Source organism: Pseudorasbora parva, chromosome 8, assembly GCF_024679245.1.
Source record: "Pseudorasbora parva isolate DD20220531a chromosome 8, ASM2467924v1, whole genome shotgun sequence".
Lineage (NCBI taxonomy): Eukaryota > Metazoa > Chordata > Actinopteri > Cypriniformes > Gobionidae > Pseudorasbora > Pseudorasbora parva.
The window spans coordinates 42,898,952-42,971,040 of record NC_090179.1 but is presented as its reverse complement, the minus strand read 5'-3'; the positions used below and the strand labels follow the sequence as shown (position 1 = coordinate 42,971,040).

General features: G+C 39.7%; 3 protein-coding genes across 13 annotated transcripts in view; 2 read left to right on the top strand and 1 right to left on the bottom strand.

The window, feature by feature from the left end:
* The window catches only part of gria4a (glutamate receptor, ionotropic, AMPA 4a), a 189,378-nt gene extending 179,467 nt beyond the window's left edge, over positions 1 to 9,911 (top strand). For 3 of the 6 annotated variants that reach the window (XM_067451357.1, XM_067451356.1, XM_067451355.1), the window contains 2 exons: positions 1,860 to 1,997; positions 8,722 to 9,911. In XM_067451357.1, the coding sequence (XP_067307458.1) occupies positions 1,860 to 1,997; positions 8,722 to 8,886 (303 nt within the window). In that variant the 3' untranslated portion in view covers positions 8,887 to 9,911. Of the gene's footprint in view, positions 1 to 1,859; positions 2,117 to 8,721 lie in introns of those variants that run through there. The other 3 variants (XM_067451359.1, XM_067451358.1, XR_010906810.1) reach the window with 2 other exon arrangements.
* Positions 9,912 to 22,464: 12,553 nt separating this feature from the next.
* msantd4 (Myb/SANT-like DNA-binding domain containing 4 with coiled-coils) lies at positions 22,465 to 42,155 on the bottom strand. Its single transcript, XM_067451346.1, has 3 exons — positions 42,016 to 42,155; positions 40,235 to 40,829; positions 22,465 to 25,495 (listed from the first exon to the last, which is right to left on the bottom strand). The coding sequence occupies exons 2-3, from the start codon at positions 40,712 to 40,714 to the stop codon at positions 24,743 to 24,745; spliced, it is 1,233 nt and encodes a 410-aa protein (XP_067307447.1). The 5' UTR covers positions 40,715 to 40,829; positions 42,016 to 42,155; the 3' UTR covers positions 22,465 to 24,742.
* A 30-nt stretch (positions 42,156 to 42,185) lies between these two features.
* Positions 42,186 to 51,075, top strand: aasdhppt (aminoadipate-semialdehyde dehydrogenase-phosphopantetheinyl transferase). Of its 6 annotated transcripts, none has more exons than XM_067451352.1 (7): positions 42,186 to 42,216; positions 42,431 to 42,608; positions 44,757 to 44,985; positions 45,698 to 45,819; positions 48,554 to 48,715; positions 50,729 to 50,797; positions 50,870 to 51,075. In XM_067451352.1, exons 2-7 carry the CDS (start codon positions 42,465 to 42,467, stop codon positions 51,032 to 51,034), a joined length of 891 nt encoding a protein of 296 aa, XP_067307453.1. In that variant the 5' UTR covers positions 42,186 to 42,216; positions 42,431 to 42,464; the 3' UTR covers positions 51,035 to 51,075. The 6 variants fall into 6 exon arrangements, with proteins under 6 accessions (XP_067307453.1, XP_067307454.1, XP_067307448.1 ...); XM_067451353.1 differs by having other exon boundaries at positions 42,207 to 42,216; positions 42,434 to 42,608; XM_067451347.1 differs by having other exon boundaries at positions 42,207 to 42,287.
* Positions 51,076 to 72,089: the final 21,014 nt, after the last annotated feature.

Sequence of the window (72,089 nt, the reverse complement as noted above, 5' to 3'; positions counted from 1 at the left end):
TATCGTCAGAATTATGAGCTATAGTCAGAATTATGAGCTATAGTCAGAATTATGAGTTCTAAAGTCAGAATAATGAGCTATAGTCAGAATTATGAGCTATAGTCAGAATTATGAGTTCTAAAGTCAGAATTATGAGCTATAGTCAGATTTATGAGTTCTAAAGTCAGAATTATGGGCTATAGTCAGAATTATGAGTTCTAAAGTCAGAATTATGGGCTATAGTCAGAATTATGAGCTATAGTCAGAATTATGTGATATAAAGTCAGAATTATGAGCTATAGTCAGAATTATGAGCTATAGTCAGAATTATGTGATATAAAGTCAGAATTATGAGCTATAGTCAGAATTATGAGCTATAGTCAGAATTATGTGATATAAAGTCAGAATTATGAGCTATAGTCAGAATTATGAGTTCTAAAGTCAGAATTATGGGCTATAGTCAGAATTATGAGTTCTAAAGTCAGAATTATGGGCTATAGTCAGAATTATGAGTTCTAAAGTCAGAATTATGAGCTATAGTCAGAATTATGAGCTATAGTCAGAATTATGTGATATAAAGTCAGAATTATGAGCTATAGTCAGAATTATGAGTTCTAAAGTCAGAATTATGGGCTATAGTCAGAATTATGTGATATAAAGACAGAATTATGAGTTCTAAAGTCAGAAACTCAGAATTATGAGCTATAGTCAGAATTATGTGATATAAAGTCAGAATTATGAGCTATAGTCAGAATTATGAGTTCTAAAGTCAGAATTATGGGCTATAGTCAGAATTATGTGATATAAAGACAGAATTATGAGTTCTAAAGTCAGAATTATGGGCTATAGTCAGAATTATGTGATATAAAGTCAGAATTATGAGTTCTAAAGTCAGAAGCTGGTTCAGAAGAGTTTATAGTTTATATTCTGACTTTATAAAAACTATTTTTCAATTGTGAGATTAAAAGGTCCATTTTTTATTTGTGGTTCTGTGGTGGAAACAAGAGTCCATATAGGGGAAATAGTATGAAAAATATATTTCCATACTGTTTTCTTTTATTCCCATACTTTTGGTGACCTGGAAATTCCTCGAATCAAATTCCAAACTTTTCCAAACTGCGTAGGAACCCTGCGTACACAATTTCATGACATCATAATAGAGTTCCATTGTATTTTCTTAGACTGCAGCTTTGTTACAGTAAAATGGATGAGTTCGTTAAAACGGACAGCTAATTAGAGAGGATACGGCACCATTAGAAGGACTACAGTGGGCAGTTTTACTCTCATAACATTCACTTATTCACTCTATTAATCAGAACCCCATTATGGCTGTAGAACATTTCATACGGCTAGTACTTGTCATTTTACAGAGAGACAGATAATATCAGAAATATGTTGAAAAATACTCAAAATCATTTCAATTGTTTTAATTCTTTATAAGATAGTATTTAAATAATTTGATACATACTGTATATATTAATTCATATATTGAATATTCATATATATGTATTTTTAGAAGTATACAGCTCTGGAAAAAATTGAGACCATTTAACATTGATTTTTCCATGTTAAATGGTCTCTTAATTTTTTTCCAGAGCTGTATTTTATAGAAGTATAAATTGTTATGATCAACAAAAAGACTGAACTAGGCTAAACAACCAAAATCATAGCTCGTCTGTTAATATTTGGGATCTAAATGCCTGGATTTCATTCTGATGTTAAACGAATGGCACCAGTAATTAAAGCTGTAACCACACTTATGACTCTTAAATGAAGTGTAACTATATATCTGCCATGTGTAAATGTGTTTTATGAGTCTCCGTCTCGCCGCTTCTTGCATCCCTAACACTGTGTTTTCTCCCTCCTTCCCCGGCTTCCAGGACAAGAGCTCGCAGGCGCTCAGCCTAAGCAACGTGGCGGGAGTTTTCTACATCCTGGTGGGCGGCCTGGGTCTGGCCATGCTGGTGGCCCTGGTCGAGTTTTGCTATAAGTCCCGCGCCGAGGCCAAGAAACTGAAGGTGGAATCGGCCGAACTGAATTTTAGCCCCGCTCCCAGCCCGGCGCACAGTGTGCAGAACTTAGCGACTTATAGAGAGGGATACAACGTGTACGGCTCTGACGCAGTAAAGATTTAGGGGTAGGACAGACAGTCTGCTTGCGGTCGCAGGGGTTCGGCCTGACCCTCGTCTGTCTATAGCTGCAGCAGACGTCCGCTAATGTTGTGACAGCTTCCCATCCTTCAGTTTACAAACTTTCCTTTACTTACGTTCCTTCTTGGTTTGTTTTACTTCTGAAAGAGATCCTTTCATTTCTGTCGCTTGTCGTTCCTTTGTTTGTTTCTCGTATGGCATTTGTTTCTGGAAGTTGCCTTGACTAGAACATGTTGGGATTGCATTGGTTTGGTCTTCCTGGCTGCAGTTGCTGGTGTTTGCACTGTTGGCTTTCTGTTTCAGACACCTGCATTAAAACAAAAGCCACAAGATGACAAACACACACACACACACACGGGCAAACCTGCCATATTAGGATCTCAAATGACTACCAAACCGAATGTCTTGGCATACACCCATCAAACACTTTATAAAGGAATGCTGCTTATTTACTTCATATCCAGAGATGATCCTATTGACCAACGGTTCTCAACTGGCAGGTTTTGATGGATTAAAAGCAAGTAATAATACACAACTAGCCACATAATCTTCATAAAAAATCAATCCACTTTTAAAAAGCCCAAAGTGCAATTTTTGGCACAGATTCACCAAACTGTTTAACCCTTGCATTATGTTAAAAGTTCTTAGTGTGATTTTTATGGTGCAGGTAAAAAAATCGAATTGGATTCAATTCACCACAAATCACACTATAAATTAATAAAAAAATCAGGTAAAACCAGTAAACCTTCAACCAGTGGTGTAAAAATGGGGTATGTGGTATATGCAGTGCATTGGGCGCAGAACAGAAAAGGGAAAATTATAAACTTAACCTATCATTTTGGTCACTGTAACGCTGCATTCACACGGGGCGTCGGCGTTAATGCTTGACAAAGGGGCATGGCTGAAGCTTAGTGCTGATGCGACCATCATAGTGACAACAGCCAATCATACAGCTGCTCTACACTCTAAAAAATGCTGGGTTAAAAACAACCTAAGTTGGATTGAAAATGGACTAACCCAGCAATTGGCTTTTTTTAACCCAACGGTTGAGTTGTTTTAACCCCGCAATTGGGTTGTTTTAACCCAGCAGTTGGGTTAAATGTTGCTTAAGACAACCCAATTGCTGGGTTAGTCCATTTTCAACCCAATTTAAGTTGTTTTTAGTCCAGCATTTTTTAAGAGTGTAGGGTTGCATGAAAGCAATTGGCTGAGCGTCTGCTCTAGGGTAGCATAAGGCGATCTGATTGGATGACGCCTGCGTTGGCATTTGAAAAGTTGAGAAATCTTCATCTTCTGCTGCTTAGTGAATCGATGCGATGGAACCCACAATTCAGTTCGGCAACGCATGACGTCACCCATTCAAAGGAAATGAGAAGCCGACGTCCCGTGTGAATGCCACGCAAGTCATTAATCTAATCAACATTTAACATTGTTGTCTGAGACTGAGAAGACAAAGTGATTAATATCAGTTCATTTCCAAATGTCTCTAGCACTCAACAAATAAATCGTGGTTTATTTGTGAATGGGCGCTTGATTTACATTCGAGAGAAACTGCTGAAATCTTTAGAAATGTAAGTTGATTAGCTCACCAACAAGCACAACCTAGTTATTGGGCTTTTCCTGATTCTTCATGAAAGTTTATCATTGGACATGATTACGGGTGCGTTCACACTTGTCATGTTTGGTTCGATTAAAACGAACCCTGGTGCGATTGCTCGGTTAGTGCGGTTCATTTGAACATATGTGAACGCTGCAATCCGAACCCTGGTGCGCACCAAACAAGCGGACCGAGACCGCTAAAAAGATGGGTCTCGGTCCGCTTCCAAACGAACTCTGGTGCGGTTCGATTGATATATGAACACAACACGGACCAAAGACATGTAAACGGACAAAAAACCAGACGTATAATGTCACAAGATGCGACGCATAATGCAGCTGATTTGACGACGCGGAAAGATCGGTGTATCCAAAATGAGTAACTTTAACGTTAGAGGGCAAACGTGGAGCAACGAGGAAGAGCCTCATCAATATTTGGTCAGACGAGCATGTTTCGAAAATGCTAGAAAAAACACACAAAAAGCAAACCTGGCTCTTCTCATCAAAGTTCCTGTGTTGCCCATTATTAGCAGGTACAGACGACAGAACGGCCGTCTCTTTTCTGCACAACGGAGGAAATCCTGCTGCTGTTTTGAATGTTTTGAACATTTTATGAGCTCTTCATGAGTTCTCAGCGGGTAAAAATAATGCCACATGTACACGCATAAAATGATCGCGTTTAATCCAGCACACGGCGTTGTTTTGAATGTTTTGAACATTTCATGAGCTCTTCATGAGTTCTCTGGTAAAACATAATGCCATATGTACACGCATAAAATGATCGTGTTTAATCCAGCACACGGCGTTGTTTTGAATGTTTTGAACATTTCATGAGCTCTTCATGAGTTCTCTGGTAAAACATAATGCCATATGTACACGCATAAAATGCCCGCGCGTGTAATCTGCACACAGCGTTGTTTTGAGTGTTCGGTAACCGAGCTCCTACGTCATATAAGCCGACCAATCAGGTTGTGAGCGTCTCCCTGTGCCTTTGGTTCGGTAACTTTAGGTTCGCTGTTAAAAATGCCCGTGTGAACGCTAAGCGGACCAGGACTATGATGTTTTGTTTTTGTTTTTTGGTCCGGACCAAACTAACCAAACTAACTGAACTACAAGTGTAAACGCACCCTAAGTCTTGTAAATTTAGACATTTAAGCACTCGAAGACTGAATGAACCCTTGTGCGACCTTATGGACATTTGTGTCTTTTTCAGTTTTGCTTGTTTGATAATTTTGCCTGCCAACTGCATGGACTGCACAGGTGTGTATTTTTATTGGAATTTTACTATTCCACCTCCATTTCCTTGGAAAATCTGGAGAAAAAAAATCCTTTTACACAAAATAATTCCTCTCAGGACCTTTTGGACAAAAATGTCCCCATTTAAACTGCATTTTTTTAATCCCAGGGCCATTTAACTATACAATTATCCAAACTTTGTTAAAGGTGCACTATGTAACATTTTTTGCAGTAAAATATCCAAAAACCACTAGGCCAGTGTTGTATATTTTGTTCAGTTGAGTACTTGTATTATCCCAAATGTTTCGAACTATTTGTAAACCGTGAGTAAATTGCTCTTTTAACCATGGAACCGGGACGTGTGTGGGCGTCGCCTGTCGATGACATCATATCTGCATCACCCTCGGTTTCCGGTTTTATTCTCCAGAAGCGCTTTACTCTCTGCAGTGTGATCAAGAGTCACAGCAGCTGACAAACGAACGCACAGAGTAACGTCAGATCATCATTATCAACACACTCAGATGTGTCTAATATGATAAACAGAGCTGCGTCACCTCACACTCATGACCGGAAAGAGGAAATGGCGCCGGTGACTGTGGCATAATAAAAGTCCCGCTGCTCGCGAGCCGTGTGTTGTGTTCATCTCGTTATCAATAGCTCCAGCGGCCGTGCTCAGCTCCTCAACACTCGCTCCTGCTCTGCTTCACTACAGTAACGTTAATAACCAATCGCTCCAGCGGCCGTGCTCAGCTCCTCAACACTCGCTCCTGCTCTGCTTCACTACAGTAACGTTAATAACCAATCACTCCTGCGGCCGTCCTCAGCTCCTCAACACTCGCTCCTGCTCTGCTTCACTACAGTAACGTTAATAACCAATCGCTCCAGCGGCCGTGCTCAGCTCCTCAACACTCGCTCCTGCTCTGCTTCACTACAGTAACGTTAATAATCACATCCATCAGCATGATTTCTGCCAGAGTCCTATCCCGATTCTTTCCCACCGGCTGTGAGGTGAAGACCACATGTCCTGAGATGCTGAGTTTAAACTTGGCATCATCAAACTACGCCTTTGTTTTGAATAGGTGACGTCTAGCGGACGGGAAAGTTACATAGTGCACCTTTAATACGATTTCATTCTTTTGGCAAGGCTTTAAATTATAATTATATATATATATATATATATATATATATATATATATATATATATATATATATATATATATATATATATATATATATATATATATATACACACACATACATACATACATACACATTTATACACACACACACACACACATATATATATTTTTTCTGTTTATGCATATTATAAAGCCATTTGGATATAATTGTGTGGGTGTGTTGGTATAGGTGTCAGTAGTTTTTATGTATGTAATAAAAAGTGTGTGTGTGTTTAATATTTGAGAGAAAAACTACTGCAATTCCAAGCACTGTGTGCACCAGAGCTTTGCTGGCATCTAATGGGGAACATTTGATACTGCGCCCAAACAAAATCTTAATAAAAGCTAATTTTTTTGAGATGTCAACCTAAAATTTGGAACACAGCTTGTTTAGATTTATGGCTTTCATTTTCTAGCAGTATTAGTTATATTTTATATAAAATATGTTCATAAATCACTTGTTTTGGTTTCACTTTTTTACATAATCTGGCAAATTTTATGACAGGTTTTTGACATGGACCGTTTTGTCCTCTATGGACACTCGAGTAACTTTTTTAATGGATGCACAAGGGTTAAATTCGGTCACGGGCTTAAACGTACACCATTTTCTCAAAATTCTATTCCTGGCGAACATTCATGTACCGTTACAGTCTAGAAGCAAATCGGGTCAATTTGACTGTTCGCAAAGACCCGCCCCTTTTACTGTTGCCATGTCCGACAAGTTATGGGCTCTCAAATCATGTTCTCACAGTGGAAAACACATTGTGGAGCAAAGATACACTAAGTCTCAACTTTGTAATTTAAAAAATATATATATAAAAACAATAAATACCGTTTTGTGGCTCTCTGTCCTGACAGATCGCTGTAGTGCCTCAGTTAAAGGAAGCTGCTCGTGAACCGATCATCCTTCTACTTCTAGTTGTTTTATAACATCAAATAAACATGAATGAACTTCAGAAGGAATGTTGTTTCGACAGCGGAAATACGTCCGTACACACTGTTTTTCAAGTTCAAGTCCATCGACGTTACTCTACGAACTCTCCAGACTGCTTTGTTGGACAAAATGGCCGATTGCGAAATATGATTGGTCAGGTCGCCTGTCAATCAAACGATCCGCGTATCTCTTATATTGATAGCAAAACAGCTAAAAAGACAGGAAAATCACTCACTGCTCTTCGATAAGGACTAATCTGTATTTATTTTATAGGGTGAAGATTATGCAGTGCTATTTTACATTTGATTATTCAATTTCTGTACCTATTGTTAGACATAGCCTACAAATCGTAAAGCTGTTTATTTAATCTTTGTTCTATTGAACTTATTTGTGAACTTATTTTACTATCGCTTGTAATTCTTATATTATTACTTTACTTTAATAATATTTGATCTTTAAAGTTATAGGCAAGTAGTTTTGCAGAAAAAAATGGTGGCATTCATTTGAATAAAATGTGAAATGGTTATTTTTTTAGGGGGTGAGGGTGATGATGAACTGGGGCACCAACACTGATCTTGCATACCTCTCAGCAAATGTGCAGTTACGCCCCTGCCTTCAACATGCGAACATATGACTTTTTAAAACTGTATTAAACAACTTTTTTTGGCACAAAACTGTACATTTTATAAACAGTATTATAACAATTTTTTAACTTTTGTAAAACGTGAAAAGCTCTTGTGTGCTTTCCTGAAGCTCATACAGCCAAAGCATGGCGCTCACAACAGCAAGTTCATGGTTTAATCCCCAACTAAATGAACTGATAAAAATGTATGCCATCAACACTGTACATTTTTGGATAAGAGTATCTACTAAATGCATAAATGTAAAGTTGAGGAACTGACAACAAAATCAAAAACCATGAAATATGCGGGTCAAATCGACCCACAAACATGACAACCATAATATAAATTTCATACACACCTTATACAACACATCAGAGTTTGGAAACTTTGCATGCATGTTCATAATCCTTAAAGTCACAAAATATCAAGAAAAATAACCTTAAAATGTATTGAACATAATATAAGGGTTAAACAAACTACTCGGGTACTTGGTACAAACTGGTCTTGTAGCAAAACCAGTTGAGATCGTCTGCTGTAGACACTAGCAATGGGTTATTTGGTACGAGTAGGGCTTTATAGATCAAACAACTGTTGGTTTAATGATGTTTGGTAGCGTTTCATTTTCTTTTGTTATTAGTGACATCAGCAAACCAATCTATAATGCTGTACTGATACCAAATATCGTCCCATAGGCTTCACATCAGACTGACCTCTTATCAAACATTAGCAGTATGAACATATAAAGTGTTGATGGGACACTGTTCAATCAAAACCCTAGATTTAGCGGAAACACGAGCGAAGGGCTGCATGCTTGCGTTAGAAATGCAGATGTCTAGCCATGTTGTACATTTTGAGATGTTTTCTGTATTTGTGTGTGGCGGCCTTGAGCTTTTCTCCGTTCTGTCGCTGTGAATGTGTCGAGTGGTTCAGTTTGTGATGTCACTGTGTCATTTGCATATTGTTTCCCCTCCCCCAGAGAGTTCCACGTATTCTGACTCCGCCTCTCGTCCCGCCCCCTTCTCTAGCTCACCTTCTCGGAAGCCATGAGAAACAAGGCCCGCTTGTCAATCACGGGCAGCCTGGGGGAAAATGGGCGTGTCCTGACGCCAGACTGCCCTAAGGCCGTGCGCTCTGGCCCCTCCTTCCGACATGGCCCCGCCCTCGCTGTGGTGTCCTCCGACCTCCCATAGAAACCAAAAACTCACCTTGTGCCTTAAACCATCTTACCCCTCTACTGAAGTTCAGATTCACAGGAGCATCTACGTCATCGATGGCTTGTGCTAACAAGGACTCGGACGTGACAGACCTGGGAAAGAAACACACAACAATTCGCACTCTTTCAGCCCTCGGAAAAGACGTCAAAAATTGTAACTGAGTTGGGACGGCATAAGATACGAACGTTTTGACATTGTCGCGCATCAAGGATCCATGATGCCTTATCCTGAAGCCTAACTTTGGGGACAAACATCATCGCATAAGAGCCGAAGAATCACGTAGAAGACCAGTAAACTGTAAATGTAAAGACATTAGCTGCGCTTCTGTGTTTAGCCGTCAGACATCAGCAAACCTGCATTAGACGTATTAACCCACTCGAGCGCAAAACAACATATTTACGACATGGTCCACAATCACTAGCTGTATTTACTAAACCGTATGTAGATATTCTCTCAGGAGCCACGGAGGGGGACGACGTTCAACATCTTTTATCATCTCAACGGGAAGCCACTGGGAGCCGCTTGCTTTTTGGACTGAAATGTAAATAGACCAGTAGTAAAAGCTGAACACGATTCTTTTATAAAGCATCTTAGGTAATAATTCATTGCAATAATGACTATAGGGAGACCTGACTTGTAATTAAGAGATCTTTTATAAACACACAGTATTATATATATATATACAGAAACAAATCTATATCATAGAGGGACATCTGAACTAAAGCAGCTCAGTTGTGCGTGAGACCATGGCATCTGTTCTGTTAACAGTTGTTTTGATAACTGATGTAACGCAGTGTGTACGTGTCTTTGTCCTTAATGAATGTCCACGCATCTCACATGTCGCACAAACACACGAGTGTATGTGAACGCCGCACCACATCGCACACCGGGATCGTACCTGATTCTCACCTTTGGTGTTTGGATTTGTTTTCGCATTCTTTTGATTTTCTCTTTGTACCCACCAATTCAAATAAAACTGGAACATTTATACAATAAATTAACATCTTTTCCCATCCTTTTCATTCGTTAAATAAGCAAATTTTCATTCGATATGACTAAGAGGTGCATCAATTTTTGCTCAAGATCTTGTATTGTCCATGCAAGAGTCCAGCACTCTGTAAAGTCTCCTCAAGCACATCCCAAAAACGTTCAATGAATAGGCTCTGGACTCAGAGGAGTCGTTTCATGTGTGAAAATTATTTCATGCTCCCTCCCAATCATTCTTTCACAGTTTGAGCCTGATGAATCTTGACATAATGTGTATTCCTACATGGTTGTTTAAGAAAAGTTACACACTCCATCAATTAGGGTTGGAAGGACTGTTGCCAAACATATAACATGCTAGAAACTCAGAAATCACTGCAATAATGATCCAATTATTGACTTTTAAAAAGAACACGCCACTATTTATTGAAAATGTTACATTGCCACTGGAGTTGAACAGTTGAGTTTTACTGTTTTCGAATCCATTCAGCCGATCTCCTAGCCTGACAGACCCACTTCAAGATGTTTGGTCTGGGAACACACTGTTGGCAGGGCTCAATCCGAGAGTCGGGATAAATGGTTGTCTTTCAGATTCTCTCTGCAAGCATAGGAAAGCGATATAACCAACCAGAGCAACAAAGAAGGTGAAGCTGAGCTAGTTGATAGATTAAACTCTTGCCATATCCAGTTGGCTCTCAGAACACACCTTCCCATCTTAAAGGACAACTCCGGCAAATTTTTAAGTTTATCGTGTTCGTTATATCTTTGTGAGTACAGTCTATATATATAAAAAAAAAAAAAAACGAACCGGGTTGGTGCTTGCAACACGGAGTTATTACAGTTAATGCCCAGAGGGCCCCCCCCCCCCAGCTAAAACAGCAGCTTGGGGGCATAGACCGTAGACGTAAAGGGTGTCTTTGTGCCTCTTAACAGACACAAAATGCAATTAAAATGTCAGTCCAACATGAACAGGTCCCTCACACGACAACGAGATGAGTTTAGCCACTTAGCCATTGTTTACATTCACCTGTTTTAGCCGGCTAGCTGTGTCTCGCGCTGAAGTCCTGTGGGAACGCAGCGTTAACCGGAAAGTCGAGAAGAGCGTCGTGTTTATGAAGAGGCTCTGCTCATCGGCTCGACGGTTCTCAGTATTGAACGTGGCCGAGAGAAATAGTTTTCGATTCTGTCCTGCTGATCCGAAGAGGACCGCTGCTCGTGAGTTCATCAGATCTCTCAGCAAAACATGACTCAGTTCAGTGAACAGTTGGAGTTACAACATATAATTCAAGAACTTAGTTTATTTATATACGGAGAGACTGTCACTCGTGTCAGAAAGTGAGTAACTAAAATAACGTGTGGTCAGCGCTGATTTGAGACGCGAACCGTTTAGAACGATTCAGTCCGATTTGGTGAACTGGTTCGCCCGGTTCACTAAAAAGAACCGGTTCAAAAGAACGATTCGTTCGTGACCGGAGATCACTAGAGTGATGATCCGATCGGGCTCACGAGTGAAGAAGAAATTGTTTGCGTTTGTGCCTTTCCAAATTGTAAAAATTTGCAGCGAACACTTGACTAACTTACACAAACACAACACAGCCGGGCCGGTTGAAGAAAAATGCCATTCCGTGGTTAAAGACGAGTGCAGCCACTGTGGAGGTAATTTAAACTTATTATTCTATTTGGGCACACACGGCTTGAGGAAAGATGTGCAGTAATTTAAAATAATCTTGCTTTACACACACATGACGCCTCTTTCCCAACTGGATTGGCTACCGCTGCGTTCCCATGGGACTTCAGCGCGAGACACAGCTAGCCGGCTAAAACAGGTGAATTTAAACAATGGCTAAGTGGCTAAACTCATCTCGTTGTCGTGTGAGGGACCTGTTCATGTTGGAATGACATTTTAATTGCATTTTGTGTCTGTTAAGAGGCACAAAGACACCCTTTTACCTCTATGCCCCCATAGCTGCCGTTTTAGCTGGGGGGGGGGGGGGGCATTAACTGTAATGGGCATTAACTGTAACTCTGGGCATTAACTGTAATAACTCTGTGTTGCAAGCACCAATCCGGTTCGTTTTTTTTCTATAGACTGTACTCACAAAGATATAACGATCAAGATAAACTTAAAAATTCACCGGAGTTGTCCTTTAAGAAAGACTTCAGTGCTGTTCTTTGTTCTTTTCTCAAAGAAAAGCTTAACTCCATGTCTTCCAGAGTCGCGGCCAAAGACAATTTGGAAGGCCGCCGTTCACCAGCTTCTTTGTTTCCATGTAGCACGCGGAACCATCATAACTCTGCCGTCATTATGTTAAGCCCGTCCACCGACTCTTTACGGGATGTGATTGGCCTGACTAGAGTTTGGTTTTTCAAGTTTGCAAGCCAACAGAGAGTTGCTAGACGCCCTGCCGCTAAGGTGTGTCTAGATTTCTAGGCTACCGATCTCCGGGTCTGGCGGTACACTCTAAAAAATCCCGGGTTGTTTTAACCCAATGTTGGGTCAAATATGGACTAACACAGCAATTGGGTTGTTTTAACCCAGCGATTGGGTTGTTTTAATCCTGCGGTTGGGTTGTTTTAATCCGGTTGGGTTAAATATTTGCTTAAGACAACCCAATCGCTCGGTTAGTCCATATTTGACCCAACATTGGGTTGTTTTTTTACCCATACTTTTTTAGAGTGTAGCACTTTTAGCATAGCTTAGCATAGATCATTAAATCTGAATAGACGTTAGCATCTCGCTCAAAAAATGATTCAAGAATTTCTATATTTTTCCTATTTAAAACTCGACTATACACTTCTGTGGTTACATTGTTTACTAAGACCAACGAAAAATGAAAAGTTGGACTTTTCTAGGCCGATGTGGCTAGGAACTATTCTCTCATTCCTGCGTGATAATCAAGGAACTTTGCTGCCGTACCATAGGTGCAGAGGGGAATGATATTACGCAGTGCCTGAAAATAGTCCCCAGCACGCTCCCTGTGCAAGCAGGTTGTCACATTGGTTATACTGGCAGAATTTCAGGCACTGCGTAATATCATTGCCCTCTGCACCCATCAGCTGTTCAATTTAACTACACAATTAGATAATGCAAGTTTAGGTCAACCGATGACCAATCAATGCTTCATTTTGTTCAGTCTGTGGTGTCAAAGGCTGCATTAGCAATTAATGAAAAAACACTTCAAACATGCTCAGGTCAAAGTGTCTGAATCATTTTGGTACCAAATGTTTATCAATTTACTGGCAGCCACTGGATGAAGAATGATTTTGGGTATGATATATCACCATTTTTTATTTTTTATACACTTTATTTTGCTCACACTTACAGAAATGAACTATAGTGTCCTGCACACACAAGTGAATCATTAGATCTGGTGTCTGAATAATTTTTGGTCTGACTGTATATATATATATATATAAAGGCTAGTTCGTTCACACGACTTCAACAAATACCAACAAACTTTGTTCTTTGTTTTGTACTCACAGTCACAGCAACATTTGTAATGAATTTATGTGTGAAATTTTCTCTGTTAAAATTAGTAAATGTACCACAAAAAAAATGGCTAAAATATTTTTGGAGAGCTGAATAGTTAACCCCCCCCCCCCCCCCTTTCCATTTTGTATTGATTTTCCCAGTTAAATTAAACTCTCAGTGAAAGATTTTGATGCATCACTAGTTAAAAATAACTACTTTCTTTCTAAACCAGATATACAGAGTCAGTTATAAGTTAACTATTTTCTGGTTGGCTCCCTCAAAATGTAGAAAAAAACTGCGCTTTCAAAAACATTTATGACTTTGTTCATGCATCTCAAACCAGCCAAGACACATCAGCATTGACTGGTCATTAACTTGTTTCTCCAACACACACACACACACACACACACACACACACACACACACACACACACACACACACACCTTAACATCTTTAACTGGTATAACCAGTTAATGACCAGCTAGAAACCTTCTAAAACAGTGACTTGTTCACCCTCATGTCGTTCCAAGCCGGACTTTTTTGAAGCATTATTTTAAATGATGAGAAATTTGGGAAAAAACTACTTTTCCTTTTATGCTAGTTCACACTATCAAAAAACTTTACTCAGAATCACTGTAACTTTAGCAATAAATGTATGTGTGAATTTTTGCATGGTAGAATAATTTCACTTAAACCAGTTTAATATGCAGAGAGTCAGCAATAAGTAAACCATTTGGTTTCCTGAAGTAAAGAAACACTGTAACTGTGGTGCTTTCAAAACATTCATTCTCAACCAGTCCGTCACATCAGCGTTAGCTGGCCATTAACCTGCCAAACACACCATGAAGATCTTTACTGGCACACAAAGTTGTCAATAAAACAGATTATTACAGTATGTTTTACAATCAAATGTATTTTCAGTCTTTAAAATCCAATGTTTAATTTTGGTAACACTTTAGTTTAGGCTGCAATTCTCACTATTAACTAGTTACTTATTAGCATGCATATTACTAGGATATTGTCTGTTTATTAGTGCTTATGGAGCGCATACCCCATAATGCCTTATTCTGCGTGACCATATTCTAATATCCCTTAATACCTTACTAACTATTAATAAGTAATTATTAGGAGTTTATTGAGATAAAAGTCATATAGTTAATAGTGAAAATTAGACCCTTCAGTGTATAACCTTATGGCTTGTTGCTGGGCAAAGATGGTCTACTAACCTGGACCAGCTAATGACCTGACCATCAAAGTCTGTGTTTACAGTTGATATACCGATGGGTTTTGGCCGATCGGATCACAAGTACGATGTTAAATACAGGTGTAAACCGTTTTGAGCTTATCCACCTTTAAGCACTTCCAGAGGTGAAAACACATTTGACCGGATTGCTTTCGTAGTGTAAACTCTCATGTGCTCGAATAAACTCAAACAGCCACAAACGACTGTCTACTCTCCGCCTACTGACCTAACGTGTGAACATTATGGGACGCGCGCTAGCCAGACGAATTTAAACTTTGATTGAAGAAGGAAAAACGTCCCAAGCACAATGATCTCTCATTAGACCTGATTTTTCTAACACACACTCACAGCGTTTGGCTGGTCTCGCGTCTGTCAGAGCAGAAACTAAGGCTGATGCTCTCCGTTAATGTTTTTTCCGTCGTCTCCAGTCGTGTTCATATGTAAATTGCAAGAGTTTATTTCATCCATTAGATCGAAAGATCTGAAAAAACTGAGAATCCATAGATCCTCTCCTTGAAGGGCAGAAGTGGCTGAAAATGGACAAAAGAGACGGATTAAAATGCCAGGGGGCTATACCATGAAGTCGGTTTAGCTGGATAGCCATGTTAAAGCTTAGTTTGTGCCAATCCTGGGTTTTAAGTACCATGAAAGTGGCCTAGTTTTTAGCAGTGTTCATCTCCATAGTAACTTATGCTCCAGGACAGGTTATGTTCTGGATTAGAGATCTCAAACCGGACTAATCAGCTGTGAGCAAAGTGACGCACCTCTGATTCAATAAAGTTACTCCACCTTTTTCTACTCCAAATTAAAGGTCACTATACATGGCAAATGGTTTTTAAAGACTGAAGTGTTTGGCTTTTAACAATGCTTATTTATTATAATTAGGGATGGGCATTTTCCCAAAATATTGTATTCGAATATTTGGGCTCATAAAAATCGAATATTCGAATATTCGTTTATTTAAATTAGGTATTTTGAGAAAATGAGAGATGTTTCTTTCTTTTTTTCTCTAAACATGTCGTCACCATTTCTGAACAAGCTTATGATTAGGCAATGTACACAACACGCTTACGTTATATCTTAAGGTTTTTAAAACATTAAACAGTGTGTAAAAAAATGCCTAAAGAACAAAAGCATTATAAGCTCAAGGAGCACGAGCGCAGAGCGCGTCAGTTAGCGTGACGTATACACACACACACACACACACACACACACACACAAACGTCAATAGGCTATAGCCTACCGACCTGTGTGTGCGTGTGTTTGATATGGCTGATGTGTTTACTTTGTATTGTTTCACATTTTCATGTAGGGATAAACTATAATATTATTGGATTATGATATTATTCTCGGGTGAGAAAATGCGCCACTGACAGGCGTTGCGGAGACAAAGATATCGGTTAAGTGAAGTCTGAGTGAAGAACTTTGTATTTTCTGTTCATAAACCCTCAAAGAACTTTAAAGGAAGCATTTGTCTCGAGATCATTTTGCTATCATAAGTTATCTCGCTCTCACTCGGGGTACAGATGAGCTTACCTGCACTCCTGAGCAGTGATCGCTCATTCCACTGGTGTTTGGATTTCATGTGATTCTCGTTTGTGGTGGTGATATCATTATAACTCAGTTTCAGTAATTGATTTCATCAAAAGTAACTCCATTTTGTGCATTTTCATCATAGTGCAAACAGCATTTTCAATTTTCATCGAAGTAACGTTAATTCCAAACATTGCGAGGCAGACGACGACATTGTGATCAAATGCACTTAAATTATTAACCTGCTCCACAACGCCACCCAGTGGATTGAGATATAACTGCGAGATTTAGAGGGATTTCTCATGGATGCACTGTGTAGCCAGTTGCTTGTGACTTTTTATTTTATGTCATCCTACTTTTATTATTTTATTTTACCTTAACTTATTTGTGTTGAAATAAATATTTTTGTAAATGTTTTAACTTCATCACAACTTAATGTTACCCTTTCATTGTTATTTATGTTTAATTTTCAATGGTTCCAGTCGGGAGTTCCTACCAATTGTTGTAGGTGGGGCCTTAATTAGTGGCGCACCTTAGGATGCGTTATCCGCTTCCCCTTTAAGCGTTCGCGCTCAGTCTGACTGAATGCAGCGGGGGAAGTGCGGAGTGAAACAGTAGGCCTTCCAGTGTGTGTGTGTTTACTAATTTTGCTCCAACCTAGTTTTTCTTTAAAGTAAATAAATGCACGTCCTTCATCTCATCCATGTTTGGCTGTCCTTCTGTCCTGAGGGTACCACTTGATATCTGCTACAACTGCATTTACTGCCAGCCAATTAACAAAATAAAATTCGAATAGTATTTTTAGTTTTCGAATGTTAATTACAGATCGAATATTCGACTATTCGAATATTCGTGCACACCCCTAATTATAATAATAATAATTTTGAATGATTTAGATATAATTATGTAATTATTATACCCTTAATCAATTACACATTTATCATTTTAGTTAATCAATCATTAATCAGCACTTAGTTCAAATTAATATAAATAGCCGATATAAAGTCATACAAATAAGCTTTAAAATCAATAAAGCTATTAAAAATGACTGTGAGCTTAAATGTTCAATTCTCTTTATATATCAACTAAACTAAATTCATAACTTTTACTTGCATTGACGTATAATATTTTTTCTTTTAGTTGTCCTTTTTCTCTTTACTGCTTGTTGGTTTAATTTCCGTCTGTATAATAAAAACTGTTATGAAAAAACAAAGTTTTCCTCTTTCATAGAAATCTCTTTTCTTCTTGCTTTGTAAATTTGTTTAAATTCTTAATATTTTTCAATCATTAAATATTCTGCAGAAGAGAGAAATTAATCTCGCTGCTTCTCTCGCGAGAAGTGAATCTCACCCTACGTCCCAATTCGCATGCTATCCATCCTTAATAGTATTCAAAAATAGAATTAGTATGTCTCAAAAATGGTAGTGTGTTGAAAAGAGTATACCAAAGATTCCCGGATGGTTTACTGTTTCCGGTCAGAATTCGAAGTGCGGATCGGCGCTGACTCTAACGGCTGATATTACCCACAACCCATTGCGAGTTGGACGAGGATTCGATTAGAACTACAAATGTGGATAAAAAGTGTTAAAAACTACAAACATGACGGATATGCGAGTCCGACGGTTAAGTAGAGCAGTTTAGATAAAGGTTTGAGTGACCAACTATCAATATTTAACCTGACAAAAATATATTTATTCAGTGTTGTCCACATTATATTTCACCTGCAGCAGCATTGTGAACTTTTGTAATGACAAGTTTGGCTGTTAACTTTTAAATGCATCATTATATTTAAACTGCAAACACACGAGGAGAGTCTCTGCATTAAAGACCCACACACTCCAGATCAACGTGCGGCTCCAGTTCTCTCCGATACGGCAGGAGATTAATCTGAATGTGGAGGATTTGAACTGTGTGATGATTGACAGGGCAGATAAACGGTGACGGGATGCTCGTAACTAAGCGGCAGTCCGTTAAAGATGACGTAGTAGTGTGTCCCGAAGCTTGCATACTTTTCTGCTACACACTCAAAAGTATATACCTTTTCTTCACAAAAAGAGTACATACTTTTAGGACGTAGTATAAGTAGGCGAATTGGGACGCAGCATCAGTTTCACTGATCCACAGCGTGTGATTGGCTGTTCACTGCTGATGTCACAGCGTGTGATTGGCTGTTCACTGCTGATGTCACAGCGTGTGATTCGCTGTTCACTGCTAATGTCACAGCGTGTGATTGGCTGTTCACTGCTGATGTCACAGCTAAACTCCTAAACTCAGGATCCAAGCCTGAGTTGACAGAAAGCTGATGATCAGCATCATAGGACCAACTAAGCCTGAATAGATAAGTTTGGTTTTGTCAGCTCGAAACTAATCCTGAAACCCTGAGTTTGATAAACTAGCATCATGGTACAGGCCCCAGGTGTAAATGGGAATGTGTGTCCCTCGTCTACTAGTGATACGATCGACCAAAACGCATCTTAATATCAGGTGTAAACAGAGCCCTAGAAACCCCTTTTTCCCAGAAGGGAGACCAGATGCAACATCTACAGTATGATACACAAACTCAAGAACCCTGGATCATAAAAAGAAGAGCGAAGAACCAGAAGAAATGACCCTGTCGACTGTCAGCAGACTGAGGTATAATCCAGACTTTATAAAACACAATAGACCTTCAGATGGTATTAAAGAAAGACAGGGAGGAATCTGACAGCCAGATCTCGCTCATTCTCACTCACAGACAGAGACACATCTGAGGCTTCCTTTCATCGGGGGGGAATACGGTTTTCTCTGGAGATTTCCAATCCTTCCCACATCATCAGACGCTTGTGTTTTGAGCTCGTCTCTTTCTCCCAGACTGCTCGCGTCCAATCCCATGGGCTTTATGTGGACTTACACAAACACATTTGTTAGAAATACAGACATCTGTGAGCTTCAAATACTAGAAATGAGAGCTGAATCATGCTGATATCAGAGCAGGAAACGTATTTACAGATCTGACCAAGAATATTCCCTCTTCCCATAAATATTTCTATGAGAGACACTACAGAAGCTTGTTTCCAGCACATTTTCCATCTTCGTCTTATTTTAGTGTGTAAATGTTGCAGTTTGAGCATGAAAAAGCTCTGAAAAGCTCCAGTTCTTCCCTATATCAGTGTCTGTTTCTGAATCCCTGAAACGCCTTCATTGTAGTCTTGAGTTTCTTCCGGGAATGAACACGTCACAATATTCCTCATTTAAATAATTAATACGCAGAATAAAGGGAGTTAAGTGTTGCGTGAGTAAGTGGGCGGAGCTTAGGTTACGCGATGACTAACAGACGGCGGATAAATGGCTATCCACCTGTCACTCAAAGTAACCACACTCTTAATTATGCAGAACTTTAAGGCTTTATATAACGTAAACGAATGAGTTATAAAAACATTCACCCCCCTCAGAGTTGTCATGAAGGTCAAAATTAGCCGTATAGACCAAAAACACAATTTGTACCAGGCTGTAAACATGTTTTTTGTCTGTTGTAAAGTTGGACATTTTAACATGGGGCTCAATGAGATTATGTTCCCTTCTGGAGCCTGTCCCTAGTGGCCAGTCGATGAATTGCAGTTTAAGTCACTTCCGTACTGGCTTCAACAGAAACAGGGGGAGGTGACCACTTGGTTAAAACTGGCAGTTAGGCCGTGTGTCCACCAAACCGTTTTTTTCACCCAGATGGCTGGCGTTTTCAATTGTTTTCAATGGGAAAGCCACGTTTTTAAAACACCCTGGAGCGCAACAAGGCGCTGAGCGATTATTTCACGTTCAAGCGCTGAGCGTTTGGCATTTTTTTACTGGTCGCACAGAGTTGAAGAATGTTCAACTTGGAGTAAAACGCAGCGCTCATCACTGTCACTTTTCAACCAGCCATCCAATCACAGCAGAGGAGAGGCGGGACAAATACAACACAGACCAACCACCACATTCTGCGTGTACAATGTCAACAGATGACAACAAGCAATAATAACGGAACAAAATGATTTAAAACAAGAGCCAGAGCAAATACTTTACATTGTATCTGCAATTTTATATAATCAATACAAAAACAAACTACCTGTGAAATAAGTAACACATTGGCAGACTTTGATGAAGTCAAGCAGAGTCTCAACTGAAGAAAAAAACCCACGGCCTGCCAAAACGCTCTCAAGCGCTCGCAGCGAGGCGTTTTCAGCTGGATAAAAACGCTTTGGTGGACACACGGCCTTATGGTAAGAGGTGGGGCGTTTCCCAAACACGCTGGAAGAACTTAACCAATCACAACACGCTCCTCTTGCCGACCAATCAGAGCACAGTGCTTTTCAGAAGGAGGGGCTTCATAGAGACAGGAACTAAACAGAGCGTTACTGACAGACTGGGAAGAGACGAGCGGCGACAATGGAGAATATGAGGAAAATAAGGCATTTTTTATGAACATTGAAGCATCAAAAGCTGTTCTAGTAGAGCACAAAAACAACATCAAGACTCATGAAAAGAGCGTTAATAGGTCCTCTATTATTAAACAGAACGTTTCTCAAAGAATGTATTCAATATAAGCCACTTTTCCTTGATGTTTTGAAATGAGAACATTTATTGACATTGTACTATGAAAATGTTTCATAGAGCATTTATTGAAATTTAACAAGTTTAGAGCTCTACGGTTTGCTGTGTCAACAGGAAAAAGAAAACTGGGTTCATTAAATGCTTTAAATTTGATTTATTTTTGTGCTTTTCCACATCTGGACATACAGTTAAACACACACACACACACACACACACACACACACACACACACACACACACACACACACACACACACACACACACACACACACACACACACACACACACACACACACACACACACACACACACACACACACACACACCATTTACATATTGCACGTACAGTACAATAAAACACACCTTTCTGAGTCCATCAACACTAACAGCACCAGCTCACAAAAACTAAACATCCATAAAACCTTTAGTCTTAAAAACACCCCACCTTCATCTGAGTATGAAAACATATTAAACGGCTTCAAAGACAACAATAAACACGATGGCACCAAACAGCTTTGGTTTTCCACTTCTTTAGAAATGCAGAGAGAAGCTGAACTGTACCGTGCGGCCCGTTTCACACACCCGCGTCTGCTCAGAACAACTCGACACAAATAAACTCATTACTATGGAGAGTTTCCTTTACTAACACCCCATAAATGATTAAATTAGGGGGGAGTAATTAGGAAGTGCAGGATGAAACCCAAACCTGATGTGGAGATACACACATCTTAAAGAGACAGTTCACCCAAAATGAAAATGCATCATATCCTCACCCAAAATATCTTATTTTGTGATACACAGATGAAAGTCATGAAGTTTTGGAATAGGGTAAGGTGAGTAAATGACAGAACGATAATCTTTGCATGAACTATCCCTTTAAATCATGTGGATTCAGTCCAATTTACTGCATTTTTTTGTATTTCATTGCATGTGGACATATTTATAATAATAATAATAATAAAAAAAAGAGGAACTTTACATGTTTCTGCACTTTATTCATCATCTATGGAAGCTCGTTTCTGCCACTGAAGAAATAAAAAAAAAGGTAAGTTATATTTTCATCTCAACAATTCTGACATTTTTCTCGCAATTTTGAGTTTACATCTTGCAATTCTGACTCAGCATTGCGTGAAACAATGTCACAGAGAGTTATAAAGTCAGAATTGCAAGATATAATAATAATAATTAGTTACTTTTATATCACACTTTTCTGGGTACTCAAAGCTCTTTACCACCACCACACAAGATATAAAAGAAAAAAAAGCTGAAATATGAGATAAAAAGTCGCAATTATCTTTAAAAATGCTTTCTTCTTATTCTATACAAGCTTCCATTATTATCCGCATGTTTCCTTTTTAGAAATTAAACTGCTGATATGCTGATCAATAGGTTCACACTATATAATTTTCACTAGATTTTCTGCTGAAGTTCAGTGTAAAATGTGAAGATTTGAAGCACTACTTGCCAAAATAAATGTGCGCTACTTATTTGAGACGTGTGAAACAGGCCTAAGAACCGCATGCTCTCGGATGAAAGAATAAATGATTGCGAAACTGTACGGAAACAAGAAAAACGTACCTTCGATGCAATGCGAGTCGATTGGATATGACGCATAAACGTGAATGTGGCAGGAATTCCACAACCACAGAAACAGACAAAACCAACAAGCAATCAGAAGCTGAACTTCAGGGGTCATCAGGGCCTGAAAACAACTACACACACACACACACACACACACACAAAAACAGACTACAATTCACATTACAGGCCTTTATCTCACGAAACCTGGGAAGAACAAGTCATGTTTCACCTTAAAATCAAAAGATTTTTTTTTGAAAAGGTATGATCTTAAAGGCCCGTTCACACCAAGAACGAAAACAACATTAACAGTTTTGTCTTATTTTTTCCTCTTGACTATGAATTAAAATCTGAGATTTTTCTTTGACTGTCCACATTCACGTTTGTGAGTGTGAATAAGCGAACAGTCTGAGCACCTGTAGTTTTGCGAACACATTTATCTGTGTTTGATCATGATCTGAAAGTGAAACCACTTTGGCCTCTGTGCATACGAACGTATAAATCATTAATAAGAACAATTTGGACATCACCATACATTCACATTTACAATGATTTCAGATAAACGAGGCCCCAGATTTGGTCCCCATCCATCCTGTAGTGTGAATACATAAGAGCCCTTATACAATCCAGCTATTTTTTAAGCTCTCTGTTATACTCTGTACATTAAACACAGTATGGTAACAACGTACACAACATCTTGTAAAAAGTTCATGAGAAGTATCTGCATTCGGATACTTCTGCATAAATGTCTACAAGATATCAATACACACAATACTCAAGCATAAAACCGTCTCACGAGTTGTTTTGCATGAGCAGAAGGCAATCGTGTGGGCCGACCTGATCTATAGATACAGTCAGAAACAAGTGTCACACACCGGAGGCGCATCTATAAATCCGGTTTACTATAGATGACCATTCATTTCTGTAGGGAGAAAACTAGAGAAATATACAGTACATTTTGGCTACTTATTATTTTTATTTTTTTTAGAACAGAGTTGGTTTTTGCACTTCAAATAAAGCACCAAAAAAAAGCATTTGTTTCAAGATTTACGCATTTCAATAAATAGTAAACTTTAACCAATCAGACCACAAGAGGCGTGATCAACAGGCAACGACCCATCGCTTCTCTATCTGTCATCGTTTTAAACCTGCCAATAGCGCGCCAGCTGGATAAGCCAGTCTGTGATTGGTTCCCGCAAAAGTGGAACCGCAGCAGTAGAAATTAATGTACAGGTTTCCAGACTGAGCTGCCGGGCGAAATCAAATCACCGGCAGATCAGGCTGGGTTTACATCTAGTCTATTGAATAATCCTTACATATTATGAATTCTAAATTATGTGATTCATGATTAATTTAAAGGGGTAGTTCCTGTTTGTTTTTTTCTAGGCTTGGTTGTGTTTATGGGCCGCAGTATAATATGTCCTAATACTTCTTTTTTTTTTTTTTTTTTTAAACGCCATATTTTTCTTATATTGTCGCCATATTTTTCTTATATCTGCGGAGACTAGCGAGGGTTTATGATGTCACCAAACCAGGAAGAAGCTCGTTGTAGTCCAAACCGGCCGTTTTTGTAGGCAATAAACTGCCGTAACTTTAAAAGACAATATCTCCGTTTGCATTGAACTTTTAGCGCTGGAACTTTGCAGATACTGTTTATGCTCAAGCAGCGACATTACACACTAACTAAAGTTAAAAAAGTCAAATCGCATCCAACCACCCCTTTAAAATGTATACAAAAGGTTTCAAGCTAATTTTTTTAACTCATTAAAATTCATCATATTACTCATAATTCATAATTATTTTATTAAATGTGATGGAATTTTACTATTAAGTACATTATGGAGTACATTTTGAAAAAAGGTGACTTTTTTTTATTATTAGCTTTTATATGTTCAGTTTTCATTTCAGTTTAGGTTTCCGTAATTTTGTTATTTGCTTTTGTCCTTTTCATTATTTTTACATTTAAAAAAATTCTATATAGTAGAACTTATTCTTAATTCAGTTTTAGTCATTTCATTACTTAGTCCAATCTTAGAGCAATTCAACAACTAGATGATATGGAATCACAGCTTTCCTTTGTTTTATTGTGAAATGAGGTAATTTACTTATCATATTTCATATTTACTTATGTATATTAAATATGGTACTGCTGCGCATGTTCAGAATCGAGTCCTCTTACCATCTTTTTGATTGCATTTATGCTTCCATTCATTCATGCTAGGGTTGCAAAGTTTCCAGAAACTTTCCAGGAATTTTTGGAAATTTTCGGAAACTTTTGGAAATTTTCTGGAAATGCATCAGAAATGCTGAGCCCCTTTGCAACCCTAACTGCTTGACTTCTTTCTGCTTATTTTTTTTTTTAAATGTCTGGTAAAGTTTAGTTTTTCCTTTCAGAAATGAATGGCCAGCTATGGAAACAATGATTTTTTCCCAACCGAACTCTATCTATGGTGTTTCACGAGTGCAGCACCATCTGTTGTCCATCTTTATGAAGCTGCAGCCTCTCTTTCTCCACCTGCAGGCGCTCTTTCTCAATCTGCAATCTGCCCGACTCAAACTTGAAGAACTGCAGTCTCTCTTTCTCCAGCAGGAGGCGCTCTTTCTCTAACTTCAGCTTCTCTGCTTCCAAATCCACCGCCATTGGCCAAACCAGCTTCCTGTCCTTTTCTCCGTCCAATGAGGATGACGAGGGGGCAGAGGACGACGTTGTGGGCGTGGCTACAGAGGTCGAGGGGGCGGGGCTCTGCTGGAGTGGCGCGTTTTGTTGCAAGACCAGTCTCAACCGTTCTCGCTCCACCTGCAGACGTTCCTTCTCCAGCTGCAACCTTTCTTTTTCCACCTCGCCCTGCCGCAACCTCTCCTTCTCCACCAGGAGGCGCTCTTTTTCCACCTGCAGCCGTTCAGACTCCACCTGTAGGCGGTGTTTCTCCAGGTCCAATCTCTGCCTCTCCAACGCCACCAAAAGACTTGTGTTCTCCCCTCCGGAAAGGCCCAATCCAGCTACGCCCATCCCCGTCATGCCACCAACTCCGAGCCCCAGGTCTCGGCCTGCAGCCGTGGGCTTAGTGGAGCTCAGCACGCCGAATTCATCGATGTGAGCGAAGACCTCAGGAACTCGGCCCTCACGCTCCATATCAGGGAGGATGGAGGGAAAACAGTCGTCATCATCCTCCTCACCATCCCCACCTTCCCCAACCTCCGCTTCCAACTAAGGACAAATTACAAATAGAAACCAAAAGTCAGCAGTAATAAAAGGATAAGTTTAAAGTAGGGCTGTCACTTTCGAACAGAGGTGGACAGTAACTAAGTACATTTACTTGAGTACTGTACTTAAGTACACTTTTTGAGTATCTGTACTTTACTGGAGTATTATTTTTTCTGGATACTTTTACTTTAACTTCACTACATTTGAAAGACAAATATCGTACTTTTTACTCCGCTACATTTCTATCAAGGTCGAAAGTTGTTTCTGTTGCAGTTCTGCAAGTCGGAGAATTATTTTTTTCCAATTTTAAAAGTTTTTTTGGTGTTGTTGTTTCAGACAGTCTGTCAGGAATCACTCTTATAGGGTCATACACATTTTCCCAACTTTTTTTGAACACTGATCAGTTCGTAGCAAAGTGGAAGAAGACTGTTCTTAGGAACAAGTGTGTGTGCACCCATAGCCATACTTTGAAAGTATGTTTCAGTTAAAAAAAAAAAATCAAGATTAGTTTAGTTGGCATACACTTGGTGCATGTCTTATAAAATATTAAAAATATAAACATCTGGGAGAAAGAGAAGAGGAAAGTTGGGAGAATATCAGATGTGTATCAGTGTATTGGATCCGTGCATTCGGCCTTAAAGTGACAGCAGCTTTATAAAGAGCTTTGTAACTTTTCTACAAGTATTTAAATGAGTTTAAGTTAGTCGTATGCTAGTATGTCAGATGGAGCGTCACTGACTGGCTTAAACCATGATGGCATAATGTGCATTTATACAACAATAATAAAATAATGCATTGGCATAAAAAAGGAAATTTACTTTAATACTTAAGTACTTTTGAAAACAAATACTTCTGTACTTTTACTTGAGTAAAAATCTGTTTTTACAACTTTCACTTATAACGGAGTAATATTTGACCAGTAGTACTTTTACTGTTACTCAAGTAATGAAGTTGTGTACTTTGTCCACCTCTGCTTTCGAAGCAGTACAAATTAACACGAACGTCACATCCAATGTAGGCAAGTGAATTTTTAAGTTTTATTTTCAACCTCTTTTCATAGGCTACAATCGCCTACGTAGGCGATTTTTTTGTTGTTTTTGGCATTTATAATCATAAACACAGCCATATTAAAGCCTGTAGCTAATGTTTTTCTCTGATGTTATGGCAGTCCACTCAGCTTAATGTTTTTTCACCCAGAATGTTGCACTCCTGTTTGTCATTGTGCACGAAACTTCACGCCAATAAATCATCAGAAATATTGCTGACTTGTGCTTCCCAAGCTCCCTCCTTTCTTTCATCCTAAAGCCCGTTAGTTGTCTGGGGATTGGCGTATATTTAGTGTTAAAAATGAAAACATAATTTAAAATCGATTTTAGAATCAATTCAATGAACACTTATGTCTCAAAAATTGAACAGGATTTTTTTTTTTTTTTTAACAAAAGTGACAGCCCTAGTTTAGAGGGGGGGAAAAGTTTAAAGGGTAGCTTTTAGTCAAATGGTATTTTAATTTAAAGGGGTCATGAACTGCATTCCTTTATTTTTCCTGGGGTGAACTTATAATGTAAGTTTGATTTTTACATCAAAAATGTAATAATTTAGAAATAAATGGAATTTTTCCTACCCTGATTTTAGCCTCTGATTTTAATGCACTGTGTGAAGGGGTGTGTCTGCTGTGAGACTTCAGTGTAAACACCCACTGCTGTTATTGGCTGCTGTGAGACTTCAGTGTAAACACCCACTGCTGTGATTGGCTGCTGTGAGATTCAGTGTAAACACCCACTGCTGTGATTGGCTGCTGTGAGATTCAGTGTAAACACCCACTGCTGTTATTGGCTGCTGTGAGACTAGGTGTAGGAGCCATACATTGGGTCTGATTTCTTTTATAATATTTCCTCTTTTTCTATGCAGTTGTGTGTGCATGTGCTAATTGACGTCATTGGTTACTGTGGGTGGCACTGGGGGCGTGGTGTCTTTATTAGTGTGTGTGCTCACCTGTGCACGGGAAAAATGGGTTTGGATCATGGCGGCAGGGTGAGCATGGGGAGAAACTTTCTGTTGAACGTCACCGTCACCGTCCTCATCAACATCTTGTGAATGCACTGTCTCAGGTATACTTGTGTGATATATGAAGAACATCTATCAAGTAAGTGTTTGTTCCTTGTGCAATAAAGACTTAACATTCTGTGCAATGGGTCGGCGTGACGCGTCTTCAGTGTTAACCCACATGTCTTAGCCTGCCGCGGCGTTTGGATTAATTTTGGAGTATATACGCCGCAATATTTAGTCAACAGAAATCTTTGTTGAAACGTGGATTCAATCGTATTGTCGGGACGACATTTGATGTTTGTGGGCGCTTTCAAAGTTGTAAAAGATAGACGCGAACGCGCATTGGACGTGTGTAGAAGCCCATTCATTCATAAATTTGCCGCGATGACGCTCTTTTGGTTACGGTAGTCGCCTCTATTGAAAGCTACATTACATTTATAAACGTTCGTGGATTGGTTGTCAATAAATGCTTGTATTCCCTGCTAGGTTTAGCAGTACTTTCGCATAAGGTGATTGTACTGATTTGTTTGTTTTTGGGACCTTTTGTAGTCTTTTTGTTCGTGCGTCAAGCGGGTGAAGCATTGTGCTTGGGAGTGCCGCCGTAGTTCTGGTTCTAAGACGGTCAGTCTGGTTCGAGACTATCGGTATGTAGGTACATAAATACCCACCGCTAGTATGCACAGAAGACTAGGGTTGAGTTTAGCTTAGCCTCTGTGGATAATTTAGAGGGAATAAAAGACAACGTATAGTATCTTTTTCATGTGGAAACATAAGCTATTAAAGGGCGCGCTGTTTAATGTCATTATCAGATATTTTTTGGTGATTATTGGATTATGTAGATGAAAGATGGAGTCTAAGGATACCAGGTTGGATGTGGTAAAAGAATTAAATAAGAGACAAATAACCCTTACACCCAAGGCTTTTGAACACAAAGTGGAAAGGCTTCAAGAAGAGCGACAAGTAAAAGTAAGAAAGATTAAAAGTGTAATAAGAGACATTAAGGACTTAATGCAAAGTGCTGGGAATGCTGAGAAAATTCAGTCATGTCTTGAGAATATATCGAACTTGTTTGAAGAAGCATGTCATCTTCATGGTACTGTAGTTCCTATGATCCCACCTGAAGAACAAGAAAAACAAAATGCTTGGTTTGAAAGTGTTACAGAGCATAAAATTGCCTTTGTGGATGAGACGAATAAATGGTTGCTGGAGGCATTAGATGCACCGGCAGAGGGTGTTGTTGTTCCATGTTTAGGACCTATTGTCTCTAATGACAGTGAGGCAAATGTTGTTGATGACATTATGCCAAGTGATAGTGTTTCCAATGTGTCAGTGAGATCGAAGAAATGTAGTACAGTTATGAGTAAATCTATGTCCACTATATCATCATCCAGATTAAGGGCTGAGGCTGAAATGGCTGCTCTTTTGGCTCGTCAGAAGTTGCTGAGTCAAAAGCATGCACTGGAGGAACAGCAGGAGCTGTTGAGGAGAAAGAAGGAGGAATTGGATCTGGACATGGAGCTGGCAGCATCTATGGCCAAAGTAAGTGTGTTTAAGACTTCAGAAGGATCTCGTGTCTCTCGTTTTTCCGTTCTATCAGATGGGATGAATTCCTATTTGAAAAAGAAAAGAAAAGAGTTAAGCCATGACGCTGCAACATTTGTGCCTAAGTTCAATACCCAACCACCAGCTGCAGGGGTTGCAGGGGAAGCTTTGTTTAAAGGTGGTGCTTCTGTGAGGCCCAAGACACAAATCAAGCATGCTCTGCCCGCAGTGGCTGTGACTAGGGCTGGTCCGTCCAATCTGCGTACTCTTCCCGCGGTTGCTGTAAATGGAGCTGGTCTGCCCACTCCGACAGAAGGTGCTTTTCGTCCATCAGTTACTCCCTCCCAGTATGGAGCTGCACCTGTAATAGTGAGTAATCCTGATCAGCGTTTTCTCACAGTTTTGGAAAAGCAAAATCAAATTACGTCTTTATTGGTTGGACAACAATCGCTTTTTCTCTTACCTAAGCGAGACCTGCAAGTTTTCGACGGAGATCCGCTGCAGTATCAAACGTTTGTAAGGGGATTTGAACATAATATCGAAGGGAGAACGCAAAGTCATGAGGACTGTTTGTATTACCTTGAGCAGTATACGAAAGGTCAGCCTAGGGATTTGATCCGAAGTTGTCAGCATCTGCCTCCATCCCAGGGATACATTAAGGCTAAGTCACTACTTCAGGAGCATTTTGGCGATCCATTCAAAATATCATCTGCCTATATGGATAAGGTGCTTTTATGGCCGATGGTTAAAGCTGAAGATATCCAAGCTCTACAGGCTTATGCTCTATTGTTGCGGGAATGTTGCAACTCTATGGGAGTCGGCGTAAGTGACCTGAATGTGCCTGCAAATATGCAAACTATTGTGAAAAAGCTGCCGTATAAGCTGCGAGATCGATGGAGAAGTGTGGCCTGTGATATTCAGGAGAAGTTTTTCCGTAGAGCTGCATTTCCGGACATTGTGGAGTTTATTGAGAGGCAAGTCAAGTTAGCAAGTGATCCACTTTTTGGTAATATACAAGATGCACCTGTAACAGGAAGAAGGGAATCCAAAATGGTAAAATCTCAGACTTCAAAGGTTAGAGGCAGTAGTTTTGCCACAGCTGTAGCACCTGTTGTAGGGAAGGTGGAATCTGGAAACAGAAGGGAAAAGAACTCACCAGTGAAGGTTTGTTTGTTTTGTGGAGCTGGACATTCTTTTGATGTTTGTCTTCTTTTAGATAAAAGGACACAGGATGAAAAAATGTCCTTTTTGAAGGAGAACCGTATGTGCTTTGGATGTCTGTGCATTGGGCACATGAGTAAAGACTGCAGAAAACGTCTGATGTGCAAAATATGTAATTATAGGCACCCTACGTTGCTGCATATTTATCCTAAAGCAAAACAAAAGAGTTCGACTGTTGGCTTGGAAACGGCTGAGGAAGGTGCTGTGGTGTCTGTTCAGTCTAGTGGTTTAACTGGGGCCGGTAAGCAGGACTGTACTCTCTCTATTTTGCCCGTTCAGGTAAAATCCAAAAGGGGGCAAGAGATCTTGGTCACGTATGCGTTTTTGGATCCTGGGAGCACTGCCTCATTTTGTACAGAGCGACTCATGAACCGTCTAAATCTTACAGGAAAGAAGCTGGGAATTCTCCTTAGAACTATGGGACAAGAGAAAGTGGTGGACAGTTACAAGTTGTCGGACTTGGAAGTCGCTGGGCTGGATTCAGACAACTTTTGTGGCCTGCCAGAGATTTTTACGCAAAGAAGTATGCCTGTTCATCGAGGTAATATTCCCTGCTTAAAAGATCTTCAAAGGTGGCAACATTTGAGACACATAAAAATACCAGTGATCGATGCTGAGGTGGACCTTCTGATCGGCACTAATGTTCCTCAAGCCTTGGAGCCGTGGGAGGTGGTTCGTGCAGTGAATGGGGGCCCTTATGCGATTAAGACCATCCTGGGTTGGACAGTGAACGGCCCGCTTCGAGGAGATTGTCAGATTAATGATCAGTGTTTGCAGCCTGACATCACAGTCAATCGGATCTCGGTGGCGAGGCTTGACAAGCTTTGGGAGAAGCAACTGAAGGTGGACTTCCCTGAAAATCCACAGGATGAACAATCTGGTCTGTCAAGGGAGGATAAGTGCTTCATCGAGTCTGTCTCAGAGTCTGCAAAGCTTGTTAACGGTCATTATTGTATTGGTTTGCCGGTAAGACAAAAATACCTCAAAATGCCAAACAATAAGACAGTTGCAGAACTACGTGCATTGAGTCTCAAAAGGCGGTTGAGTAAAGATCCATCTTTTCACTCTGATTACATCACATTCATTTCTGGGATGCTGGCTAATGGCTATGCAGAGAGAGTTCCAACAGAACAGTTGGCTCGTTGTGATGGAAGGGTGTGGTATATACCCCATTATGGGGTATATCATTCTAAAAAGAAAAAACTGCGGGTAGTTTTTGATTGTGGGGTCACATTTCAGGGTACGTCATTGAACTCACAACTTCTTCAAGGGCCAGACCTCACAAACTTGTTGGTGGGAGTCCTCACAAGATTCCGCAAAGAATCTGTGGTGCTCATGGCAGATATTGAGGCCATGTTTCATCAGGTCAGGGTGCCGGCGGAAGACTCTGACTTGTTGAGATTTTTGTGGTGGCCCGATGGAGATTGCAGTCAGGAGCTAGTGGAGTACAGAATGACGGCACATCTGTTTGGTGCTACTTCCTCTCCTAGTTGTGCCTGTTTCGCCTTGAGGAAGTGTGCTGAAGATAATCAAAAGCGTTTCAGTCCCATGGCTGTTAACACCATCTTGCATCATTTCTATGTTGACGATTGTTTGGTATCGGTTGGCTCTGAAGAGGAAGCAGTGTTGCTATGTCGAGAGCTTAGGGCTTTGTGTGCTGAAGGTGGCTTTAAGCTCACTAAATGGACCAGTAATAGACGCATCGTCCTCGCTACTATTCCTCAGGAGGAACGAGCCAAAGAGGTGAAAGATCTGGATTTGGATTGCGATGCTTTGCCTGTAGAGTGTGTTTTGGGGGTACAGTGGTGTGTTCAATCTGATTCGTTTAAGTTCAAAATCACCCTCAGAAACCACCCTTTCACAAGAAGAGGAATGTTGTCAGTGATTAGTTCAATTTACGACCCTCTTGGGTTTTTGGCACCTGTTGTTTTGTCCGCCAAGAAAATCCTCCAAGACCTTTGCAGGAGACGTTTGGGATGGGACGATCCTTTGCCCTCTTCTGTCGTTGAAGCTTGGATGGCTTGGCTGGAAGACCTTCGTTATCTTGAAAATTGGAAAGTCAGTAGGTGTTTAAAACCTGTGGACTGTGGTAATCTTGTTTCTGCTCAACTTCACCACTTTGCGGATGCGAGTGAGGAAGGATTTGGAACGGTGACTTATCTGTTGATCCATCATGATAGTGGGCAAACACACACTGCATTTGTAATGGGAAAGGCACGGGTAGCTCCCCTTAAACTTGTCACGATTCCCCGTATGGAGCTGACTGCTGCGGTGATAGCTAGCAGGATGGACAAGTTGTGGCGGAAAGAGCTGCAAATGGACCTCCAAGAGTCAGTCTTTTGGACAGACAGCACTTCTGTTCTAAAATACATCAAAAATAAGACATCCAGGTTTAAAATCTTTGTAGCAAACAGAGTGTCTGAAATATTGAAGATGTCTAACATATCTCAGTGGAGGTACGTAAATACGTCAACCAACCCTGCGGATCTAGCCTCTAGAGGTGTTAAAGTTCAGTCATTGTTGAAGACTGGTGTATGGCTCTGTGGTCCGGACTTTCTCCATGAGCCTGAGAGCAAGTGGCCCGAAAATTCTGAGACCTTGGAATACCATCTTGTTGAAGATCCGGAGGTCAAGGTCGTGATAGTAAGCGCTTCTCAAGTTGAGCAGGTCAGTCCTATGGAGAAGCTCATTGGTTATTTTTCCTCTTGGCTTCGTCTTAAAAGGGCTGTTGGTTGGTTTCTCAAGTTTAAGACTTTGCTTCTCTCTCTGGCGCGACATCGAAAGCTGCTTGTAGAAACCCTTTCTGAATCTGACATAGGTGCTGAGGAGTTGGAGAAGGTGTTACAGGTCCAGATGGAAGATGTCAAGGTTCGAGTACCAAAGGGTGTTCTGTCTATGGAGGATATGGTTGCAGCAGAATTAGATATTATCAGTTTTTGTCAAAAAATAATGTTTCCGGAAGAGCTGGCTAACTTGAAGAAAGGAGAGTGTGTAAGGAGGACAAGTCACCTCTACAAGCTTAACCCGATCCTGGATGGTGGTCTTGTTAGGGTCGGAGGACGTCTTAGTAGAGCAGCCATGCCAGTCGAAGCAAAACATCCGGTTATACTGGCTAAGGATCAACATGTCTCCAGTCTTGTTCTCCGTCATGTTCATGAAGAAACAGGTCATGGTGGACGAAACCATATGCTTTCTCATCTGCGCCAAAAGTATTGGATTCCTGGTGCCTGTGCTGCCATCAGAAAGGTTTTGGCTAGGTGCATCATCTGCCGTAGGTTGTCTGCTTCACCTGGACGTCAGAAAATGGCTGACCTTCCTCACAATAGAATAACCCCTGATGAGCCTCCTTTTAGTCGAGTTGGTTTGGATTGTTTCGGACCGTTTGAGGTTAAACGTGGGAGAGTCATGGTCAAGAGGTATGGGCTCATTTTTACCTGTTTGGCGATACGAGCCATTCACCTTGAAGTTCTTTCATCTTTGGAAACGGAATCCTTCATCAACGGTTTTAGAAGGTTTGTGGCGAGACGTGGTCAAGTCCTGGAAATCCGCTCGGATAATGGTACTAACTTTGTGGGCGCCGAGCGTGAATTGAGGGAAGCCATTGAGAATCTGAACCAGAACCTTGTAAATGATATGCTGTTACGAAAGAATGTGAAATGGGTTTTTAATCCCCCAGCAGCATCACACCATGGAGGTGCTTGGGAGAGATTAATTCGGTCAGTTCGTAAAGTACTAAATTCCATTTTGAAAACTCAGACCCTGGATGAAGAGAGCTTGGTGACAGTGTTTTGTGAGGCCGAATCGATTGTTAACAGCCGTCCAATAACGAAAGCATCGACTGATCCTCAAGACTTGGAGGCATTAACCCCGAACCATTTACTTCTGCTTAAATCGCAGCCGTTGTTGCCACCAGGATTGTTCGAGAAGGAGGATGTTTACGGGCGTCGTCGTTGGAAACAAGTGCAGTATATGTCAGATTTGTTCTGGAAGCGCTGGGTAAAAGAGTATCTTCCTGGACTTCAGGAGCGTCAGAAGTGGAATACTGCCAAAAGAAACTTTGTTCCAGGAGATCTTGTGGTGTTGGTGGATGATATGGCACCTCGAAATGCTTGGATTACAGGAAGAATTGTGGATACTGTTCCGGACAAGAATGGGTTTGTGCGACGTGTACGGATTAAAACTAGAACCAGCTATCTGGACAGGCCGATAACCAAAGTCTGCCTTCTGCAGGAAGCAGAGGGGCAGTGAAGACCTTTGGATATAGTGTTCATTACATTATTGACATTGTTGGACATTGAATGTCTTTTAAAAGACTAGTAGTTCACCTAGTTCACTTGGTATGTTGACTGGTGTCTGTCTCCCACGGGATGATGGTGGTTAATTATTACCATGAATAATTTGGGGCCGGAATGTAGGAGCCATACATTGGGTCTGATTTCTTTTATAATATTTCCTCTTTTTCTATGCAGTTGTGTGTGCATGTGCTAATTGACGTCATTGGTTACTGTGGGTGGCACTGGGGGCGTGGTGTCTTTATTAGTGTGTGTGCTCACCTGTGCACGGGAAAAATGGGTTTGGATCATGGCGGCAGGGTGAGCATGGGGAGAAACTTTCTGTTGAACGTCACCGTCCCCGTCCTCATCAACATCTTGTGAATGCACTGTCTCAGGTATACTTGTGTGATATATGAAGAACATCTATCAAGTAAGTGTTTGTTCCTTGTGCAATAAAGACTTAACATTCTGTGCAATGGGTCGGCGTGACGCGTCTTCAGTGTTAACCCACATGTCTTAGCCTGCCGCGGCGTTTGGATTAATTTTGGAGTATATACGCCGCAATACTAGGGCTGGACAATAATTCAATATCAATATATATCGCGATATATTTTTTTTCAATAACGGTGATATGATTTTTAAACACATTTCCGATATTTCGATATACATTACAGCATTCCTCACTGACTGACGTTCAGGGCGCAGCCGTCAGAAAGAGCAGAACACGATTGGCTAGCGCGATGACGTACACCACGAGACATGCAGCCAGTGCGCAGCAGTAGTAGACTGATAGATCCAACGCGGCAAGTTTTAGCTACAAAAAGAGTTTCCCTGACTAATACAAATGTGACTGGACGAGCTTCCACAAGTAAGGAGAAAGACTAACTTTCTTTAGTGGCGTGGAAGTGGTTCGGCTATCTACAGCACTATTCACACGGGATTAGTATTAAAGACCTCTGTGATTTAGAAATGACTCCTCCACATCTGAGTTTTGCGTGGCGCATTCGCACGGGATAAGCAAGCCTGTGATTTTACTTGAATTTACTGACTTCTCCCGGATATGATAGACTTCGTTATAGATATCTGTATGAAATCATAAACAAGCATCGATATCGTTTTGATTATTTTACAGTAGCCTAATAAATAAATATAATTTCGTTCAGTTAGCGAACAGACGCCATGAACTGAGCTCAGACCAGCGGCAGAAATCAGATTTCATTTATCACGAGTGAGAAGCTCACAATATACGACGGAAGATTCAGTTTCAAATGCAAAAGTGGCTATTTAAACAAGCTTGTCATTGTACTGTACTGTTCTGTTTTTCATTAAGAACAGTAGGCTATTGATGTTAATATTAAACACACCATTCAATCAGATTACTCTCAAATTGATACTCATTCTAAAGTGAAAGTATAATCCGTGTGGGCGCGGCTGCACGGGAATTAACGGTGCGCATTATGAATGCAGACTTTATTCTTCGTGAAAGATAAAGATAGAAATGCTCACAGGAAGAAAAAAAGCTTGCAAAAAGTATATACAATCCGCCTAATCCTGACCATATTACAGAGATGCCGATTCGCACGGGACTAATGTTATCACAGGACCTCGGTGTTCGGCGAAATATGGTAGGTAATTTGCGGGGGAATTTTTACTATACAAATTACAGACATGGCCGATTCGCACGGGATTAAGATCACAGACATTCTCTGCAATTATTACAAATCACCAGAGGTCCTTAGATAACACTGCGAATGTGGCTTAAGATCTGATATTAAACTTCAGGTTTCAGTGTGCTGCAAAATGTGCCGGAGAGGTGCCGACTAGGGGTGTAACAATACATCGACATAGATGAATCAATCTAATGTCTAACAATACGATGCCAAGTGTGTAAGAGGCAAGTGGCACATTTGTTTTAATACTTTCCACATTTGCACACAATGTCATGTATTAACACCAATGCGTTCATTCTCGTTTAAATTACCTTTCAAAGCTTGTGAAAGACGGTCAGACATGGCTTCACGAAAATTTATCATTTGCTCGAGTTTAAAGCCTTGCAAAAAGCAGCGTGCACTCATCTCAAACAGAGCACAAATAGGCCACTGAATTGAGTCTTTTATTTATTTTTTGTGCATCAGTAGATAAAGGTCTATAGTTTTGCATTAAAGGAGAATATAGCGCTATGAATCGTTCTTCACTGAAATTTAAAACTTAAAAGAAAATGCTCAATAAACTGCGTCTGCGAAGTGAGAGTCTTATGTTTATTTGACTTAAATGCAAATAAATCTGCAAATAAAAGGTGAACATTAATTTATTTGTACCGTTTTTATTTCTAAAATATTATATAGTTTTATAGGAGGAGGTTTGATAGACTTCGCAAATTAATTTTTCAGAAGTTTGTAGGTACAGACATCCTTTGTGGCAGTTCTTGGTAGTTTTTCTAAAGCTTTTATATAGTTCATATCGATATCGAAATTATATCGTATCGACCGAAATTAAGAAATATATTGTGATATAAATTTTGGCCATATCGTCCAGCCCTATGTGAGACTTCAGTGTAAACACCCACTGCTGTGATTGGCTGCTGTGAGATTCAGTGTAAACACCCACTGCTGTGATTGGCTGCTGTGAGACTTCAGTGTAAACACCCACTGCTGTGATTGGCTGCTGTGAGACTTCAGTGTAAACACCCACTGCTGTGATTGGCTGCTGTGAGACTTCAGTGTAAACACCCACTGCTGTGATTGGCTGCTGTGAGACTTCAGTGTAAACACCCACTGCTGTGATTGGCTGCTGTGAGACTTCAGTGTAAACACCCACTGCTGTGATTGGCTGCTGTGAGACTTCAGTGTAAACACCCACTGCTGTGATTGGCTGCTGTGAGACTTCAGTGTAAACACCCACTGCTGTGATTGGCTGCTGTGAGATTCAGTGTAAACACCCACTGCTGTGATTGGCTGCTGTGAGACTTCAGTGTAAACACCCACTGCTGTTATTGGCTGCTGTGAGACTTCAGTGTAAACACCCACTGCTGTGATTGGCTGCTGTGAGATTCAGTGTAAACACCCACTGCTGTGATTGGCTGCTGTGAGACTTCAGTGTAAACACCCACTGCTGTGATTGGCTGCTGTGAGACTTCAGTGTAAACACCCACTGCTGTTATTGGCTGCTGTGAGACTTCAGTGTAAACACCCACTGCTGTGATTGGCTGCTGTGAGATTCAGTGTAAACACCCACTGCTGTGATTGGCTGTTGTGAGATTCAGTGTAAACACCCACTGCTGTGATTGGCTGCTGTGAGATTCAGTGTAAACACCCACTGCTGTTATTGGCTGCTGTGAGATTCAGTGTAAACACCCACTGCTGTGATTGGCTGCTGTGAGATTCAGTGTAAACACCCACTGCTGTGATTGGCTGCTGTGAGATTCAGTGTAAACACCCACTGCTGTGATTGGCTGTTGTGAGATTCAGTGTAAACACCCACTGCTGTGATTGGCTGTTGTGAGATTCAGTGTAAACACCCGCTGTTGTATGATATGTTGCTGATATGTGATGGGCAAAGGGAGTAGAGCGCTTTCGGCAAAATGCGGATTTGGACCTCTGGTTGATTTGCGTCAAAAATTTCTGCTAATGTGCCTTTTCTCTACACTATTATATACACTATAAATAATTTGGTGCAGGGCTCGACATTAAGCCTTTTCAGTCTTTGAAGCATGAAGCATATATTAAATTAGAATAAGAAGACCCTTTAGGGTTGTTACCGATCAAATTAAATAATTTACACTGAAAAATTACAATGGCATTAAATAATTTTATGAGATTGTTTTAAATATTTTTTTTATAATTTTCAAATAAGAAATGTTGGAAAGAATAATCCTTTTGCCAGTAGGTGGCGGCAGGTGACCGTCTTAATGAGTGTGTCATTAAGTCATTATTTCAAACGATTCCTTCAAACGGCTGATTCGTTCAGGAATGAGGCAGATGTTTATGAATAGGCCATTGTCTCAACTGATTTGTTCAAAACCCTTATTCTTTCAGTAATGAAACACGGTTGAGTGTTGCTGTGAGATGTGCTATGGTTTTTCTGTGATCTTGGAACTATTTTTGCTGCTGAAAAAGAACAAAAACAGTCAATATTACATCTAAAATGTAAGTGACTTAATATGAATTACTTGTTTATTGAGCTGTCATATGAAATTAGTGTCATCTCATTATCAATCGTAACGGTATCAACCATTCTTGGTCACGGGATGTTGCTTAACTGTATCGTATTTTATATTAAAAACCCCATATTTTGATATTTTGATATTTTTACCGCAGTATGTTACTGAGTTTCTTTGAGCTGCACTCATTTGTTTCCATTTCTTCTCAAGAGGCTGCACGAGCCTCAAAAACGCAACCTGGTTACAGTCAGTACATTATATATTATATTATTATTCGCTATCAATCTCCACTTAAAGTAAATGAATGCAGAATCATTCTCACGTTTTTGGTGATTCCCTAGTTATTTTTTGTTATTGACGTTTTAATCAAGCTACTTGTCCAGTTGGGTTAGGGTTAGTTAATTTCACTTGCCCCTTCAAAAAATCCACTTGTCCCGAACAAGCACGCAAGCATTAATGTGGAAATGTGGAGCCCTGTGGCGTCTTCTATAATTTTGTCTGGACCAGACATTTGGTAAACACGGTGGGCTATTTGTACTTTATGTAAATTACATCTACTCATGACAATGACAATTTTTCTATGGGAGAACCCACTCACATTTTTTTTCTTATGAAACCCATGTGTGATGTTTATTCATGGTTTATTACAGGTGTTGTTCTTTCCCTTCTTACTTGCAAACTCTTTTCGGGTTCGAGGATCAGTTGTTGTGGCTTCAAGCTACTTCCCCTGCATATACATCGTAGTAACCTGACCTTCTATCCTTCTTTTAGGGATATGCCATAAACACAGACAAATGACGAAAGTAATAACTAACAACTCTAAAATATAAATAGTTATTATAGGCTTACCATAGTGATTTAGGGTAAGGCATAAACACAGTTTTGAAGCTGGTTTATGATGTATTTGCTCATTATTTAGCAAAGACAAATATCATGTCAATATACAATAATATTGCCAATTATGCCTCACTAATGCCATGAAATCCAAAGCCTAATCCTCGGACGTTGGCAGCCAAAAGCCAGTAAGATTTTTAATGTTTTTTTTATTTTATTTTTTAAAGAAATCTCATTCTCTCCCTCAGAAATTATTCTAATATGCTCATTTGCTGCTAAGGAAACATTTATGACTATTATTACAGTGTTGAAAACAATTTTTGTGTAAACTGTGATAGATTTTAAAGGATTATTTGATAAAAAGAAAGTTCAAAAGAACAGTATTTATTGGAAATGGAAATCTTTTGTAACATTATGAATGTCTTTACTGTCAATTTTGGCCAAATTAATGCATTTTGCTGAATAAAAATATGAATTTCGTTTAAAAAAAGAAGTCCTAAACCCAAACATTTGAACGGACCCCAAAATGAACCATTTGGTGTAACTAAAAAACTTGATGACTTTTGACCACCATGGTGTGAGGATTACTTGAATCGAAGTAGAGGACCATCTGAAGAAAGCATTGGGCTGAATTTGAAAAAGTGTGTATCTGTGCCCAGTACATACCCTGTAACTGCTGGCCTCATCGTCCTCCATTTTGACCCCAGGTGTGTGTGTGCTGGGCTCCCCGAGGTCCGGCAGGTCCTGCCAGTCGCACGACGAGTCTTTAGAAAACCCACTGAGGTCCAGCGACTGGTCACCACCACCCAGAGACGCTTCATTATCGGGAGACGAAGATTCAAATTCCTGCTTCAACCCCGACGCCAACTCGGCCTGAAGCTGCTTTCGCTTCATGAGGGCGCGCCAGTCCAAATAACGCCGCTTGACCTCGGCCGCCGTGCGCAGCTCACCCTCACCCAAAGCATTGACGCTGTCCGCGACCTCTTCCCACGCACGCCGCTTCAGCTCATTTATGGCCATGTTCTGCTGCCGGGAGAACAAAATCTCACGTCGCTTGTGGATCTCGCGGATGAGAGTTTGAGTTTCCTTCACGCTGTAGTTACTCTTCCTCTTCCTCTTCAGGTGCTTCATCTGCAGGAAGTCCATGCTGGAGGTGATCGGATGCGGAGATATGGCTGGATGCTGAAAGATTTCTGTCAATCCAGACACATTTTCAAGTTCATGTTGACACACATCAGTGCAGGTGTCTAACACAGATCTCCTACAACAAACAAACAAACACATAAGGGTTTATTTGCATGCAATAAATATCAGTAATGTCTGAAGGAATCAAACAGAACTTTACATTATTTTCTGTGCACAAAAAACAATGATATATAAAACCAGATTTATACTGTATTAATAAAGAGAGATATAAAAATGTGGGGTCAGTGAGTTTTTTTATTGTTTCAGAAATAATTATCTTGTGCTCTCTAATAAGGCGGCACTTATTTGATTAAAAAAATGCAATAAAACTGAAAAAAATGTGAAATTACAATGCAAAATTATATGTGAATATATATTCAAATATAATTTATTTCTGTGTTAAATCTTTACTCCAGTCTTCATTGTCACACGATCCTTTATAAATCATTCTAAAATGAGGATTTGATGCACAAGAAAAAATATTATTATTGATAGTTTCAAAACAGTCATTTCATATTTTTGTGGAACCTGTGATGCTTTTTTTTAGGTTTCTTTGATGAATGAAAGTTTAAACAATCCATTTAAATTTGATCAATTTAATGCGTTGCTGAACTGTGTATATATATATATATATATATATATATATATATATATATATATATATATATATATATATATATATATATATATATATATATAAACATAGTTACAGTATATCTTGTTCAAATCAGAGCCGTTGAAAATAAAGTTTGAACAAGAATTTACAACGTAACAACCCAACAACAAAAAAATCACCATGGTACAATATGTTTTTGCAAATATATCATTGTATTACCACTGCATTCTTCTAAGCAACGAATAGCATGTAAATAACATGATAACTGAATACGGTAGCCATGCAGTACCTTGATATTACCATCCGATACCATAGTACAACCACAGTACTTTTTTGTAAGTGAATAACTGTAGTAACTATGGTGTTTTTGGTGGACAATGTGGTTACAAGGGTATAGTTTGTCGGGTGTATCCATATACTGTGTGCTTATCAGTATGTTAATTAAACATAATTTATATCAAACATAAACACATCAGTACGGCGGTTGTTTTTGCAGTTCAATTACAAACATGTCGCCAGAAACGGCCTCTACAGGCACCTATACTAGGATGTTTCGCACACATATGGCTATTTATATTAAATAAACGCCATAATACACACCACACAATACGGTTACGGTTATTTGATTATTTATTCAAACACTCACCGGTGGAGAAAAGCATCATCCACTACATCCACACGCGTCTAGCTCCGCCTCCACAACGTTGCCGAACTGAGCCGAACACTTCCGACAACGCACGACTCTCCTGCGCCATTGGTCAATAAGCGTCTCCGCCCCTTTCCGACAGCCAATCAAGTGAGACGCTGACTGTCCAGCCCCGCCCACAGGATATTCTTCCGGAATCCTGTGAGTGTTTTTGAACACATGTACAGGCGTACTGGAGACAGCAAAATAAATTATGCCAGTATAAACAATATGTAATAATAATGAAATGCTTATTATTAATTCATATTGCCAATATAAACAATATGTAATAATAATTAAATGTATATAATGAATTAAAAATAAATCGCTATTTTACAATTTATTAACAGCTACTAATTATGTGTATTTCTTCTAGTAGCACTGTAGGACATTAACAGTAGTTGTCCGGGATGGACGGGGTCCGGTGGGCGTTCCGCTGCGGTTCGTGGGTACCGACCCGATCCGAGTGGACTCTGGCGGCCCGGTGCATCCAGCCGGAGGAGAAAGAGCGAATCGGGCAGTTCGTGTTCGCCAAAGATGCGAAATCTGCCATGGTGGGTACAACTGACTAATAGATTAAAATTAGTCTTTTACAATTAACTATCAAGGGCCGGTTCCATAAACCACTTACACTAGTCTTAAAAGTAAGTCATCTAATTTTTGTCTTTAAGACTGGTCCGAACTTTTTAAAATCATATACATAAAATGGTAGATCGGTTCAATTTGAATTAGAAAAGTAAGACAGTTGACAGAATTGAAAGTTGGACAAATTAATGCTTAAGACACAGTCTTAACATAGTGGCTAAGTTTATGCAACTAGCACCAAATGCTAAAATAATATGTTAAAAAAATAATAACAGATAGATAGATAGATAGATAGATAGATAGATAGATAGATAGATAGATAGATAGATAGATAGATAGATAGATAGATAGATAGATAAATACTTTATTCATCCCCAGCAGGGGAAATTCAGGTGTCGAGTAGCATTCCATAAGAAACAGACACAGTAAGTGCAAGAATTAAAAACAGATAAAAATAAAAACAAAAACACATTCTGCCCAAGCAATAAATAAATAACGACAAATAATAAATAAATACATAAATTTAGTTAAGAGTTACTATCAATAGTAATAAAGAGCAAATCATCGGCATTCATTGTAAAGTCTTATAGCAGCCGGTACAAAAGATCTCCGGAATCGTTCAGTCCTACAGCACAGAGAGAGAAGCCGATCGCTACGTGTGCTCTTCTGAGCTACCAAAAAGTCATGTAAAGGATGACTGCTGTTGTTGAGGATGGCCTGTGTCATGCTCATCATTCTTCTCTCTGCCAAAACTCCCACAGAGTCCACGCCTCTCCCCAGGACCGACCCACATTTTTTGACCAGTTTATCTAGCCGTTTACTGTCTCTGACAGTCAGGCAGTTCCCCCAGCACACAACACTGAAGAATATAGCACTGGCAACAACAGACTGATAAAAAAGGTACAACATATCATTGCAGACATCGAATGATTTGAGTCTTCTGAGAAAGAAGAGTCTGCTCTGACCTTTCTTATATGCTACATTAGCATGAACGGACCAGTCAAGTTTGTTATCGAGATGGACACCCAGATATTTATAGGTGGGGACCACCTCGATGCTTTCTCCACCGATCAACACAGACGGATGATGAGTCTATGATGATAACAGATGTTATAATAATAAATAATCAATGCTATAACTTTATTTTGACCTAAATTTCATGCGTTAATATTTGTTTTTCATTTGCACTGTTGTTATTTTACGTTATTTACACAACGCCTACACTGATAACATTATGACTAATGAATAACACTGATCTCTTCATCACGGCTCCTGTTAGTGGGTGGGATATATTAGGCAGCAAGTGAACATTTTGTCCTCAAAGTTGATGTGTTAGAAGCAGGAGAAATGGGCAAGCGGAAGGATTTGAGCGAGTTTGTGAAGGCTAGACGACTGGGTCAGAGCATCTCCAAAACTGCAGCTCTTGTGGGCTGTTCCCGGTCTGCAGTGGTCAGTATCTATCAAAAGTGCTCCAAGGAAGGAACAGTGGAGAACCGGCCACAGGGTCATGGGCGGCCAAGGCTCAGTGATGCACGTGGGGAGCGAAGGCTGGCCCGTGTGGTCCGATCAAACAGACAAGCTACTGGAGCTCAAACTGCTCCAGAAGTTAATGCTGGTTCTGATAGAAAGGAGTCAGAATACACAGAGCAGCTCAGTGTGTTGCGTATGGGACGGCATAGCCGCTGACCAGTCAGGGTGCCCATGCTGACCCCTGACCCCGCCGAAAGCCCCAACAGTGGCACGTGAGCATCAGAACTGGACCACGGAGCAATAGAAGAAGGTGGCCTGGTCTGAGGAATCATGTTTTCTTTTACACCATGTGGATGGCTGTTTGCGTGGCTTACCTGAGGAACACATGGCCCCAGGATGCACTATGGGAAGAAGGCGAGCCGGCGGAGGCAGTTTGATGCTTTGGGCAATGTTCTGCTGGGAAACCTTGAGTCCTCCATCCATGTGGATGTTACTTTGACACGCTCCACCTACCTAAGCATTGTTGCAGACCATGTTCAGCCTTTCATGGAAACAGTATTTCCTGGTGGCTGTGGCTCTTCCAGGATACTATATACATACACATTTTAATGTTTGTGTGTGTGTGTGTGTGTGTGTGTGTGTATCAGGCTGGACGTCTACTGATCAGAAAGCTGGTTTGTGAGAAGATGGGTTTTTTATGGGACGGGTTTCGACTGGAAAGAACAGCGCGGGGGAAACCCTACCTGTCACGGCCTTCATCCGCCCCCAGCATCTCCCATTGGAGCTTTAACGTGTCCCATCAGGGCGATTATGCCGTGCTGGCAGCAGAACCGGGACGCCAGGTGGGCGTAGACCTGATGAAGACCAGCAGACCAGGTGAATCACACACAACACAGCATCTCAGTCAAGTCATTTTAATGACCTCACGAAACATCCACAGCAGATCACATCTAATCAGAGTCTGCTTTCAATAAAGAAAGGAATATACAGCCAACATTTCACAGTAGTCTCACACTTAGTCTACATTATTTTCCAATCCTATATGAGAGGCTCTGCATTTCCACCAGAGACCACTAGGTGTCGCCCTATGCCTGTGATTGGGAGAGAAGGCAGGTTTATTACATCATTTCTTGCTCTACTGTAAAATCTAAATGCATTAGCTCATAGAAATCATGTTTCCATGCAGAATATGATTATTAAAAAACTGATTTGTCTCAGTCTTTTGAAATAACACAAATGTTTTATGTACTATGTGATATACTATAACATCCATAACTCCACATATTTTGGATCTATATTACAAAAACAACTCATATGAGCTCATTAGCATATGAACAACAAGCACATTTGCATATCATAACTTATTTAGTATTATGCAGTATGGTAGTAAGTTAGACAATCGTAGAAGAGCTCGATTATATTTAAAGGTGGTAAAAACGGAGACGTTCATCAATGAGCCTCGGCCACCCATGACCGTTACCAGTTCACCGCTGTTCCTTCCGTGGACCGACAGAAATCTAACGGGGAGTTCAGAGGTGATCGGGTGTAGCGTTCAGGTGTTTGACATGTATGTTTATATGTGTATCAGGCAGTGGCTCCGTGCAGGAGTTTTTCCGCATCATGAACCGCCAGTTCACGGATCTGGAGTGGACGAACATCCGGACAGCCGGCTCGGACTGGGACCAACTGGACATGTTTTATAGACACTGGGTAACTATAGCATCTGCTGCTTCCTGCACCATCATCATCTCCAGGCAACGACGCCGCACACACTGTCACACACACACACAACTATAAGCATATCACAGCGGGAGAGAAATTGTACTGGATGAAACTGTTCCAATTCTGATCACTGTTTCCATGGCAATGTGATCTCATCACTTCAGCATGACTCAGTTGTGCCAGTCTGTGGTCTTTTGAGGACTCTTATACACACACACACACACACACACACACACACACAGGTATCAGTAGAATGTGCTGTAGGTGAGAATGTGGTCAATCACTGTTTGAAGTTCACACAAGCTTACCTAGCGATCCAAATCTAACTCTACTGTAAAACTTTAAGCAAATGTAGATTTGAAGCATTATTTTCCTCGTGAATTAATCATTTTACCTCCGAGGACGTCCACAGAATATTTTACAGCTGTTAAATGATTTCTAGTATTTTGTTTTTTGCTTGCAGATAGTTTTTGCTTTATATTTTCGAAATTTAGAAATAAATGTTTTAATAAAAGTAATTATTACACTGATTTTACCAAATGTAACATTTCTTTGGCCTGACTTGAAGCATTATGGCAATGTTTAATGTTTAAAAAAATAATATTAGTTAATTTTTATATTAATTATAATTGTACAATGTATACTCATTTTTAGAAGATATATAAATATATATGTGTGTGTGTGTGTGTGTGTGTGTGTGTGTGTGTGTGTGTGTGTGTGTGTGTGTGTGTGTGTGTGTGTGTGTGTGTGTGTGTGTGTGTGTGTGTGTGTGTTCAAATTCAAAATTGCTTTATTGGCATGACTGTAAATAATACAATATTTCCAAAGCTCGGAATATATGTACATAAAATAATAATATAAATATCAAAAATAAAAGAAGTTATTACAACATAACTTTATAATTTATTTATATATACATATATATATATATGTTCTAATTTGTTACACTTTATTTATTTATTTTTTATTTAATAAAGTTATGTTGTAATAACTTCTTTTATTTTTGATATTTATATTATTATTTTATGTACATATATTCCGAGCTTTGGAAATATTGTATTATTTACAGTCATGCCAATAAAGCAATTTTGAATTTGAACACACACACACACACACACGCACACACACACACACAAACACACACATTTATATATCTTTTAAAAATGACTTATATATATATATATATATATATATATATATATATATATATATATATATATATATATATATATATATATATATGATGTTGCATTATTAATTAATATAATTTGTGTTATTTTATGTATATTCTTTTTTTTAAACATTTTATTTTGTATAATGTTTTTCCTTGCATACTACATACTGGTGTTGCTTACTACAGCATTTTAGCATGCTGTATAAATACCATATAAGTACGGACTCTTTATTCACACTAAGTGCAAATCGCGTGCCTTGTTGGCTACTGCTATTCGCACTCATTCTGCCTAATAATTAGCCTGACAAGCCTGACCCACATCAGGATGTTTGGTCTGGAAACTCCCCATTGACGGCTCAATCTGAGGGGCGGATAAACGGCTGTCTTTCAAACTCTCTCTGCACGCGATAGGATAGCGCTACACCAACCAGAGCAACGAAGGTGAAGCAGAGCTCGCTGACAGATTAAACATTCGCCGTATCCGGTCGGCTAAACCCCGAACACATCTTCCCTTCTTAAGATTGACTTCAGTGCCGTTCTTTGTTCTTTTCTCAGAGAAAAGCTCAACTCCAAGTCTTCCAGAGTCGCGGTCAAAGCTGATTCGAAAGACCGCCGTTCGCCAGCTTCTGTGTTTACTAGAAGCACGCAAACGCAACTCTGCCGTCATTATTATGGCCCCGCCCGCCGACTCTATACACGATGTGATTGGCCCGGCAAGAGTTAGGCGAATACAGCTCAGAAGGGTATTGAGAGTTGCTAGACGACACTTGCGGGCAGATTAAATTTGCTGCCGCTAGGGTGCGTCTAGATTTCTAGGCTACCTAACAATGCCTGACTGTGCCAAACAAGATTAAAAATAAAACGCTATTCAACGTCCTCAGTGGCGTAATCAGGGAAGCATATGGCTAATGGATCATTGTTTTGTCGCGATCAACACAGGCTCGAATCCACCTTTTTCAGAGCTCGCTCTTCTCTCTTTTCTTCACAAATCACATCGGAAAGGCTTTTATTTTCAATAAAAAATTACAATATTCTAAATGTGGAAATAAAGTGCCTAACAAAATGAATAATGATAAAAGCATTGATTGGGTAGGGTTAGGGATTGTGTAAGGAGGGCTTTTAGTGTTCCTTTAAGACAGCATCCATTTAATAATTTAAATAAAAGTAATAATTCACACTCTGTTATTATTGCATCCTGTTAATGTACAACAATACTGAGGTGCAAACAGTATTTATCTGTCAAAATAAATGTAATTACTATTTATTACACAGAACTGCAACTTTATATGGTGTAAAAAGAATATATCACTATTTTCACTTAGTAAATTGAATCTACACTCTCACTTAGTGTAAATATCATCTATCGCTGAGAAAGGTTGATTTCACTGAGTCTAAATAGCAATTATCATAAATAAAATATGCTATTTTCACTGAGTGTTAATAAAATCTAGTTGCCATTTACACTTGCAAATAGCCGCTGCCTATAAAGTATTCCAAACGGATCATATCCTGATTACCTGTGATTGGTCCGTGTCTCTGTCCGTCAAGGCGCTGAAGGAGAGCTTCATCAAAGCGATTGGCACAGGGCTGGGCTTCGACCTGCAGAGGGTGGAGTTTCACATCTCGCCCAATCAGATGCGAGAGGGGCAAGTGTACCGCCAGACACGAATGCACCTGGATAATACAGAGGAGGAGGACTGGATATTTGAGGTGTGTGTTCACAATGAATTAGTCATTTAGCAAACATTTGAATTTTAAGCAGTTTACATGAGTCTGTCTGTGTGTGTTTGTGTGTTTATGTGCTTGTTTTGGTGACATATGAGGACACAAATGTGTATAATGTGATGGGTATGACACAGGTTTTACAGGAGAGGGTGAAATATGAGGACATTACCCATGTCCCCACTTTTCAAAAGGCTTATAAATCAGACAGGAGGAGTTTTTTTGTGAAAGTAAAAATGCAGAATGTTTCCTGTGATGGGTAGGTTTAGGGGCTGTGCGTGTGTGTAATGCAGTGTTTCTCAAACTTTTTCTGCCATTCCCCACTTTGGAGGTAGGGAAGGGCTCCGAGCCCCACCTGTCACCATCACCCCAACAAAATGGGGCACCCCAAAAATTATCTAGGCTTTAAGGTTTCCTGTTAACATTTATTTTTATTAACATCACATTTTAACCTTAAATGTGTCAAGTTAGTTTAATATTTTAGAGTTTTTTTAAGGCAACGTTATTTTAGAACTTTTCACCTTTATGTTTCCATGGCAACACGTCATGTTTATCGCGTGACTCACCACAACCGAAATAGCGCTGTATGACAGATTTATCGCTTTTAGTACGTTTTTTCTTTTTTATTCAAAATATTGACTTGCTTACCATTTTATCAACTATCTAATAATCAAATTGTTAATGTGTTTTGCCATTTAAAAACCTTTATAAATGATCTTATCTTGATTTTGGTCTATAATGTAAGATGGGCGCTGCAGCATTTGCTTTGAACAAATGCACTGTCAATCGGATTTACAGCACGTATATTCATCAGTTTCTCCTGGAGTAAGTATGTGACCGCTGAACTGGGAGAAGAATCGAGTAAACTTTATATAGTTACTTACACTATGTGTATCTGATATGAATAAATAATGTGGAATTCAAAGCAATTTTTTTTCCTACCTTTGTAGCACTTTGAGATTTTCTTTAAAATGTAATAAATAAAATGTATTATTATTTATTATTGTTATGTCAGCAAGTTATATTTGAATGGATTGTTATTGTTGCTTCCATAGACACCAGTGTGTATTCCACAAACTCTAAATGTATTATTTTACTAGTACTTATGTGTATTTAAATGCTACCTATTAAATTAAACCTAAAATAAACATTATGAGGTTGAAAACACTGCAAGATGTTGTCAAGAGCTGAGCGCGTCCGCATCTGGCTCAGCGCCAGCCAAAGCACGAAATCTGACAGAAACTGGCAATTATGTCACGTCACTAAACATTCTAAATCCCATATGTGGTACCGTACTCTCAGGGGCACAGAAATAAAAAAATCATGTGGGACCGCTCAAAAGGTTAATAGAGATGGGCAAAACATTTTTACAAATTTCCTCCCGTTTGTCGCGCCCCACTTGTCATGTCTCTATTCCCCACCAGTGGGGCGCGCCCCACACTTTGAGAAACGCTGGTGTAATGGGTGAGTTAAGGGGATAGAAAATACGGTTTAAAAACCATTATGCCTATGGAATGTCCCCATATTTCACAAAAACAAACGTGTGTGCGTGTGTGTGTTCTCATGGTCTATGCGTGAAGAAGCCTTGCAGTGCTGGTTGGTCTCTCTGTGGCGGTCAGAGCGTGTGAACGTGACACAGATCATAAGTGTCTTCTCGCTCCCTAGACTGAGCTCACGTACTTCATTCCTCTGGGCTTTTCATCCTGTATATACACACACTACGCATCAAAAGTTTGGAATAACAAAAAAACATTCCAAGTCTCTTCTGCTCACTAGGGCTGCATTTATTTGATAAAAAATGCGATAAAACAGTACACATTATAAACAGCTGTTCTCTATGTGAATATAGTAAAGTGTAATTTATTCCTGTGATCAAAGCTGAATTTTTCATCATTACTCCAGTCTTCAGAGTCACATGATCCTTCACTAATCATTCTAATGTGCTTGCACATTTAGCACTTATTTTACAGACTCAACATGAACTTTTCCCCTGTTTTTCAGGAGAGCTTATTGGACAAAGATCATCACGTCGCTGTGGCGCTGGGGAAACCAGATATCAGCACGTCTAACGTGAGTTTACCAATATTACACGACTTTAGAGCTCAACACAGTTCGTGATCGGTGCTTCTGTATGTTCTATAGGAGGATGGTGGGACCTTTGGTGAAGCTCCGCCCCTTTTGTTCACACAATTGAGTTTCAGTGATCTGGTGTCTAAAGCCACGCCCCTTACAGAGGAAGACTCCGCCTACTGGGAGAGATTTCAGAGCAAAAAGGAAGCGCCTTTAAGGCAAAGTGAACAACTGTGACGCTTGAGTGCAAATTTATGTAAATAAAATTCATGTTTATATATTTGTTGTTCTTTCGGGGTCATTACTGTTCTGAAAGATCTTTTGAGCTCTGCATCTTTTAAAAAAACAACAGACACCAACTTTATTATGTTGGCTTGCTTATTCATGCTAGTGACAAAGCATGCTAACAAAAAGTAAAACATGCTAAATCAATCACTGAATTGCTAATTCATGCTAACAAAATGTTGAAAAATTCTAGCAACATGTTAATTCATGCTAACAATGTGTTAAACATCCTAAATCGTGTACACGATTTATAAATCAAAGGAACGAAATAGTAAAATGGCTCACGATTTATAAATAGAGGGAACGAAATAGTAAAACGTGCTCACGATTTATAAATCAAGGGAACGAAATAGTAAAAAGTGCGAACGATTTATAAATCAAGGGAACGAAATAGTAAAAAGTGCTCACGATTTATAAATCAAGGGAACGAAATAGTAAAAAGTGCGAACGATTTATAAATCAAGGGAACGAAATAGTAAAAAGTGCGAACGAAATAGTAAAACCTGCTCACGATTTATAAATCAAGGGAACGAAATAGTAAAAAGTGCGAACGAAATAGTAAAACGTGCTCACGATTTATAAATCAAGGGAACGAAATAGTAAAACGTGCTCACGATTTATAAATCAAGGGAACGAAACAGTAAAATGGCTCACGATTTATAAATAGAGGGAACGAAATAGTAAAAAGTGCTCACGATTTATAAATCAAGGGAACGAAATAGTAAAAAGTGCGAACGAAATAGTAAAACCTGCTCACGATTTATAAATCAAGGGAACGAAATAGTAAAAAGTGCGAACGAAATAGTAAAACGTGCTCACGATTTATAAATCAAGGGAACGAAATAGTAAAACGTGCTCACGATTTATAAATCAAGGGAACGAAACAGTAAAATGGCTCACGATTTATAAATCAAGGGAACGAAATAGTAAAATGGCTCACGATTTATAAATAGAGGGAACGAAATAGTAAAACGTGCTCACGATTTATAAATCAAGGGAACGAAACAGTAAAATGGCTCACGATTTATAAATCAAGGGAACGAAATAGTAAAATGGCTCACGATTTATAAATAGAGGGAACGAAATAGTAAAACGTGCTCACGATTTATAAATCAAGGGAACGAAATAGTAAAAAGTGCGAACGAAATAGTAAAACCTGCTCATGATTTATAAATCAAGGGAACGAAATAGTAAAACGTGCTCACGATTTATAAATCGAGGGAACGAAATAGTAAATCGTGCGCTGCTTTTTTTTCTTGCATGTCATGTGCGGGGCTCCGTAGTATCGTGATATATTAGGCTAATTGTTATATCACAATGCTAGCTTACTTTGTTGTAAATGACAAAGCCTGAGAGTATCACTGCCAAATCCCCGTTATATTCAACTACAGACGTTGCATCCATTGATTTCGCCTTGTTTCTCACTGACACGACCTCAACTCGTACAGATCGGGGCAGAAAATCCCCAACTTCCCACTGGTTGTTTGTTGCCTGTTCAACTCGTAAATACAATCTTTACGATATGACTTGAACACACCATATTGATAATACTTGCTGATGTTTGTGCTGCTGTTCTCCCTCCAAAACGATGTCATTTCCTGGAGGCTGATGTCATCAAAGAACTGGCTTTAGTCAGTTAATGGGATAAAACTTGGTTGAAATTGTACTGCATAGTACGAATGACCCATTTATGTAAGAGATGAGATTATTCTCTCTCTCTCTCTCTCTCTCTCTCTCTCTCTCTCTCTCTCTCTCTCTCTCTCTCTCTCTCTCCCATCTGCCATCGTCTATTTTTATCTGCAGACATTCAGCAGGCCATTAGGACTGAGTGTTTGAAGGGTCCTGCTTTTTAACTAATCGCGGCTGTCCAGGCGCAGGTATGCATTTCCGCTACTGCTGTTTTTTGCTCGTGTGCTGTTATAACTGCGGGACTGTTTATCATTTGTGCTGTAAAGCCCCGCCCCTCACGCTGATTGACAGGAGCTGCAGCCACTCAGATCATGAGCTGCCAAGCCTGTCCAAACTCATACTTTTGCTTAAAACAGCAAAGTCAATTACAGCAAAGCAGAACAGGTCGATGATGAACTCATCAAAAAACGCAAATGGGATCTGTTTTAGATTAAACCCTGAAAACTGATGTACCGGTAATTATTTTTTTTTTTTTTCAAAGTAGGAGAGATAGAGAGTTTGAAAATGAGTTTCTATAATAACGCTTTATTTGTCAACATTATTTAACTACGCTGCTTAATATGTGAAGCATATCGGCAATGTTTAATGTTTAATCAATTATTACATTAATTAATTGTATTTTTAATTTAAATATACCAAGATGTTCTGAGAAACCGCTAAAACATAGACTGGGTAAACCCAGCCTGATCTGCCGGTGATTTGATTTCGCCCGGCAGCTCAGTCTGGAAACCTGTACATTAATTTCTACTGCTGCGGTTCCACTTTTGCGGGAACCAATCACAGACTGGCTTATCCAGCTGGCGCGCTATTGGCAGTTTTAAAACGATGACAGATAGAGAAGCGATGGGTCGTTGCCTGTTGATCACGCCTCTTGTGGTCTGATTGGTTGAAGGACTATCCAATTGCGTACAGAGTCATTTGAATAATGCTCGTTGATCACGCCTCTTGTGCAGTAGAAAATACAGAGCAGACTCCCCAGACCAATGTTCAATCTTAAATTGAGCTTGGTCTGGTGATAATGACTTAATGAAGTGATGCTAATTCATGTTAAGTACATGCTAAATCATGCTAACGTCATGTTAATTCATTTTAAAGTCCTCATAAAATCTAAATTGACCCTATTTACTTTGTTAGCACATATTAAAGATCTTAGGGTGACCAATTAATCCGTGCAAGTTAATACAAAGAAAAAAATTGTTTGTTGTGGTAATCTTTAATCAAAATCTGAAAAGTATCTTCCGGTCTGGAAACGGGATTCTTTCTCAGTGACGGCTTTGAAAATGCGTAACCTCTCCCCTCCAACCGCTAGTTTGCTATGAGCAAGAGATGGAGACGAGGAGCACTGAGGTAAAACCCAGCCCTCTGTTCAATATCCGTTTCACCTGGAAACACGTCACAACACTGAAGAAAACTCACGCGCTACTTCCGGTTCACTGGGATTTTATAAGCCTGTTAAACACGATAGCAAAAAGTTAATACATGTTAGCAGTGTTAAAAATGCAACATGCTAATTATTGCTTACAACCTTTTAAAACATGTTAACAAAACATGCTTATAGATACTAGCAATGTCAAAACATGTTAATTCATGTTAATGTTTTTCTTTCTCTTTCCACTGCAATCAATTTAAAGCTTATAAAACGTTCAAACTTTCATATACGGTTTCATTGTATGATTTAATAATAAAAACTAGCAACATTGTAAGTAAAGAGCTCAAACATGCAAGCAACATGCTAATTCGTGTTAAGAACATGGTAAATAATGCCAGCGCCATGTTAATTAATGTAAAAAGCCTGTTAAAACATGCTAGCAACATGTTCATTAATGCTAGTAAAGTGTAAAAACATGTTAACAAGATGTTAATTCATGTTAGTAACTTGTTAGACCATGGTAATTTGGTAAATAATGCTAGTGTGATTTTTTATATCAGACCATTATTGTGGATCTGACCTTTTTTTATTTATTTTTTTATTATTCTTATTCTTATTATTGTCTTTACATCTGTTTTTAACTATGCTTGTTTTAAATTTTTATTCGTTCATATGGTACTCTTTTTTCTCATGCATTTGTTACCACTGTTTTAATTATTTTCTATGTAAAGCACTTTGAATTGCCATTGGGTATGAAATGTGCTATACAAATAAACTTGCCTTGCCTTGCCTAGTGTCGTGATATTTCATGTTACAAGGCTGTTAAAACATGTTAATTCATGTAAAAAGTCTGTTAAAAATGCTAGGAACATGCTAATTAATGTCAGCAACATGCTCATTAATGCTAGTAAAGTGTTAAAACATGTTAGCAACATGCTAATTCATGTTAGTAACTTGTTAGACCATGGTAATTTGGTAAATAATGCTAGTGTCGTGATAATTCATGTTACAAGGCTGTTAAAACATGTTAATTCATGTAAAAAGTCTGTTAAAACATGCTAGCAACATGTTCATTAATGCTAGTAAAGTGTTAAAACATGTTAACAACATGCTAATTCATGTTAGTAACTTGTTAGACCATGGTAATTTGGTAAATAATGCTAGTGTCGTGAAAATTAAAAATGCTAGGAACATGCTAATTAATGTCAGCAACATGCTAATTTATGCTCGAAAGTGCTAAAACATATTAGCAAACATGCTAATTCATGTTGGTAACGTGTTAACAAAATGCTTATACATACTAGCAATGTCAAAATGTGTAAATTCATGTTAGCGATGTCTTTCTCTTTCCACTTGTAAATGTAAAGCTTATGAAACTTTCAAATGTATTTGTCAAGCCAACATCAAAGTTTATATATAATAATAAAAACTAAGAGATTTATATAAGCCAAGGAATATGCTGATTTCACCACAGTCACCTGTGTTTTTGGCTTGATATGAAACATATTGGCGATGTTAAATGCTAGATAGAATATTGTTTGACTGTAAGCTAAATACAGTGCATAAATATTGGTTAATTTACATCTTCAAACATTGGTCATCCAGTCAGATTTTGATGCTATGACTATCGGTTTCAGCATAATACAGTCCAATACAATGCAGAAACATGTTTGTGTGCATTGGGCTTTTTTATTCTCTTGAAGTCTATATATCTAATTATGTAGCCTACTGAGATCTAATATATATATTCTCCTGAAAGCATCAGCCAAACGCTTCCTAAATCACACGCTCATAAACGGGAGAGCGAGTGAGAGCTGCATTAAAGAGAACAGCTCTCCTCCTCCGAGTGTTGAGTAAATCAGCGCTGAATGAGTGAGATGCATCAGTGTGTCTGTTTTCTGTCTGTCTGACGGAAAGTATTTCCAAAGGTTAGAGGTTAAAACAACAGTATCACTGTCCCATGAGAATGGGACTCTAAAGCGGGTTTGTTCTCCTCAGAAGGTCACGAGACAAAGAGCAACTACAGTCTGTGATTTATTTGTTCATTTTACCAGTGAATGTGTTCTGAACGAATGTCAGATTTTTGTTTGGTTTCTGTCGTTGTGGACTCAGGTGCTCTGCCATGACACACACTCACACACACAGCTTAACTGGGTCACTGCCCAAACTCTTCTCCCGGACGACTTCTACCCATCCGCCAGCTTCCTGATTTACTGTGTTAATCACTATCACTGTGATTCTCTCCTGCAGTCGTGATGGAGGCCCTGCGGGAGCCAAACTGGAGCTCAGACTTGCACTGGCCAAAGAAACAACCCCGTGAAAGCAGATAAGGCACAGATGGTTAGAGGAGAAAAGAGAATACAATCACATTAGACAGACAGATAGACAGATAGATAGATAGATAGATAGATAGATAGATAGATAGATAGATAGATAGATAGATAGATAGATAGATAGATAGATAGATAGATAGATAGATAGATAGATAGATAGATAGATAGATATAGATAGATAGATTTAGGGGAATGGTCTTTCTGCACAGGTGACTAACAGACAGCAGACAAACGGTTAATAGTGACAGCAGCAGCAATCCACCTGTCACAAAGTGACCACGCCCTTAATTATGCAGAACTTTAAGGCTTAAAATAACTTAAATGACTTATAAAAATATAATTTACCCACCTCACAGTTTCACAGTCATGAAAACGTGTTTGTAAATGTGTTTTTCTCCTGTAAAGTTGGGCATTTTAACATGGGGCTCAGTGAGATTCTGCTGCCTTCTGGAGCCTGCCTCTAGTGGCCAGTCGATAAATTTCAGTTTAAATCACTTCCGTATTGGCTTCAAGAGACACGGAAAGGTTGCCGCTTGATTGTCAGACTGAAGCGTGATTGGTCGCTCCAGAGAACACGTCTCACTGCTCTAGAGTCCAGTGGCGGCTGCTTTACTCCACTGCATCCCATGCTTTGCATTGCTCTTGGTGATGTAAGGCTTGGATGAGCTGCTCGGTCATGGAAACCCATTCCATGAAGCTCTCTACACACTGATCTTGAGCTCATCTGAAGGACACAGAAGTTTGGAGGTCTGGAGCTATGGACTCTGCAGAAAGTTGGTGACTTCTGCGCACTGTGACCCTCAGCATGCACTGACCCCGCTCTGTGATTTTACGTGGCCTATCACTTCCTGGCTGAGTTGCTGTTGTTCCCAATCGCTTCCACTTTGTTCTAATCCTGTAACAGTTGAGCGTGGAATATTTAGCAGTGAGGAACAACACAGGTGGCAGACAGACAGACAGACAGACAGACAGACAGACAGACAGACAGACAGACAGACAGACAGATAGATATAGATAGATAGATAGATAGATAGATAGATAGATAGATAGATAGATAGATAGATAGATAGATAGATAGATAGATAGATAGATAGATAAGCCTGTAAAGCTGAATTCCTTTGCATTAACTATTGTGTTTCATCAATCTGGTGTGTGTGAGCTGATTTTCTCACCCATCCTCCTCCATGACACACTCTCTACCCCGTTACCATGGTAACCATCCCAGCACAGCCAACTTTGCCATGGCAACAAGAACACGTGTGATACAGGCAGTCATCTGAGTTAATCTAATCAACATCACTGTCTGAGGGGAGAGAGAGAGAGAGAGAGAGAGAGAGAGAGAGAGAGAGAGAGAGAGAGAGAAAGAGAAAGAGAGAGAGAGAGAGAGAGAGAGAGAGAGAGAGAGAGAGAGAGAGAGAGAGAGAGAGAGATTCTCTATCAGAGAATTAGCATAGTAAATCGGACTGATTGATCTCATATCTAAAAAAAAACATCATTAATTTACTTTTAGCTAACAATTTCCACCTGCTCAGATGTGTGGCATTACAAACTCTATTCTATTCTAATCTATTCTATGATTTCAAAAATGTTGTGGCAGCTTTGATCTCACATCCTTTTCCACAATGGTATTGAATGTTATTTCCAGCGTTTCTGTTTTCCCTCTATCGCCGCATGATGGGGTCAGAAAGGATTTCAGAATTCAGTGGGAGACCCCACATGCAAATGTGGTGCAACATGACCAATAAAAGAGCGGATAGAAAATTTCAGTGACATCACATCAACAGAAGACTGGTAATGACGTCATATGATAATGCATAATATGCAGTGTGTGTGTGTACTAAAAATAACATTTCAGACTGGATCTGTCTCTTGGTGCTGGTTATTTTTTCCGTGTGTTTTACCTGTTTGTGAACAGGATCCCTGTTACCATGGTGACAGTCGTGCCTTTTTTTAAAGTGTCACAATGAAACCAGTGTGTCGCCTCCCTGCAGAGTAAATCCCACAACATCACAATGTGCAGCGTCACCGTAGCGATGAATAACGCCACCATGGTAACAAAGAATATTGTAGGCTGAAGCTGGTTGACCCACATTCACGTACTTAAATTCATATACCTAATATAAGAGTGAAAGGAGAGTAAATTAAAGGTTTATTCCGAGAAAGAATAAAATTATGTAATTATGCATTTAAGTTTATTTTAAATCAGCACTGATATATATATATATATATATATATATATATATATATATATATATATATATATATATATATATATATATATATATACACACACACACACACACACAGACACACACACACACACACACACACACACACACACACACACACGCACACACACACACAGGCACCTAAAGGATTATTAGGAACACCATACTAATACTGTGTTTGACCCCCTTTCTCCTTCAGAACTGCCTTAATTCTACGTGGCATTGATTCAACAAGGTGCTGAAAGCATTCTTTAGAAATGTTGGCCCATATTGATAGGAGAGCATCTTGCAGTTGATGGAGATTTGTGGGATACACATCCAGGGCACGAAGCTCCCGTTCCACCACATCCCAAAGATGCTCTATTGGGTTCAGATCTGGTGACTGTGGGGGCCATTTTATTTCAGTGAACTCATTGTCATGTTCAAGAAACCAATTTGAAATGTTTCGAGCTTTGTGACATGGTGCATTATCCTGCTGGAAGTAGCCATCAGGATGGGTACATGGTGGTCATAAAGGGATGGACATGGTCAGAAACAATGCTCAGGTAGGCCGTGGCATTTAAACGATGCCCAATTGGCACTAAGGGGCCTAAAGTGTGCCAAGAAAACATCCCCCACACCATTACACCACCACCACCAGCCTGCACAGTGGTAACAAGGCATGATGGATCCATGTTCTCATTCTGTTTACACCAAATTCTTCAATTTTCCAAAGAATATCATCAATATCATTTTATTTTCAAAATATTGCAAATCGCGTTCTAATCGCAATACAAATGCCTTACAGCGGGGGCAAATGCGATCAGAGCTTGATGTTTTCTGTTCGACCAACAATCCGAGATGTTTCAGTCGGTCTGAGATGCTATTAGGGTTTCCAAATTTAGCAAAAATGTTGATGGAGTGGCGGTGGACACTATTATCAGCTATTTTCATATTTCTTTTACAACAAAGGCAAAAGTCGTCAGAAGCCATTGCAAAATTCTTCCCTGAAATCACAAAAAGAGAATTGCTGTCAGTCAGAGTCTCAGACGTTCTGCATACATCATCTCATTCATTGCTCTGATTGGTTTTAGGTCTATCCAATTGCACCAAGAGGCATTTGAGCGACGTCTGTTGGTGGCGTACGCCCCTTTGGAAATGATTTTTCTATGAAGCTTTGCCCGACCATAACTCAGTTACTACTGAGAATGGACTGGTTTCAACCAGGCTATGTTCATACCCAAGCGATGCGCCGAGTGAACGTGCTCCTGACGCACAAGCTGGTCCTGTGCCACTTCTGACACTCACACTTGTCACACAGAAGAAGAAGAGAGACTGTATTTATGTGCTTGCCAAAAGCATTCACACACTTTTTGCTAACTGGCAAGCAGCATTAGCAGCTCATCTTCTTTATCTACTTCCTCTTCGTCATATCAATGTGTGCTCAGCAAGACCGTTTTGTGCTTGAACGCCACTAATTATTTGCCGTTTGTTTAGTCATGAGGCGTTAAACGACGGCGATAAACGCACATGAAATTAGTCCTGTGTGAACAAGCCTTTACACACTAAAGTTACAAAAGTGAAATCCTAATCAGCCACAAACATGATAGCAAGGTGATAAAAAAATGCTAACAACATGCCAATTCATGCTAGCCATGTACAGTCTTGTTCAAAATAATAGCAGTACAATGTGACTAACCAGAATAATCAAGGTTTTTAGTATATTTTTTATTGCTACGTGGCAAACAAGTTACCAGTAGGTTCAGTAGATTCTCAGAAAACAAATGAGACCCAGCATTCATGATATGCACGCTCTTAAGGCTGTGCAATTGGGCAATTAGTTGAATTCGATGAAAGGGGTGTGTTCAAAAAAATAGCAGTGTGGCATTCAATCACGGAGGTCATCAATTTTGTGAAGAAACAGGTGTGAATCAGGTGGCCCCTATTTAAGGATGAAGCCAACACTTGTTGAACATGCATTTGAAAGCTGAGGAAAATGGGTCGTTCAAGACATTGTTCAGAAGAACAGCGTACTTTGATTAAAAAGTTGATTAGAGAGGAGAAAACCTATAAAGAGGTGCAAAAAATGATAGGCTGTTCAGCTAAAATGATCTCCAATGCCTTAAAATGGAGAGCAAAACCAGAGAGACGTGGAAGAAAACGGAAGACAACCATCCAAATGGATAGAAGAATAACCAGAATGGCAAAGGCTCAGCCAATGATCACCTCCAGGATGATCAAAGACAGTCTGGAGTTACCTGTAAGTACTGTGACAGTTAGAAGACGTCTGTGTGAAGCTAATCTATTTTCAAGAATCCCCCCGCAAAGTCCCTCTGTTAAAAAAAAGGCATGTTCAGAAGAGGTTACAATTTGCCAAAGAACACATCAACTGGCCTAAAGAGAAATGGAGGAACATTTTGTGGACTGATGAGAGTAAAATTGTTCTTTTTGGGTCCAAGGGCCACAGGCAGTTTGTGAGACGACCCCCAAACTCTGAATTCAAGCCACAGTACACAGTGAAGACAGTGAAGCATGGAGGTGCAAGCATCATGATATGGGCATGTTTCTCCTACTATGGTGTTGGGCCTATTTATCGCATACCAGGGATCATGGATCAGTTTTCATATGTTAAAATACTTGAAGAGGTCATGTTGCCCTATGCTGAAGAGGACATGCCCTTGAAACGGTTGTTTCAACAAGACAATGACCCAAAACACACTAGTAAACGGGCAAAGTCTTGGTTCCAAACCAACAAAATTAATGTTATGGAGTGGCCAGCCCAGTCTCCAGACCTTAATCCAATTGAGAACTTGTGGGGTGATATCAAAAATGCTGTTTCTGAAGCAAAACCAAGAAATGTGAATGAATTGTGGAATGTTGTTAAAGAATCATGGAGTGGAATAACAGCTGAGAGGTGCCACAAGTTGGTTGACTCCATGCCACACAGATGTCAAGCAGTTTTAAAAAACTGTGGTCATACAACTAAATATTAGTTTAGTGATTCACAGGATTGCTAAATCCCAGAAGAAAAAAATGTTTGTACAAAATAGTTTTGAGTTTGTACAGTCAAAGGTAGACACTGCTATTTTTTTGAACACACCCCTTTCAACTAATTGCCCAATTGCACAGCCTTAAGAGCGTTCATATCATGAATGCTGGGTCTCATTTGTTTTCTGAGAATCTACTGAACCTACTGGTAACTTGTTTGCCACGTAGCAATAAAAAATATACTAAAAAACTTGATTATTCTGGTTAGTCACATTGTACTGCTATTATTTTGAACAATACTGTACTAAAACATGCTAATTGCTAATTCATTCTTTCTTTCTTTCCACTTTACTGAATTTAAAGCTTACAAAACTTTTAAACTTTCATATGGCTTTGTCATTTGTCTCAACAAACTTCTTTTCTAGTTCTAAATCCGAACACTATTAAGGTCGGATGCGAATCTGGACGCAGCATAAAACAACTCAGTGCACTTAAAGGGGGGGTGAAATGCTGTTTCATGCATACTGATCTTTTTACACTGTTAAAGACTTGGAATCCCATACTAAACATGGACAAAGTTTCAAAAGTTAAGGTGGACGTTTGATGGGAGCATTTCTTTGTCAAAAATACTCCTTCCGGTTAGTCATAAGTTTCGGCAAGTTTTTTTCGATCATGGGTCGGCTTGACGTTAATAGGTCGGAATTTCCTTGTATGGGCCGTACGGACAATTCTACCGGAAGAGCGTGAGAGAGAGAGAGGGAGAGAGCGAAAGTAACAGGCTACGCCCATCAAAGCGCTGGCTCGTCTGCTGCGCTGCACAGGTGATGTGCACATAACAATGTCACCAAAAAAGTGCGTTTTTGGTTGCCGGACCAAGACAGTCCTGCACAGATTCCCCAAAACCCCGCGTTAAGGCAACAGTGGATGGAATTTGCTTTTCCGGATCAGCAACTGAGATGCGCAAAGGTTTATGTCCGTTCACTGCATTTCGGTGCCGACTGTTTCATAAACAAGGCCCAGTTCGACGCCGGATTTTCCGATCGCCTAATGCTGAAGGATGGAGCAGTCCCAATGATAAAGGTCCCAACAGTAGAACCGCAGGCGGTGAGTGAGACTGATTCAAATGTCTGTGTTTTTGCCAATGCTCATCAAGTAGCCCAAACATGATCACGTATAGTTAATTGATCAATGGAGCATGCGATGTGTAGTGCGTGTACATTTGTTTAGCTGGCCACTATATGTGTAACTTTATGTTTGTGTATTGTAAAAGCACTCCAAACAACAATACACAAAGAGGGGGGAAATATGTTGAACTAAATAAGCACGCTTCTTCATTCAAATGCGCTACTATTCCGTGTCTTTCTATGTAAACACTAGCCTGCCGTGCAAAACCAGTCCGCTTACTGTCTACACAAACCACGCGTAAACACACACACACACGTGCACAACTGCACTTCCCACATGTACACCTTCAAAGACAAAAATACGACGATATAATTCAAGTATAAATATGTAAATAACACAAGTCGCTAAGCATATTATATAGTTAGTGTATAACTTGTACCACATAGAGACGTCCTGCTCTAGTCGTTTTTGCTGCTGCTCCTGTTCAACTGCAGCCTCTGGGTCTGATTCCGGATCATAGATGTATGGCTGTATCTGATTAAAAGCCATATTTTTTATTTTGAATAAAGTTTTTTTCCCGCTGTTAGGGATGACACAGCTTTACGACGCACTCGACTCAACACAATAACAGCGGCGCGCACTCGTCATTATTTAGCTCCGCTCACACGATACGCCCCCACCCGCTCGGCTTTTTCCGGAAAGACTCGGAACAGCGCATCTTTCTTATATAATTATTAAAAAAATAAAGACTTTTCGGAGATATGCAGGATGCAATGCTACTCTATAGGTACTCAAGATTGACATGACACTGACTCGTGTTTCAGGAGTGTTTCATCCCCCCTTTAAAAAAAATTACATTTTGCCTTTTATGTTAACATATCTTGTAGATATTTGTGCTGAAAAACAAGACTAAATACGCAAGTTTTTCTGCATCGTTCATCTTTGGACTGCGTTTTTTTTGTGCAATTGCAATCACCAACAGTCTTACTTGACTGTTCCTTCACACAGAGAGAAAAAGGTCAGGTACAGCGCTTAGTTTACAGGTCACTGTCGCACTATCTTCTCCTGAGGCGTTTCGGCTTCACATCACAAACACTCTCTCTCTCAGAAGTCTCCTTCGCCTTTTAGCACCATCCTGCTTCCGGGAGAGAAAAAGGGATGGCAAGGGAGAGAGAGGTGTCGTAAATATATGTTCTTTAAGAGCCGGTGTCTTGAGGACGCGCCTGAGAGCTTGTAATGTACAAGCGCGCGTCTAGGGGAAGAGATGTCTCATTTTTGACAGGAAGCCATTAATCCAGGAGCCTAATTCATTTTATGTTCTCCGCCCTGAGGGAGATAAACCGCTACGTTCAACACGTGCAGAGAGACATTAATGATCTTTCTCAGGGATGAAAATAGTTCAGTCAGAATTCGGACCATCGCGTGTGCGAACGTGTCGTGTGAGTGTGTGTGTGTGTGGGGGGGGGAGGGATTCTGACACTGACCGAGTTGTATTGCTTCAGCTGGGTAAAAAATATTTGCCTTTCAGTTCTTTCCCATGAGAGTTTCAGGAGAGAAGCAACATGGGAAAATGTGACAGAGCGGGATTTTGTATATCTAGGCTTTATAATAGTATTTGTACTGTCAAGTATTATTAGTAAACTAGCCATATAAAAAAGTAAACAACCGGTGGGAACTGTTGCTAGAACTTTACCGTTAAACATATAAAGCAGCTGCACACATTGTTACAAACTCAAAACAACATCATGATAAAACAAGACACTTTAAACATTAATTTAACAGTATGTAGCATAAAACTATAAGCTTTCTGCCACAGAATAAAAACAAATGGAAAAGTAATTGTTACTTTTCTGTCAGAATTGCTTGATATAAACTCGCAATTGTGTGTTATAAAGTTTAAGAGATATAAACTCGCAATTATAAATCTTGAATGGAGAATAAATTGCAATTGGGAGTTTATATCTCAATTTTGAGGATTGATAAACACAGGCTATGAAAAAGTCAGAATTTCACGAAAAACTCGTATTTGTGTGAAAAAAGTCAGGTTATTTTACCTCTGAACACTGTTGTTGACTCACCTCCCTTGACTCAGAAACCTAATAGTTTCTGTTCCTCTCAATTCTGATTTCATTTTAACTCCTATGGTGGCCGATTTAGTCCAAGATTAACATGGCAATCTCCCTCTTCACATTCGACACGGTGCCATCGAGTGTTAAAATGCGAAAGGTGAAGCTTGAATTTACGGGTATGTCCCTCTTTGGCTAATGTACTTTCAAGATGGAGGGGCAACATGGCGACCGGCATTCGAACCCCTCACCCGTATGTATTTTCAAAGGCATATACACTTACGAGAATACTTTATTACTTGAAAGGAGTAAAAATACATTAATGAGCACATATATTTTTGTTTTTAGTGTTTTTAGCTAATAATAAACTAAAAAAGTTACACAGTGTAGCTTTAAATATCGGGAAAAAGATATAACGGTCGATCACTAGTTTTTCCAGTGTAATTTATAAGATCATTTGTTATTTTTTACTTCCAAAAGCCATACCTTTGACAGTAGGCCCTATTTTAGGCCTACTGTAAAATTACATTAAATGTCCCAGAATATCTAAAACATTTTTTTATGACTTATTTGTTTACGTTATATAAAGCCTTAAAGTTCTGCATAATTAAGGACGTGGTTACTTTGAGTGACAGGTGTATAGCTATTTATCCGCCGTCTATAGTCATTGCGTCACCTAAGCTCCGCCTACATCCCCACCTTTTTGCCCATTTTCTGCTATCCGGTAGTGACTCGCTCGCAAGATGGCAACGCCCAGCTCATCTCTACTTTAAGCTTCAGAACGGCTTATCGGAATCCTATGGTTGACGTCACGTAACGTCCGTTGCGTTGCACCACGAACAGCTAAAACATTTTTCAACTTTTCAAGCACCAACGCAGCCAATCAGATTGCCTATGCAAATACCCTAGCGCAGATTCTACCCAATTGCGTTCATGCAACACCAGAAAAGTAATGTGATTGGCTGTTGTCACGTCAGCACCAAGTTTTACGAACATTTTTGAATGCAGTGCAATGTTGGCACTTATTATTAACCAACACTGATTACAATCATTTTACACTCATGCTCAACCTGAGGCTTAGTGGTAATAAACTTTGGTGCATAACTTGCACCCTCTAGTGATAACCTAAAACATCCTAGCAACCGCATGGCAATGGGCTAAAAACACTCCTTAGCAACATCGTGTACTTTTTATGCTGACAAACACCACTCGGAGTCTCTTCAGAACATGCAAAGCTATCAGCAGTTAATAAAAATATGCGTGAGCGCTGACAGAAGCAGTACCTTGGTGTAGTTTCTCATAAATATAAATTTCAGTATTACGCAAACAATACAACGTTCCTCGTTTAATAATCACCAGCTCAAACACACACACGGCCACTCATCTGCCATGTCTGTAATTATGCGCCATAATTCGATTGGCTGCATGTGATGTCAGAATGAATGAGTAATGAGCTGATTACTGTGTTAATGTTATTATGGGATGTTTCAGGAAGAGGAATACGGCATAATTACTTTATTCTATCGCAGAACATGAACATTGTAAACGCCAGAGTGTCTCGGAAACTATACCTCACACACACATTTTACTTATATTGTTTTCCAAGTTAAAGCACTGCTTCACACCTAAAATAAGTATTTTTGAATGATAAGAATACATTCTGGCAAATGTAATAGTATAATATTTCAACACTATAAAATTAGGAAAAAGTCATCCAAAAGTAATTAAGTATAAATTAATTTAAGTATAAAAAAAAGTTGGATTTATTTATTTATAATAAATTCATCAAAATTGTAATTATTGTATGGCATTTTGTATAGGAAATGTTCAGTTTGTTCTGGAAGTATATATAATATGTTAAACACTTATCAGTGTTTCAGAAGCTGCCGGATAGGCTAGTCTCAACATGGATCAACACCACAACCTTCCTCTCAATGGCTTTCTGAATAGAAAGTCAATTATTATCATTTCACTCAAATGTTAAAACTCTGTAAGACAATACTTTATAAATAAATGAAAATAAAGTTGCAGTTGGACAGAAAATATCGTTTGTCCATATTTATTTTTCTTTATAAACTACTTTGTAAGCTACTATAGGTCACCCATTACATCCATCTATGAGTTTTGCAAGTATTTAACCAATGAAAAGTATTAAAAAGAGCTTGTGATTAAACACTGTAACTCCATTGGCTCTTCAAACTGTCAGTCAAACCTCAACTCCACCCCTCCTCTATTGTGAAAGAAGTGCTGCACACATTTTGGAGTGTCTCTGCTTGTTTGCCATGCAAAGGTAAGGTAAATAAAAAATGTCTTTACTCAAGAAAAACTCTATACACACACCTAAAGGATTATTAGGAACACCTGTTCAATTTCTCAATAATGCAGTTATCTAATCAACCAATCACAGGGCAGTTGCTTCAATGCATTTAGGGCTCTGGTCCTGGTCAAGACAATCTCCTGAACTCCAAACTGAATGTCAGAATGGGAAAGAAAGGTGATTTAAGCAGTTTTGAGCGTGGCATGGTTGTTGGTGCCAGACGGGCCGGTCTGAGTATTTCACAATCTGCTCAGTTACTGGGATTTCCACACACAACCATTTCTAGGGTTTACAAAGAATGGTGTGAAAAGGGAAAAACATCCGGTATGCGGCAGTCCTGTGGGAGAAAATGCCTTGTTGATGCTCGAGGTCAGAGGAGAATGGGCCGACTGATTCAAGCTGATAGAAGAGCAACTTTGACTGAAATAACCACTCGTTACCACCGAGGTATGCAGCAAAGCATTTGTGAAGCCACAATAAACACAACCTTGAGGCGGATGGGCTACAACAGAAGAAGACCCCACCGGGTGCCACTCATCTCCACTACAAATAGGAAAAAGAGGCGACAATTTGCACGAGCTCACCAAAATTGGACAGTTGAAAACTGGAAAAATGTTGGTCTGATGAGTCTCGATTTCTGTTGAGACATTCAGATGGTAGAGTCAGAATTTGGCGTAAACAGAATGAGAACATGGATCCATAATGCCTTGTTCCCACTCTGGAGGCTGATGGTGGTGGTGTAATGGTGTGGGCGATGTTTTCTTGGCACACTTTAGGCCCCTTAGTGGCAATTGGGCATTGTTAAATGCCACGGCCTACCTGAGCATTGTTTCTGACCATGTCCATCCCTTTATGACCACCATGTACCCATCCTCTGATATAGCATTTGTTGTTGAGTTATAGCAAAGATGTTTCACTCCTATTGCTCATGAATGGGAGAAACTACAACAGCAATATAGCGGAATAGTCCTGCCTTCTAAAGTAAAAGAGCCATTGGCTGATTGGTAAAGTCACACCCATAGAAACCTGAGACTCGCTTAGGACTGTGCGTTGCCTCGTTTAGCCTAAAAAAATGCGCCTTTTAACGCTATTTGAGCAAAAGAAACAACATTTATGGAACAGTTCATATCAAGTTCTGTTGCTGATTTAAAATGTTATTTCATTGTGAGTTCGGCAGGCAGTTTTTGAGATTCCAGAATTCAAATAGATATGACTTGGTCTTGTATGCCCGAAATAGCTGCTCGGAGGTGTTGCAAATATGGTTGCCGAGTGAATAGACTTACCATAGGGACTTTGGTCATAGCCAATACTGTCTTAAATAACCTGTGTGAAGCACTTCATCTTTAATAACATGACATTTTGACCAAATGACAGAAAAAACACAGTTCCCACATAGTTAGAGCAACAATACATTTATAACCTGTAAGCTGATAAAAACAATAAGTCATGAGGTCATATGAGGTAAATCTGGCCCTTTCCACAATCCATTTGTCAACTTCGAATCACTTCCTGATCTGTAAAATCAAGCCTAGTGCTACATTTTTGTAATTGAATATCCAAGTTCATCATGCGGTTTTTCTCCATCATCTAAACTGCACACACATACATGCTCTCTATCCCCTGTTCAATTTCAATCAGTCTTAACAGTCAAAATGGGTGTGGCCACTCAATCTTTACCACGATTGGGCGTTACTTGGGTGCATATCGAGGTGTATTTTATTGTAACAGGACCAGCCCACTTCTCACCTCTTGGTTTCTAGTCGGCACAATCTCAGTCAGTCATGCCCTGGCATTCGCATGAAAATTCAGATCATCACGGTCTTATTCATTAAGATTTTGCATATGCAAACATAAATCTCTGTGCATCTGTAACTCACACCCAGCTCATCTGGCTAATGTTACTGCATGCAAATGAAGCCACTAATCAACACGAACGAGAGGCTTTTGTGCCTGTCAGCCAGTAGATCACCGGATGCAAACGAAAATGATCAAATAAGTTCCCTCCCTGACAGCTACATGTGTTTTCATATGGTAGTGTGTTTCCGCCTCAGAATAGAAAATATAAAAGGTAATTGCGACTTATCTAACAATTCTGACTCCCCCCCCCCCCTCGCAATTGCAGAATTTGCAGTTACAAATTACTTCATAAAATAGTATTCAGTAACGTAATCAGAGTACCAAAATATGATAGGTGTAACAACAATCGACTGAAGGCGAGGTTTAGATGAACCCAAATGCAGTTTAAATCCTAAAAGATTCCTCAGATCCTAGGCTAAAATCTGACGTTGATCGTTAGTTTGACATGTTCACCGGCAGCCGATTAATGAGCGCAGCGATCAAATTTTACCTCAGCCGAAATTCTGGCAGAGTCAGAAGATTTGACACACAATCCTGCAGCGTGACTTCTCCTACGACGACAGTCAAATATCTCCGTTTTTCAAGACAAACTATGACCAAAACGAGAGCTAGAGATTTGGCGTGACTTGACAAAAGGCAAAACAAAAGACTGGGCTTGACAAAGACTTAACTTCAAACAAAGCATAAACTTGGACATAAACTCACCAACAGTAGGTACATCTTCAGTGACAGCCAAAGATTATGGCAAGCATGAGGGTTTAAATACACAAGGGCTAATGATGAGACAAGGGACACCTGTGAACAATAATCAACCAAAAACTCAATAGCTGTGTCTCATTTCAGAAGGCTGCGTCCTCCGGAGGTCGCATTTGAAGGGTAGATACGTCATAAGGCCGTCACATTTCAAAAAAATGAGTAGGACTCTCCAAATGCGGCCTTCGAATGCGTCCTTCTTTCACAGGATTTCGGAGTGTGCATGAGGTGTAGCCTTCACGGCTGGAGATAACCCATAATTCTTTGTGTCGCCGTTAACAACCGTCATATATATTTTTTTATATCATATGAAAAAAACTGCACCACTGCCAGATATACATGCGAGCGTAGGTGTGGTGTTTAAAATGTAAGTTCAAGCTTGTTTTTATTTTTAAGCTCTATTACCTCAAACAGATAGTTGTGGTAAACAGGATTACAACGCTTTAGTGCTTTTTAAACGTTTAGAACCGTACATTGCTCTCAAGATAAGAAACATTTCATAGTAATTTTCAAGTTATAAATAATTTTCATTCATATAAACTGGTGTGAGAGCGCAACGAGGCTGAACGTGTTGGCATAGCAACGTGATACTTCCTGCCTGTGTGTCCTACGAAGGACGTCTCGTTTAATTCTGATTGAGGACACTTCGTATACTGCATCCTACACAGGACGTGTCCTCCGGAGGACCACATGGCAGAAACACATAAGGGCATGGAGTCACATGACAAAACCAGGAAGTGCATGACAACAAAACAAGACTGTGAACATGATAAACTTAAAAACATGAAACATAAACCAACACCCTGTGACAAAAGTAATGTAATCTGATTACTTTTGTATTCCTTTAAAGGGGGGGTGAAACACTCAGTTTCAGTCAGTGTCATGTCAATCTTGAGTACCTATAGAGTAGCATTGCATCCTGCATATCTCCGAAAAGTCTTTATTTTTTTTATAATTATATAAGAAAGATGCGCTGTTCCGAGTCTTTCCGAAAAAAGCAGAGCGGGTGGGGGCGTGTCGTGTGGGCGGAGCTAAAGAATGACGTGTGCAGCAGCGCGCTGTGTGTTGAGTCGAGTGCGTCGTAAAGCTGTGTCATCCCTAACAGCGGGAAAAAAACTTTATTCAAAATAAAAATATGGCTTTTAATCAGATACAGCCATACATCTATGATCCGGAATCAGACCCAGAGGCTGCAGTTGAACAGGAGCAGCAGCAAAAACGACTAGAGCAGGACGTCTCTATGTGGTACAAGTTATACACTAACTATATAATATGCTTAGCGGCTTGTGTTATTTACATATTTATACTTTGAATTATATCGTCGTATTTTTGTCTTTGAAGGTGTACATGTGAGAAGTGCAGTTGTGCACGTGTGTGTGTGTGTGTGTGTGTGTGTGTGTGTTTACGCATGGTTTGTGTAGACAGTAAGCAGACTGGTTTTGCACGGCAGGCTAAGTTAGTGTTTACATAGAAAGACACGGAATAGTAGCGCATTTGAATGAAGAAGCGCGCTTATTTAGTTCAACATATTTCCCCCCTCTTTGTGTATTGTTGTTTGGAGTGCTTTTACAATACACAAACATAAAGTTACACATATAGTGGCCAGCTAAACAAATGTACACGCACTACACATCGCATGCTCCATTGATCAATTAACTATACGTGATCATGTTTGGGCTACTTGATGAGCATTGGCAAAAACACAGACATTTGAAGCAGTCTCACTCACCCTTCTAACGTTGGGACCTTTATCATTGGGACTGCTCCATCCTTCAGCATTAGGCGATCGGAAAATCCGGCGTCAAGCTGGGCCTTGTTTATGAAACAGTCGGCACCGAAATGCAGCGAACAGATATAAACATTCGCGCAACTCAGTTGCTGATCCGGAAAAGCAAATTACATCCACTGTTGCCTTAACGCGGGGTTTTGGGGGAATCTGTGCAGGACTGTCTTGGTCTGGCAACCAAAAACGCACTTTTTTGGTGACATTGTTATGTGCACATTACCTGTGCAGCGCAGCAGACGAGCCAGCGCTTTGATGGTAGCCTGTTGCTTTCGCTCTCTCCCTCTCTCTCTCTCACGCTCTTCCGGTAGAATTGTCCGTACGGCCCATACAAGGAAATTCCGCCCCCATTAACGTCAAAGGGGACGCATGATCGCAAAAAACTTGCCGAAACTTATGTCTAACCGGAAGGAGTATTTTTGACAAAGAAATGCTCCCATCAAACGTCCACCTTAACTTTTGAAACTTTGTCTATGTTTAGTATGGGATTCCAAGTCTTTAACAGTGTAAAAAGATCAGT

Bases quoted from the DNA above. Each gene is read 5' to 3' on its own strand.
- msantd4 (XM_067451346.1), bottom strand. From the start codon at position 40,714: ATGGACTTCCTGCAGATGAAGCACCTGAAGAGGAAGAGGAAGAGTAAC. The intron at 25,496-40,234 runs GTATGTACTGGG...ATTTGTCCTTAG, and splicing joins ATGAGGCCAGCAGTTACAGG to TTGGAAGCGGAGGTTGGGGA.
- aasdhppt (XM_067451352.1), top strand. From the start codon at position 42,465: ATGGACGGGGTCCGGTGGGCGTTCCGCTGCGGTTCGTGGGTACCGACC. The intron at 44,986-45,697 runs GTGAATCACACA...TATGTGTATCAG, and splicing joins GATGAAGACCAGCAGACCAG to GCAGTGGCTCCGTGCAGGAG. The intron at 50,798-50,869 runs GTGAGTTTACCA...TATGTTCTATAG, and splicing joins CAGATATCAGCACGTCTAAC to GAGGATGGTGGGACCTTTGG.